General features: G+C 36.5%; 5 protein-coding genes across 13 annotated transcripts in view; 4 read left to right on the top strand and 1 right to left on the bottom strand.

Moving 5' to 3' along the window:
- LOC149923134 (uncharacterized) overlaps window positions 1-701 on the top strand; it is a 3,705-nt gene extending 3,004 nt beyond the window's left edge. Inside the window, exons 1-2 of the mRNA XM_090162356.1 lie at window positions 1-280; window positions 332-701. The exon at window positions 1-280 is cut by the window's left edge and continues 3,004 nt beyond it. Coding sequence (XP_090018482.1) covers window positions 1-280; window positions 332-701 — 650 coding nt within the window. The remainder of the gene's footprint in view (window positions 281-331) is intronic.
- A 50-nt stretch (window positions 702-751) lies between these two features.
- Window positions 752-1,810, top strand: LOC149923133 (uncharacterized). The gene has a single exon (XM_090162355.1). It carries the CDS (start codon window positions 752-754, stop codon window positions 1,808-1,810), a length of 1,059 nt encoding a protein of 352 aa, XP_090018481.1.
- Window positions 1,811-25,299: 23,489 nt separating this feature from the next.
- On the top strand, window positions 25,300-54,795 carry rhea (Talin_middle and talin-RS domain-containing protein rhea). Of its 7 annotated transcripts, none has more exons than XM_090162902.1 (40): window positions 25,300-25,413; window positions 35,152-35,209; window positions 41,195-41,356; window positions 41,433-41,660; window positions 41,732-41,893; window positions 41,954-42,096; window positions 42,156-42,283; window positions 42,355-42,418; window positions 42,481-42,675; window positions 42,742-42,909; window positions 42,987-43,063; window positions 43,127-43,221; window positions 43,293-43,381; window positions 43,461-43,478; window positions 43,571-43,878; window positions 43,945-44,098; window positions 44,154-44,525; window positions 44,591-44,818; window positions 44,885-45,145; window positions 45,218-45,331; window positions 45,398-45,511; window positions 45,583-45,717; window positions 45,796-45,924; window positions 45,988-46,071; window positions 46,131-46,676; window positions 46,755-46,894; window positions 46,961-47,144; window positions 47,208-47,474; window positions 47,540-48,024; window positions 48,080-48,734; window positions 48,798-48,917; window positions 49,016-49,516; window positions 49,585-49,710; window positions 51,878-52,180; window positions 52,257-52,361; window positions 52,423-52,656; window positions 52,881-53,006; window positions 53,064-53,126; window positions 53,198-53,380; window positions 53,440-54,795. In XM_090162902.1, the coding sequence occupies exons 3-40, from the start codon at window positions 41,221-41,223 to the stop codon at window positions 53,695-53,697; spliced, it is 7,698 nt and encodes a 2,565-aa protein (XP_090019028.1). In that variant the 5' UTR covers window positions 25,300-25,413; window positions 35,152-35,209; window positions 41,195-41,220; the 3' UTR covers window positions 53,698-54,795. The 7 variants fall into 7 exon arrangements, with proteins under 7 accessions (XP_090019028.1, XP_090019033.1, XP_090019034.1 ...); XM_090162903.1 differs by lacking the exon at window positions 25,300-25,413 and adding an exon at window positions 25,530-25,742; XM_090162907.1 differs by lacking the exon at window positions 43,461-43,478.
- A 1,470-nt stretch (window positions 54,796-56,265) lies between these two features.
- Window positions 56,266-66,336, top strand: qless (decaprenyl diphosphate synthase subunit 1 qless). Of its 2 annotated transcripts, XM_090163000.1 has the most exons (10): window positions 56,266-56,405; window positions 56,711-56,941; window positions 62,048-62,344; window positions 63,637-63,770; window positions 63,835-63,973; window positions 64,454-64,543; window positions 64,616-64,828; window positions 64,897-65,010; window positions 65,075-65,155; window positions 65,536-66,336. In XM_090163000.1, the coding sequence occupies exons 2-10, from the start codon at window positions 56,807-56,809 to the stop codon at window positions 65,674-65,676; spliced, it is 1,344 nt and encodes a 447-aa protein (XP_090019126.1). In that variant the 5' UTR covers window positions 56,266-56,405; window positions 56,711-56,806; the 3' UTR covers window positions 65,677-66,336. The 2 variants fall into 2 exon arrangements, with proteins under 2 accessions (XP_090019126.1, XP_090019125.1); XM_090162999.1 differs by lacking the exon at window positions 56,266-56,405 and having other exon boundaries at window positions 56,451-56,941.
- Window positions 66,265-67,749, bottom strand: LOC149923130 (protein PET100 homolog, mitochondrial). Of its 2 annotated transcripts, none has more exons than XM_090163002.1 (2): window positions 67,492-67,644; window positions 66,265-66,672 (listed from the first exon to the last, which is right to left on the bottom strand). In XM_090163002.1, exon 2 carries the CDS (start codon window positions 66,657-66,659, stop codon window positions 66,429-66,431), a length of 231 nt encoding a protein of 76 aa, XP_090019128.1. In that variant the 5' UTR covers window positions 66,660-66,672; window positions 67,492-67,644; the 3' UTR covers window positions 66,265-66,428. The 2 variants fall into 2 exon arrangements, with proteins under 2 accessions (XP_090019128.1, XP_090019127.1); XM_090163001.1 differs by lacking the exon at window positions 67,492-67,644 and adding an exon at window positions 67,669-67,749 and having other exon boundaries at window positions 66,266-66,672.
- Between the last annotated feature and the right edge of the window lie 3,259 nt (window positions 67,750-71,008).

Below are 71,008 nucleotides of genomic sequence, written 5' to 3'. Positions count from 1 at the left end.
GTCAAGTACACATCAAGACGTCGAGTCTTCATGGTTTCTGTGACGCCTCAGAGACAGCTTATGCAGCAACGGTGTATCTGAAGACTACAACTTACTTTGGAACGACTAAGGTTCGACTGATCATCGCTAAAACCAGGGTCGCTCCTCTAAAGCAAATTACACTGCCCAGACTGGAACTTTGCGCTACGGTACTCCTCGCTCGACTCCTTTTGATCGTACAACAGTCTCTTCGTCAACCCATAGCGGAAGTTTATGGCTGGAGTGATAGCAAGATTGTACTGTAATGGCTAGCATCGACTCCTCAGCGATGGAATACCTTTGTCGCAAACAGAGTTTCTGAAGTTCAGAACGTAAAGCTTTCAATTCAATGGCATCATGTTCCTGGTATATCCAACCCATCTGACTGTGCTTCCCGTGAAATCGAAGCAAAGGAGCTCCTTAATCATTCATTATGGTGGAATGGTCCAAACTGGCTTAAAAACAATGTTCCATACGATAACGAACAATCTACTAGAGATGATCCTGAATGCAGTATCGAAGAAAGAATCCACACGGTCACCGTCATGCAGTGTAGCCTTGATCAGAGCCTTCTCCAGAAATACTCGTCGTTAACCACGGTACTCCACGTAACGGCGTATATCCAGAGGTTCAGTCGCAACTCCAGAACAACTAGAGACCAGAGAGAGAGATGGGACCATTGACGAAAGATGAAATTGAGTTGTCCCTTAACCATTGGATCAAACTTGCTCAGATGAACGAGTTTCGCGACGAAATTAAGCAATTAACAGCCAAGAAACCATTGTCCTCAAAGAGTAAAATCCTGACGTTGACACCCTTCCTCGACCAAGCCGGCCTCTTAAGAGTTGGAGGACGCATCCGGAACGCTAAAATCTCTCTGGATCAGATCCATCCAGTCATTCTTCCACGGAAACACAGATTTACCGATCTCGTCATTCAGCAAGAACATCTCAAAACCCTTCATGGTGGGCCTCAACTTATCATGGCGTCACTACAATCAAGATACTGTATTCTGAACTCCCGTGACGCTGTCCGGTTCCACTTACGCAAATGTATGCGATGCGTCCGTCAACAAGCACGTACAATCAGTCAACTAATGGGAGATCTACCATCAAATCGAGTCAATCCCGGTAGAGCGTTCCTGAAATGCGGAGTGGACTACGCCGGACCCTTCCATCTTAAAGTTTTGAAAGGCAGAGGATGCAAGGGTTTCAAAGGCTACATCACACTTTTTGCATGCTTTACTACAAGAGCTCTACACTTAGAACTCGTGAGTGACATGTCAACCGAGGCCTTCCTAGCTGCATTCAAAAGATTCACCTCTCGCCGAGGAAGATGTACAGATATCTATAGCGACAATGGTTCAAATTTCATAGGCGCTAGCAAGGAGTTGAAGGATTTCGAAAAAACTATCAACACTACTACGACAGATCAGTCCCTTGCTAGATGGATGAGCGACGAGGGCGTTGTCTGGCACTTTAATCCTCCAGCAGCTCCACACTTCGGCGGACTCTGGGAAGCCGGCGTAAAGTCGGTTAAGTTCCACTTAAAAAGAGTCATCGGCGAAACCCGTCTGACGTATGAGGAGATGCAGACCCTGCTTTGTCAAGTGGAAGCGTGTCTCAATTCTCGCCCGCTTACCTCAATGTCCGCAGATCCAACCGATCTCGCTGTATTAACTCCTGGTCATTTCCTGATTGGCAGTGCTCTGACGGCCATACCAGAACCGGACTTCACATCGACCAAAATCAACCCTCCCGAAACCTACAGATTGGAGATCTCGTATTATTAAAGGAACAACTTCCACCAACAAAATGGAAAATGGGACGAGTCATTCAAGTGCATCCAGGATCTGATCAACTGGTCCGTGTTGTCACAGTAAAGACCGCAGGCAACGAGCTGAAACGTCCAGTCACTAAACTTTGCCAATTACCATTGGACTAGCAACCGTAAAGAAGTAACCTTCAGTAATATTAAAATTTAACATTTTAAGGTGGCCGGAATGTTACGTCATAGTTCTGTTGTATAACCTTTTTATCATTTTAACGCTTATCAATATTTTTCACGATATTAGCTATTTTTAAATGACTACATAAAGTTAATTATTTTTTAATTTTTGTATATAAACTTAACATTACTTATGTATCTGCAGTTACAGTCATTCGTCCATCAATTATGTAAGCATCCTACTCTCTTAATAAAAAGATTAGTTTAACTTAAACCCATTGGTATCACTTTATTTTAATCTTCGTTGCTGTCACGAACACGTGTTGTTTAGCTTATCCGGTTTCATGATAATAACGTCGAAAATTCCTGTTTGTTAATGGTAAGGTGTCGCACTAACTATTCCGTCTACGGTCATTTATTGATATACGAGCTGTGGTTTAGTCAAGTGGCTTTCTGTGCTTTGTGATGGTAAGTTTTTCGCTTCTTGTTAATACATTTTTTATTGGTGTGGATATTTGGACATCTACGATTCCTAATGCAGTCATTGATTTCCTGGGTGTGCGAGTCATTATATGATATTGGAAATTGGATGGTATTGGTCTTTTTCATGCGGTATGTGTCACAACATCAACAGGAAGTCTACGAGTCGTCCACTACCAGATATCGAATATAGCTATTCTGCGGTATCTTCATCAAGGGCGAGTGGTGAAATAAAATGAGCGTTAAAGATGCGGCAAGTATTTCGTAAGCGGGAAAAATATAAATACCCTCTGTAGATATTTATTTCATTAAAATTTGCTTCGTATTATATTTAACTGATAAACTTGTTCTGTAAATAGGGTTAAATTCAATTGTGCATTGTTTTAGTAAGTCTAACTCACTGTTGTAACTACTTTATTTATATTATTCTGAATTATTTTAATTAAAATTAAAATTTTATACCGGGCGGGATTGAACCAGGATTACGTTTTATGTAAATAACTCTGAATTGCGGAGATAACTTTAAGGGTCGTCTCGAGAAATTAATACCACTAGAGACAATTCTTCCGAGGAGAGGTATATTTTGGCTTGCCAACTTGTTCTATTCACACTATACAATTTTCTTGCTTGCAATTAGTTCAATACAATTAAGTGGCGCAATTAAATCAACAGTGTGAACTTGGCTTTACTTTACCGTATATCGTGTTAGATATTCATTAAATAGTTTATTATCAAGATAAGCGTTTTTTTTTAAACAATGTATTCATCCGCGATTTCCCGCCAAAAATGAGTTTGAAGTGTAGGGACGACTTTCACTAGTGAAAGGTAAGAACGGGTCCCACGTACCCTTTTTATGGTAATAAAATCTATACTATATTTCTCAATGTTTGTCCTTTTGTATGTTTGTATGTACAGACGTTTCTACAAAGGTTATGGATTTTCGTTCAGTAAAACAACGGTATTTAGTTATTTACAACGGTATCTTTTGATAAAGGTATTTATTTATTAAGGGATTTAATTATTAAAGTTTAGGCAGGTAAAGTTAGTTGTTAAGTTGCCAAGTTAGTTGTGAAATAGGCAGATAATTGTCAAGTTAGTTGTGAAATAGGCAGAAAGGAAACCACAGATTTATTTTAATTTCCGTTGCTTAAGTACTGTATTACTGTTTAACATTAACATATGAAGTGCCTACACTAATTTCAGCCAAAGAGACAATTTCCATTATGCGGGTACAAAAGGCTAGTATAGTTAATAAATTCAATTTAACAGCCATACTCTTTCATCATTTGGGGAGACGTAAACTACTAATTTTCACTCAAAAACTCTAGAAAATTGACTAAGTTTGCGTCGTTACGCAGAAAGTCGACCGATGAAAGGCGCAAAAACAGCCGAGGCTTATAAAACTTTGAGTGAAAATGGATAGTTTACATGCCCCCAAATGATAATATTTTATTTTCCAAATTTTTCGAAACCGTAGAGCTATTAGTTGAACCGAAAACTATGGATACGCCCTCTTTTAACAATCAAAGTCTTAAATAAAATATATTTTATCCCTTTGGAATTATTTGTCTCCCAGATTTACGCAATTTCGATTATAGCAGACGTTACAATCGCAAGAAATGGCGAGGGAACGTCGGCGCCGCAGCGCCACCTAGAACAGTTTTTGTCGAGAATCTTCAATTACCTTAAACTCGTTTTTAAATTAACACTAAAAAACCATAACGCTATGAGAAACCATTACCGTCACTGAGAAAATACTCTTCTGTCAAACTTTCGAAATCTGCTACTAGAGGTCTTAGGCAAGATTATCAAAAAGTATCTCTATAACGTAACGCGGCCTTCTTGTTTGAATGTTGGTCTTACGTCACTGTCTTTAGCTTAAAAATATGCCAATACTTTCAGCCCTCTCAAATAAAGTTATTTTCGACGATCTATTTGTAAACTACGCAAACCGAAAATAGTTGATGACAAAATATTTAAGTCCTATTTTATTTTCAAAAAACATTTATTTGAAATGATTAGATAAAACAGATATTTTGGCCTTTTTATTTATAAACTAACTGTTTTAAAAAATATTTTAGTATATTTATTTCAAATACTTTTATTCGATTAAGTTATTTGCAACGTTATTTATAAACAACCACTAAAAAAGATTTATTTTATTCGTTATTCAACAAATGATTTTTTGTCCATGATCCCATCTCTGGTTTCTGGTCAGTTCATGCTGGTTATTGAGATTAAAAACCTCAATATAAACCCTGGCATCTTCTTGGAAGTTTACTCTGAAACAAGCGTCGAAAGTTGAAGTATTTGTTTATATACCTCTTGGAAATTATACATGTATACAAACTATACATATCTTGCCAGAAGTTAATGAAAACAGGTTAATTGGGTAAATTGCATTTTCCCTACAATGAAAACAGGTTAATTGGATAAATTACATTTTCCCTACACTGAAAACAGGTTAATTGGAGAAATTACATTTTCCCTACAATGAAAACAGGTTAATTGGATAAATTACATTTTCCCTACAATGAAAACAGGTTAATTGGATAAATTACATTTTCCTTACAATGAAAACAGGTTAATTGGATAAATTACATTTTAACTACAATGAAAACCGGTTAATTGGATAAATTGCATTTTCCCTACAATGAAAACAGGTTAATTGGATAAATTACATTTTCCTTACAATGAAAACAGATTAATTGGATAAATTACATTTTCCCTACAATGAAAACCGGTAAATTGGATAAATTGCATTTTCCCTACAATCAAAACCGGTTAATTGGATAAATTACATTTTAACTACAATGAAAACCGGTTAATTGGATAAATTACATTTTCCCTACAATCAAAACCGGTTAATTGGATAAATTACATTTTCCCTACAATGAAAACAGGTTAATTGGATAAATTACATTTTCCCTACAATGAAAACAGGTTAATTGGATAAATTGCATTTTCCCTACAATGAAAACATGTTAATTGGATAAATTACATTTTCCCTACAATGAAAACCGGTTAATTGGATAAATTGCATTTTAACTACAATGAAAACCGGTTAATTGGATAAATTGCATTTTCCCTACAATGAAAACATGTTAATTGGATAAATTACGTTTTCCCTACAATGAAAACAGGTTAATTGGATAAATTGCATTTTCCCTACAATGAAAACATGTTAATTGGATAAATTGCATTTTAACTACAATGAAAACCGGTTACTTGGATAAATTGCATTTTCCCTACAATGAAAACAGGTTAATTGGATAAATTGCATTTTCCCTACAATGAAAACAGGTTAATTGGATAAATTACGTTTTCCCTACAATGAAAACAGGTTAATTGGATAAATTGCATTTTCCCTACAATGAAAACATGTTAATTGGATAAATTGCATTTTAACTACAATGAAAACCGGTTAATTGGATAAATTGCATTTTCCCTACAATGAAAACAGGTTAATTGGATAAATTGCATTTTCCCTACAATGAAAACCGGTTAATTAGATAAATTGCATTTTCCCTACAATGAAAACCGGTTAATTGGATAAATTGCATTTTCCCTACAATGAAAACAGGTTAATTGGATAAATTGCATTTTCCCTACAATGAAAACCGGTTAATTGGATAAATTGAATTTTCCCTACAATGAAAACATGTTAATGGGATAAATTGCATTTTCCCTACAATGAAAACCGGTTCATTGGATAAATTGCATTTTCCCTACAATGAAAACCGGTTAATTGGATAAATTACATTTTAACTACAATGAAAACAGGTTAATTGGATAAATTACATTTTCCCTACAATGAAAACAGGTTAATTGGATAAATTACATTTTCCCTACAATGAAAACAGGTTAATTGGATAAATTGCATTTTCCCTACAATGAAAACCGGTTAATTGGAGAAATTACATTTTCCCTACAATGAAAACAGGTTAATTGGATAAATTACATTTTAACTACAATGAAATCCGGTTAATTGGATAAATTGCATTTTCCCTACAATGAAAACAGGTTAATTGGATAAATTGCATTTTCCCTACAATGAAAACAGGTTAATTGGATAAATTGCATTTTCCCTACAATGAAAACCGGTTAATTGGATAAATTGCATTTTCCCTACAATGAAAACCGGTTAATTGGATAAATTGCATTTTCCCTACAATGAAAACCGGTTAATTGGATAAATTACATTTTCCCTACAATGAAAACAGGTTAATTGGATAAATTGCATTTTCCCTACAATGAAAACAGGTTAATTGGATAAATTGCATTTTCCCTACAATGAAAACATGTTAATTGGATAAATTGCATTTTCCCTGCAATGAAAACAGGTTAATTGGATAAAATGCATTTTCCCTACAATGAAAACCGGTTAATTGGATAAATTGCATTTCCCTACAATGAAAACAGGTTAATTGGATAAATTGCATTTTCCCTACAATGAAAACAGGTTAATTGGATAAATTGCATTTAGCCTAACACGGACAGCCGTTGTCATCCCCCCACTGTCATTTCAGGATTTTTCAGGAGGGGGAAGAACTTGAGCTCCGGGAAACATTTTTTTTAAAGGGCAAAAACGCGTCAAATTTCATATTTTTAGTATTTTTAATTGAAATAGCTATTTCATAATTGATAGTGATTTTCATGATAATAGACAGAACAATACCTTACTTCATTGGAAGTGAACCTTTTTAGTTCATAAAAATTCAGGGGAGGGGGGCCAATACCCAGTTTGCCCCACCCAAATTAAGTCTGCGTATTTTTCCTTAAGAAAAAGGCTCGTGTCATGGCGGGAAAGTTAGGCGGTTGCTATGGAAATAAGCGGCACCAACGTCAGACGTTTATAAACTACAGAATTAACCGACAATTCAGCAGTCATAAATCACGAAGCGTCTACTGAGCAGACGAAAATCCAGCAGTTTATGAGCATATCACGTTGGTCGCTACGCCGATCTATATAAAATTAAAATGCCATAATTTTAACACCCGAATTTCTCTCACCCGCGTAGATTAAACTAGGAGAAGTTGCGTCCTACATTGAAGCTATTGCTATCATAAGTTCATAATGTTTTCAAAATACGCAACTAAATAAAACCTGAGAAATCCGAAATCTCCGAATAGCCGCTTCAATAAAACATAGTCAAGGAAGTAACATTTCCCAGAGCCAGGACCTGCAAATCTCGGTTTATATAGTGCTTGTTGGAATAATGGTAACTCTTTCATCTGTAAATAGAACGTCGTGTTTTTTCTAAGCTTTAATACGTCAAAAAAGCGACCAGGGTTAAATGGAAACGTTTCCATTATTTCAACCAGCACTATATAAACAGTAACTCGGAAATATTACTTCTTGGCAATTTCCTTGAAGATGTGTTATTGAAGCGTCTATTAGACTTAGGGAGCTCATGTGCTTTCCCGAAATCATTTTAAACGTATCGCTCATTGGTTGATCCGTCATTCTCTCTTTAAGCAAATTTAAAGTACTTGTTTTAAAGGGGAATTGCCACCAACGTAAGATTGGTTAAACACCATTTAAATGGATAGAGGATGTCCGAAAATAGTTAAACTAAAAATTTCATGTAAATATTTTCAGTATTTGATTTATTATTAGCAACCAATGTTCGTGTTTTATCCCCCCGCGGCTCGAGAATCTCAGAACCACTCGGTTGAACCTACCTGTAGTGCCATCTCGTGAGCGAAATATCATTTTTCCCAGTTTTATCGTTTTTCGGTCGGAACTGTCGTCTGCTACGACTTTCTTTTTTGATTTTTAACCGAGTTATATTCGTAGATTGTAGTTTATCGTGTTTTTAAAAAGCCTTACACGCCGCAGCGCGCACTTTCTCAAATTTTTGCCGCTTCATTCTTTTGGCGCTGCACGTAGGTTCAACCGCGATTTCTGAAATTTTTGGAGCCGTATGATGTAGGTTGCGGAAAAAAGTTGCGTAACTTTTTAAATACTTTTCCAATAACTATAAAATTTCAGGGACATAATCATTAATATATTTTCTATCATTCTGTAAAAAAAAAACCTCGTAAATTTTGGTTTTGGTGACAATTCCCCTTTAATATCTGACATAACAGAAAGTATTTAGTAATATCTTTGGTTTTAAGGCATTCAGAAAGCTATTAATATGTAAGAGCAAAAACACGAGAACCACCAATGGTCTAGAGAGTGAGGAGTAAAAACGCGAACAAGTAAAGAGACCAATAAGTAGGGGTGAAAACTAAGCTTTATTGGGGGAAAATACGCGGTACTTAATTAAGTTTTTCGCCTCGAAGGCCTATCGGCCGAAGTACCGCATATTTTTCCCCGATAAAGCTTAGTTTTCTCCCCCACTTCTTGGTCTCTTTACTTGTTCGCGTTTTTACTCCAATTAATATGTAATACTATGAGTTTGCTCTTTAATTCAAATCCTTCGGCCCTGAAACCGACAATAATAATCCTATATATATGTGCATCGGAGGAAACGTTATTACACGTATCTACATTCTTATCTGTACCGGGTTTGGCAATTTTGATTGCCGGCACAAAGAGATCGTGGATTGCCGACAGAGATTGGGCTTATCGGTCCGGTGGATCTCGATTGTACGGCTGCCCTTGATTTTAGCCCTCCCTTGACATTCCTCTCAGCATTACACTTCTAAATCACAATCAATATTTACAAGCAGATGTAGTCATCCGTGAAATAGGCTCTTTCATTTTGGATGAAGCCACTAATATAGGGTCTTAATGCTTAGCTAATTTTTAAATTTATATATCCTCTGAAATGTATTTTGAAATAATGTAAGATCGTAATTTTATAGACGTTTTTATTATTGTTTTGACCTATAATATGTGTTTATAATTACTTCTATCTTCTGATAATTAGGGGATCTTAAAATTCATTTTGCGCGTGAAAATACGCCGCCATGTTAGGGTATAAAAGCGGGTAAATAAGTCTGCTATACCTCACAATGTAAAGGTACTGTCACACTCAAAAACGTAATTTTAAATCGGGCAATTTATTTTCCAGTTGTACATTTCTCTCACTAGAGGCGTTTCTCGCCTTGGGCTTGACGTAAATTTTACACATATCAGTAATCAGGCTGAGAAATAAGGATTTTTTTTAAACTGCACCTGTGGCCAGTAAAGCCTAGGTAGTTTAATTAAAAATCAGGCTTTCATAATTTATGGTCAAATTATCTACTCTTGACAATATGTGCTAGGGCATAGGCTTAGTAGGTTAGTTATTATGGGTATTTCAAAATTTTGGAGTGTTAAATAAAGAACTATAAATCTTGAAGGGAAAAAACTTTGAATTAATTAAGTGGTCACCAGGGCCACTAACACCCCAAGAATTTAATTTTTAAACTGGCCCAGCTAATTTTTAAACTGGCGATTGGCCTGTGATTATTTCTCACACTGTCAGTAATAATTTCGACTAACTTTCACATTTATGGCGTATAATTATAAACGTACATCCTTTAAATTAGGAAATTTCTACACGTACAAAAGGGTTTTAAGATCTCTACAATCTTAAAAAGGGTTTTGTACCCGAAGTGAAAAGTTTTAACGCCCGGACAAATGCCATACTTCTCTACCATCTTAAAAAGTAGGGCGGAGTGGAAGATTAGCGTTAATTTTTACTTAAACTGACACCCGAGCTCTTCAACCAACCGAGCCTCGCAACGGATAAAAAAGTTCCGTATTTTATATGTATTTTTTTATTCATTCTGATAGAACAAGGGGGAAATGGGACGACGTTTTATATCGATACGTTATTTCCGAGCGCGCCGACAAAGTAGTGACTCACTAATGTAAAATAGTTCCATAAATCTGAGGCGTCGAGCCCCGCGAATCACAATAAAAAAGGCAGAGAACTCGGTCGGATGGGAGCTTGTCATAAAGCGTTGCGAATGTTTTCGCCAATGGCTGACGCAGCCGAGCGTCCCCCGCCAGCATCCGGGACGCAACTCGCCCGTCTTTTCTCGTCCCGGCTTTCGGCCGACCTCTCTTCGGCTTCGCTACGATGAGCATCTCCGCACTTCATTGAAAGACGCTCTTTCCAAGTTTCGAGAGCTTCTCTCGATGTAGAGAGGCCCTGGATGCTGCGGGGAAAATGCGTCGAAAACAAAAATTGCTCTAATAACGGATGCTATTTTGAAACGTCCTTTTCACGAGTTCCAAGATTGCGTATAGATTGAATTACGGAGCTAGTATTTTCGCTGATTTAAGCCTGTTTTTCACTATGGCAAAAACGACGCGAGGGCGAACGTAGACGCAAAAACTCCCCGTTAGGCTTAAAGGCTGGTTTTCACTATGGCAAAAACTCCACGACGGCGAACGTAGACGCAAAAACTCCCCATTAGGCTTAAAGACTGGTTTTCACTATGGCAAAAACGTCACGACGGCGAACGTAGACGCAAAAACTCCCCATTAGGCTTAAAGACTGGTTTTCACTATGGCAAAAACTCCACGACGGCGAACGTAGACGCAAAAACTCCCCATTAGGCTTAAAGACTGGTTTTCACTATGGCAAAAACGTCACGACGGCGAGCGAAGACGCAATAACTCCCCTTTAGGCTTAAAGACTGGTTTTCACTATGGCAAAAACGTCACGACGGCGAACGTAGACGCAAACACTGCCCATTAGGCTTAAAGGCTGGTTTTCATTAAGGCAAAAACGCCACGACGGCGAGCGTAGCCGCAAAAACTCCCCATTAGGCTTAAAGGCTGGTTTTCATTAAGGCAAAAACGCCGCGATGGCGCGCGTAGACGCAAAATCTCCCGTTATGCCTAATACAATATTTTTACGTAGACGCTCGCAACTCAGTCGTGGTCAGTGGCGGATTAACCAATAGGCTAAGTAGGCTTACGCTTAGGGGCCAAGAAACTGGCCTGTATATAGGGAGGGGGCGAGACGGGGCTAAAGCTTAGGGGCATTTTGACCCTAGAGAAAACCAGGCTTTACTGTACCCACTCTTGTCTTGGCGTGGTACTTATAACAAAAGCCTATTTATTCTAATGCCGTAACCCTAAAATGTAAGGATCTACTGGGGAATTTTCCAAAGTAAACGCTTTTACAGAATATTTTTAGCTGAACTACTGGAGCGTAGGAAATTATTAATTTTCCGATGGATCACGATAAAGTGTACCGATAGAAATATCGCGATGAGCTGGAGTGGGGTGCTTTCGGTATTTAGTGTCTCTGGGCGGAAGGGAACACTCTACTCGTCTGGATGGGGATGTTCTCGCTGTTGGGACCTCGTTCGAGTCGTCCATTAAACTAACGAGCTTTTGGCGCGCGGGGCCCGGGACCCCGCCGTGACCCGCCGCCGTCGACATTGTCGAACCGAGGCTTAGCGGGGCTGGTTCGCGGGGGCCGCTGCAGTTAGCGGGACATTATATCGGCATGCTCCGATTCTTTCAGCTTGCGGGACTTTGATTTGATTAAGTGTTTGCGCTGAACGCGCTATTGGGCGTAAAAGGAGCAAGCGCTCCCCGCCACTGAATGAATAACCCCAGCGGGGAGAAACTCTCCTCTCGCGCTCCTCGCTAAGCCTCGCCTCTGTATGTACAGCATCCGAAAATCTATACTTATATTTTTCATTCATGAAAACGGCACTGTGACCCTTGAAACTATCGGATTGGAGAGTATCCGATATCAAAGAGTTTACTTTTAAATGCGGGCCACTCTTATCCATTTTCAGGCTTTTAAAACCTGGTTTAGAATCCGTTTAGTAAAGCAAAGTTTTCATTTTTATAGTGAAATGTATTATAAATAAAATAAACTTTACTTAACACGGTATATTTCGCTGACAATTTGAAAAAATTATCACCAACTGATTTTCAGAGTTGTAGCTCAGTCATGGTTTAATTCAGCACAGAGCCCCCTAGCGTCTAAATCAGTTGCGTAGCCAGAAATTCGTCAAGAAGGGGTCGAAGTATGTGAATGTTAAGAGGGGGGTCGAGAAAGGGGTGGAGATTTAGTACAGTCAAAGGTAGACCGAAGGGGGGGGGGGGGTTTGGACACGGAAACCCCCCTTGTCTACGCCACTGGTCTAAATATTCCGAAACTAAATACACTGCTACCAAGGACGATAATATACGGGTATCCTAAATGTCTTATACACATTAAGCATAAGTAACATAATAACAATAAGTATGACAATTAACGAGATTTACAACCAAACTGATTTTCATAGTTATTGCATAATCAAGATGTTTTCTCGGCACAGAGTCCTCTAGTGTCTAAAATATGCGAGACTTCCGCTATGCCGAAATATCTGGTTTCCGATAGATAGGCGGAATATTAGGCTAAAATTATAAAAATTAAAATAGTTTTTCTCGGCGCCACGAGCTCATGTTTTTTTATCACGCGTGATTCGCACGCGGGCTTCAAAACCAAGCCTCGCAACTCCAGAACGTGCTCTCCGATATTAGGCTTACGTTTTTATCAAAAGTCATCCAAAACGGTAAGTCACGAGTCACGGCTTGAAGAGAGTATCAGTGCCGAAAAAAGGTTCGGTTAGAAAATTTGCATTAAAGCAATAGGAAGTGTCATACCAGGAAACTATAGAGGTATACACTTGGAATGTCTGAGGTCCATTGGGACGGTGATACGAAAGCGCGTCGAGAAAAAGGCGGGGCTTAACTACGTCAAGTGTAAGACGTAACACGACATTTCCAATTCATTGGCTCGAGGTTTGACGCGAAAAGATTGCGTCGTCATGGTAACAAATAGGCGATCTTCCCGCGCAAAATAGGCTTATAAAACAATGGATTTGAAAACCTCAATTTGTTATCGTACTTAATATTTTGAAGTAATTATAATGTTCTTCGCGAAAGAAGTGTAGTGATACCTAATTTCGGTTATTTTTATGGTTGTAAAAGATATATGGTTGTAAGCTAATAATATAATAACCATGACTAGGCTTAATGACGAGTTTTCGTCGAATGAGGGTAGCGAGGCGCCAGAGTTTTTCTCGTGAGTTTTCCCGCTTTGAGACACGCCCATTTCTACGAGCTTCATCACGGCCGTAAAAAGCTTCCTTAGACATTCAAAGTGTATACCTAAATAGTTTCCTGGTCATACTTATTGTTATTACGTTACTTATGCATTAAGTTATAAATGTTTTTTTTATTTTACGCCAATTTTTAAAAGTGGTGATGTTTTAATGGTTTAATTCAGCACAGCGTCTAATTAGGCCCAAGGACGATAAAGGCCAGTGTCGAAAAAAGGTCGGTAAGGAAGTTAGCACTAATTCAATTAGTCTTTTCAGTATACATAAAGCCACGTAGCTCCTAAACTGCTGGATTTTCGTCTGCTAAGCAGACGCTTTGTGATTTATTATCGGTTTAGCAGATAAAAATCTTTAAGGCCTAGGTTTTCTTCCGCTTTTCACCCTTTAAATTTACTTTCCTGCCAAACAAATACCCTGGTGGTGTTCTGCTGTTGGCCTACCACCAGGGCGTTTGTTTGGATGGAAAATAAATTTAAAGGGTGACAGGCAGAAGAAAACCTAGGCCTTTAAACTTCTTAAAGGGAATATAACCTGCAAAGCAATCTTTATGGTAGAGCCCTTCAATTTTTCAAATTTCCCAGTACAGTGGCGCCAAACATTTTTAAAGCCAAAGGCAAGAGCGGCCAGAGCTACAAACGTTGGTGTTCCACACCAAATACCTGAGGTATTCCCTTTAACGTCATTCGCACTCAAAATAAACAGAACAAAACATTTCCCGAGCTATTCCTTATACTTCATCCGATACTGACAAGGAGACGACCCGAGGTGTTACACACCGATTTCGTTCAAACTCGGGGGATTGGTAGACCTTCATGTAACTTGAAAAATCCTAAAGGGAATTTATTCAATGGGCAACGGTTTTGCCATGGCAACGAAAAATGTTTTTGAAAACATAAAATGGAAATTTTTCCTATTTAAGCCATATCGGTTCATTTTCATCCATTTGGTTCAATTTGATCAAAATGTGATCAATTTTGATTTTTTTCGTCAATTTTTAACAATTTTTTTTATAATTTTGGTGTTTTGAAATTTGTTAAAATTTTTCACAGGGGGGGGGGGGGGTCCTAGGAATCGGTCCAAATCCCATGTTATTTTCAATGGGAAAATTTCAATTTTATGTTGTCAAAAACATTTTTCGTTTCCATGGCAAAACCGTAAGGGGCCCCCAAATAAATTACGTTCCTGATTCAATCTCTAAATTTTTCATCGTTAGGGTTAGGCGAAATATATATATTTTGACAGTCTAAAAGAAATATATTATATAAACCGTGAATTTTCAAAAACCCTTTATAGTTATGGAAATTAAGTTACATAATTACCATACCTATGGTTCCAATATTAATTTTCTGATGCAATCTTTTTTCGACAATGACTCTCTAGAACAGTTCCAGCATGGACTTGCAGTTTAGCTGATTAGTATATTATCGTCTTTGGTAGTAATAGATTTATCCCTGGGTATATTTAGACATTAAACCTTGATTGCGCATTAAAATCAGTACGGTGATAATTTTTGTTAATAGCCCTATAAATAAACGATAATTCATAGTCGATTATAGAGTTTTTGCTGCTGCGACTGGACATATAACTGATTTGTCTATGGTTTCTCTTTAAACTGCCAATATTTCCGAGAGCCAGGACCTGCAAGGTACTGTTTATATAGTGCTTGTTGACTTGGGCCTAAGGCGGTGCCTTGGGTAATTAGCCGAGCTGATTATTAAAATGGAAACTTTCATCTTGTAAACAGAACGTCGTGTTTCTGCTAAGCCTTAATAAGTCAAAAAAGCCAGCTATATAGTTAACAGGGAACACTCTTTGCCTACCTAACTACCTTACAGACAAAAAATTTCCCATTATTTTAATAAGCGCTATATAAACAGTGACTTGCAGGTCCTGCCTCTCGGAAACATTACTTCTTAGCGATTTTATAGAAGCGTGTATTTGATTTAAACAAGGAATTTTTACACTAATTTTCATCAACTATTTCCAATTTTCGATCTTGAAATAAAATAATTTTGCTATTATTTAGTTAATAATAATAATAATAAAATTCTTATTTTTTTCGGAAATACGTGATTTTATTTTGTGGTAATTTTACAGACCAAGGAAAAAAATGTACCAAGTATCAATTTTCGAACAATATTCATTTATTAATTATTCCAATTCAACCAAAAAGGATAACGCTTCTACAATTTCGTTTAACTTTAACACCCTAGGCCAAAATATCACTCAATAATAGCTAGGGAACGCTAGAAGGCTATTCTGTAAAAATTAAAAATTACAAAAAAATCTCTATCCGTCAAAAATGGCAATACGCCTGTGGAGAAGGGGCGGATATCGAAATATCAAACTATCGATTGTGTAAATTCAATTTTAAGTAGTGACTTTATCCGGTATTTGAGTCAAATCATAAACTAAATGCTTAAGCGGACGTAAAATACCTGTTTATATTTTGGTGCCCAAGGCTTAAATTGGCACCATCGACAGTATGTCCAAGCATTTCATTAAAATTACACTAACAATATAAGTAAAGTAAGTTTAAGAACCATTTATTTGTAAAGATAAAATTAAAGATACAATTTGGATATAGTAGCGCTAGCGAAAAATTAAAACTAAAAAATAAACTACTGCCAAATAAAAGTGACTCGTACCTTTGAAAGGAATAAAAACAGCAGTGTCGTTAAGCGAATCACTCGCGTTGAATATTGGAAAATTAATAAATAAATAAATTATTTCGCAAACAAATTACAGAATTTTCTGATGTTAAATAATTTGGAGGACCCATATATAAAATTTTGGAGGTCCCTTAAGACGACTTTTGGAGGTCCCTTAAGACGACTTTTGGAGGCCCCTCTCAAAATTTCAAGTAGGCCAAGGCCTACCTTGGCCTGTTGCTGGCACCGCTACTGTCCTTGTGACCTTCAGACCCCTACATTTACCATTATTTAAGTGTTCCTTGGGCCAGTTACCCCTTGCTCTCATTTTTTACTAGCCCAATGTGCTTGTCCCATTATTAGAAGAAATTGTTTACACAGTAACACAAGGCCCTCCCAGGCTTAATCTAACATCGTAATTATTGGTAAATATTTTTTTCTTAATTCTTAAAAATAGTTAACTTTAATTTAACACCGTACAATCAGATTTGCTTTGAACTTTCAGGTTGATAAGTTGCTTAACTTCCAGTCTCCGATTGACTAGCAATTATTAAACCGGTGAACCCCTACTTTTAGAATAAAAAAATAAACTGGTTTTTGACGGATCATGATTTCTTTGTCATTTTTCGTTTTTACAGAATAGGCTCCTGAGAACTAAACATAGTTTCGTAATAACTCTTAAAATCAGTTCGGGGATAGTTCTTGCTAATTGTCCTACTTTTGGTAGTTATGGTATAGCTTATGGTATAACTAGAGGCTAATTTTTTCTATCTAAATTAGGGCAATCAGCTTAAACTTCCATTAATTTAAATAATTTATACTCTAGGAATTACGCCATATAGCAAATAAGGATCGATAGCTCTCTTGAATTTGTTTTTTTATCGAGTGTCTGAACCCTAAAATGCTTACAAACATTATTTCTAATTTAGAAGTGAATGCTTTGTGACGGTACTCGGAAATTTTTAAATGGGAAATCTCAATAGCTTATTGATTTGCAATCGCCGAAAATGGCTCAATGCGACCTAAGCCTTTGAAACCTCAAAATCTAACTAATGAATTATTAGAAGTTACAATATTTTGTTTATCGGCTGATAAAGGACCATGGGCAGAAACAGAGCCTACCCTAGAATTTTAAAGGTGCCCTCAAATCGTACGAAAGAGGACTTCAAAAATTATGAATAGCGCTCGGCGAAAACATTTTAAAAATCTTAAAATTCTACTGAAATTTATCGCAAGGAGCATAGAGAATGAAATACCACATTTTGGTATCTTTAAGAAATGACAAGGGTCTAAGGGACCCTAAAAAATGGGGGGCTTTACACTAGCTTGGGTTAACTTACCAAATCTAAGGTTCCTATGATCTTGTAGGGTGCTGTTGGCTCGCGTGGCTTGCAGAGCTTGCCTCCACCCTACTTGTAACCCGGCCACGTGATTAATGGCTTTAAAAGTCGCTTGATGACTTAGGCCTAAGGTGGTGCATTGGGTATTAGCCTAACTGATTATTGTTACAAGACGTGTTCGCAATTTTTACAATAAAATGTTTTAAATCCATGAAGTATCAGTTATTTAATCAAATATGAATTTTTACCTCTCCGAGGGGACTTTGTACCCTAGGAGGGGTTATACAACCACCGTGTCTGTCTGTGGGTCTGTCTGTCAGGCCTGCGAACGCGTTCGCATTTTCGGGGCAAAGGGTAATCACTGCGTACGCAGTTTCTTAGAATCAGGGAAAAGGTTTTTCCAAAACGGCCCGTTTTTTGTTGTCATTGGGTGTATTATAAATATTTTTCAAAGTTGCGTTCGAACCCGTGCCCTCCTGCACGACAGGTGAGCATTCTACCACAGAACCACGGATACATTATACACCTAACTGAAAATTAGAAACTCTTCCGAGGAGAGGTATATTTTGGCTTGCCAACTTGTTAATAATTTTTTTATCACGGAAATGACTTAGGATAACCACATCATTTCGTTTCCAAAATAAAAGATGAAATATTTCGTAAATCTGTATCGAAAAGATTGGAATGTTTGCCTGTTAGTGTCTTCATTTGGGTGAAGGAGGTTGTTTTGTGGTCACTCTATTTAGTACTTTGTTTATTGATCGTGAGATATTCGCTCGTTGGTGGTTGGGGAGATCGGGCCGAACATTTGGGGCCGTGCCGCTTTATTGAGCAAATGAGAGTAGGTCCGAGAAAGAAATCTTGACTTCCAACGACAAAAAAATCGACAGAACCCTCCCCAGATTGGAATTATCGAAAATCCGCTATTCGAATCACTACAGACAGACTGTAACCTATCCCATGGCGACTAACTCCGCTACGAGGTAAGATCGAGATTAAAATCCAACGTCACGAGTGTGGAAGTGAAGAAGCTACTCGGGCGTCATTTATCCGCGTTCGTCGAGAAATACCCGCATTGCATCCTGCGTAAAAACGGCAAAACGGGGATGGCTAGAACAAGGCGATGAGTGGGGCTTGGGATAGGGGGCGCATTTTGAGTAAAAGCCGTCTGTCTGGCGCCACAGAATCCTCCCGGCCCCCAGTTGCTCCTTTTGCTACTTTCGGAGCAGAGTGACGCCATTTGCCCCCCCCCCCCCAACCCCTCCTCGGTTTTCCCTTTAACTCTTGATGCTTATACAACACTGAGGGAGAAGTGGGGTGAGGTGCAAAACTTTGGGAAGAATAAGAAGAATAATGTATAAGTTGGGGGTCCAAGACAAATTGCCCCGATTCCATCCTGAAAAGAAGGGGACGCTGCGGAGAACTGGGATCGAAAATGGGACCCCCTTTTCAGGATGTTGGCCAGAGGGGAGGGGTGGGATTGGAGACGCAGTGATCCATCCATCCTATAGGATGCGTTTCCGGAGAGCCCGCACGAGAGAGAGAGAGAGAGAGAGAGAGAAATGACTATAAAGCAATGCCCATTAGAAGCCTGTTTGACCCCAAAATTCTCGATATTCCGTAGTTCTATTTTAGCTCTCATTTTTGATCATTTTCTCCGGAGGCATTTTTTTTAAACCCCTTCGATCTGGATCGCTCTAATAACTTCTTTATTGATAGTTGAGTTCTTCTGTTAGAATTGACGTTTTAATGCTCTGTTAATATCGACTTTTGCTAACCTTATCCCCAACTATATTCCATCGCAAAAAGATACTAACAGAAATATATAAAATTTATTGAAGTATTCATATTCTTCCGCTATTGTTATTCCCTTGAAACACCCAAATTCGGAGGATTCTGTTAATTTTTTTCAAAATACTGTTTATAAAAGAAACACGCATTTTCCTTCTCAAATTTTAGAAGACTTTTTGTTTCGTAGTTGCCCGATTTCCTTCTCAATTTTAGAAGACTTTTTGTTCCGTAGTTGCCCGATTTCCTTCTCAATTTTAGAAGACTTTTTGTTCATAGTTGCCCGATTTCCTTCTCAATTTTAGAAGACTTTTTGTTCATAGTTGCCCGATTTCCTTCTCAATTTTAGAAGACCTTTTGTTCATAGTTGCCCGATTTCCTTCCCAATTTTAGAAGACTTTTTGTTCATAGTTGCCCGATTTCCTTCTAAATTTTAGAAGACTTTTTGTTCATAGTTGCTCGATTTATCAAAGCTGGAGAGTTTATGTTCAAACTGAGCCACTTCTCTCGTCAAGGATACCTTAAGTCTGCAAAGTTGTTAGTTTTCTGATGAAAAATTATCAGATGGCCGTTTTAATGTGAAAATTTTAACATTTATTTGGCTTATTCTGCACTGTTTCAAAGTTTTCACTTTGCATAAGATTTTGTTCTCAACATTTCCGTAGACAGGGCAACGAAATAAATAATGTGGATCATGAAATAGTTTTTAAGTCAACTGCGTGTCTTCCCGAAGAAATTCTAGCGCTAATGACATCGAAATATTATTAGGAATGAGAATTACTACGCTCATAAACTATTCGCTTGTTCCGGAGTATTAGGGCTACTCTTTTTACTCCTTCTGAAAAGGAGGCGTCAAGAGAGTAAATCGAATTTTGTCGTCTACTAGCCAGAATTTATCTTCTTAAAAGGCCACATGTAGCCGTTTTGGAAAAACGTTTTTACTCCGACTCGAACTTTTGGCCACCACAGAATCGGAGAAAAATGACGTCATATCGTTACTCTTCTTACTCTACTCAGAAATCCCGGAACAAGCAAAAAGAAACCACCAAGTCTTCAAGCGATCAGAAGTTATACCCAAGGAAACGGTCCAGGGCTCATAATTAAAAATCTGTATTTGTTATTAATTATAAATTCTCATTTTACATAGCCTATGCAGGGCTTCTTAGAAGATGATAATTATAATGACCTTGAACCATGTCTTCAAGGTCAATAGTTTCAATTAGAAAGGTGAAATTTTTCAAACACTTTATTTTGGATGACCTTGAACTTTTTCTTCAAGGTCATTGAATACATTATCTCCAGAACCACTAGGTTCGAAATCTCAACTCCAATTAGAAAGTAGGTTTCCATTATGTTTTAGTGTATTTGTGATCTACAAATATTTTTTAAATATCATAGTTGAAAATAGTACTCTTACATTTTTGTGAATTCCATTTTAAACGATGTTTGAACTTATATGTTTGTGGTGGGTCAAAGAAATTCACATCTCTGCTACCAGGTTTAACAGAAACTAGAGCTGATTAACACAAGTTACGTTAAAAACAAGGCATAGCAGTTGTTAGCAGATTATTTTAGATTAAGTTCATATTCCCTTTAAGGAAAAAAAAGTTTGAGAAATATATATATATACTGTTCATAAGAGAAACACGCATTATATATATATAATATATATAACTGTGTATTGAAATGTAATTTTTACTAAATTAAAATTCAGCGTGTTCTTCCTTGCACAAGTACACAAATATCATATATTATTCATTGAAAATATATTATAAGTCAACTACTTATAAAAAAACTGAAAAGCCTACTTTGGGAACTTATTGTTATCATGTTCTTATTGCAATTCGAGCGTCTTGTTCTCTTTTCAAATACACTTCTCATAATGTAATTTATTTACTTAATGAAGGCGTTTCCCTTTAGTATTTTTCATGATACATGAAGGTCAGCTAATCCCCCGAGTTTGAACAAAATCGGTGGGTTACACTTCGGGATGTCTCCTTGTTAGTCATTTAGAGAAATGTAATGTCATAAGAATATAGCTAGAAAAATAAAGTGTAAATATAACCATAAGCGTATAAAGGTAATTTTCAAGTAGATTTTATTAAGCCAACTTTAGTCAAGTTCCAAAAAAAAAGATTTTTATTTATTCAACCACTCCATTCATTACGCATCGATAAAACAGGCTCAGCAAATCCAATGCTATTAAGTAGAGTACCTGTCCATTGGTTGGGGGAGAACGACCAATGTAAACCAATATAGCGAAAACAACATTTACGTCAACATCAATAACGCTCGCGTCTCCAATCTCTATAGCCGGATAACAACTTGAAAAGGTTCCCTTTCGGCGTACGAGCCGATGTCTAGAAATCGATTTAAATCGTACAGATGGATAAAAAATGGAAATGGTACTAGAAACATTTTTCTATCTTTCTCGGAGCGTCATCGCTTCTTACAGCTTTATCCATCAAGCGTTTTCTGCCGCCACCAATCCTCCCTCGCTCCGCAGCGTCCGAGATTTTTCCGCATCGTCGTTTAGTCCCGCCCTCTATCGTCAGCCATTGGCCCTATCCTTCGGTAGGCAGAGCCATCCTACGGGCCAATCAGGAAGTAATATCTTGTCCCTTTTCTCGGGAGAAAAAAAAAAGCTCGAGACTGTGGGCGCCGCTTTTCCTCGCGACACAAGCGTAAATTATAATTTGATTACCAAATCTTTTGTATTGTCAACGGGGCGAGCCTTGTTCGTAGCTACGTACGGTGAGATATCGTTTTGCTAGGAAAGGATTCTTCTCCTATCTACGATTCTTCGCGCCGTTTTCCGCTCGTTATAATATGGCGCAGATTTATAGAGGGCTTTTCTATAATTTCCTACTTTAAAAGATAAATTCTGTCCGTTAAGATTTTAAATTATACCATTTCGCTTCTATAAATGTGATCCTCTCGGATGAGGGGAACGTTTCTCGTTCTCAAATTTCGTCGTTTACGATTTCACTTTATGAAGACTTACGGGTTATTAAATAATAATTTTAATAGAAGAATTAGATTCATAAAACGTTGTATAAAACATTTAGATTATGCACATTTAATTTTTATAACAGCCGTCGAAACAGGATCTAATTATTTTAAGGTTCGTGAAACGCTGGTAGTCGGCTTCTCCCTGAACATTGGTGTATTGCGGTTAGAGAACTTCTACAGGCGCCAGTAGGCCAAAAATAGCCTTGATTAAATTTTTAAAAATATAGTAAATATTTAAACTAGTAAATAGTAAGTAATATACTATAGAGACAGATACTTCATTGTTTTAAATAAACTTTTATTAAAAAATAATATTGGGGAAGCTTTTAGAGCTCACTCGCTCCTTTCCAACCCTTAGATAGATATTCTTTTTTAATAAAAGTTTATTTTAAACCATGAAGTATCTGTCTCTAAACTCTCTATTATTCTATAGTATATTACTTACTATTTACTAGTTTAAATTAACCATGGTTAAATTTTGCGTTTATGATAGTAAATATTTGTTATTTTGAAATTAATTTTGGTCTATATTGTAAAATATAATGGGAAAGGCAAATTAACACCTAATCTAAGAAATAGTAATAACTTTATAATTTATTTAAATATACCAAATTAAATATTAATTAATATTAAATTAAAATAATATTAATACTATTTGATTGGTAATGTGGGTTATAATACCAAAAGAAGATAATTTGTGTCACATTTTGGAAAATGTCTTGAATAATGGGTCAACACGAAATAAAATAAAAATAATAATCAGTTAAGTTAACGCCCTTGGCATGACCTTAGGACAAAGTTATCTAGCGAATTTGAACGCCATTAATTCAGGTGGCTGGGTGATATTGCGTAGGAGGGTAGTGGCAAGCCCTTCATGCCACACGAGCCAACAGCTCCCTACACTCACTATTACCATCTTAGCATCCACCAAACTTCAAAATCCCCCTTAAAGTTCATTATCAGAGCAACCGAGAGCTGGCCAGGGCCCCGGAAAAATAATATTCCAGAGCCCCAAGAGAGCCATTGTTCCTTAAGATAAGTATACGATTTCGGGAAGAAGCTTTGGAGAAAGGCTCAAACTCTGGCCCTCCAGGCTACATGGGCCCTGGTAATTATTATTATTAATTTGTATTCCCCCTTCATCGTATTAAGTATCATTTGAAAATTTTTAATTTTTATTTTCATCAGGATATCAAAATATTGTCTTAAAGCGTTTTCCATTTCATTGCTCGAGATTCGCTCCGGATCTGTCTCTGACGTCATAGATCTCGCCCCAATCGACTAGAGTAAAACCGCAATGGAACATGCAACTAACGTATTCCCACTTTTTGTTGTTTTTTCTTAGTAATTTGAATTTTCGCGTCTTGGTCTGCCATTTTGACAAAAAATCTAAAAGGAACACGCAAAAAATTTGCCCGAATCTTGATCTCGATCCCTTGATCTGTTGAAATCGGCAGATCGGTTTTGGGCGATCTCGGAGCACCCGAGAGTGGGGAATGGAACTTGAGCGGAGCAGATCCGAGCACCCAAATGGAACACAAAATGTTGATCAGAGCGATCTAGAGCGCTTCAGAGCAGTCAAATAGAAAACGCTATTAATGATATAGTAACCACGATACATTTTCTCATTGGTTGTGGTAATGTAAAAAAAATGTATATGCTATTTCTTAATTACGTCCTTAAGAAATTAATATTACTCTAATTCACTAATTAGTTTATTACATCCTGCACATAATGAGCCTAAAGGAAATAAATATGAGCGTACGTTTCAAAACGCAAAGTGGTCGATAGTTCACATTAGTAAGGGTAGATGGCGACCCTAGTTCCGTATACCCGACTTCGATTTTCGCTCGACAAAGTACTGTTGTTGAGCCAAGAGGAGCGACTAAATGTAGCAACGGTTCCCAATGTCATTGGCTGCGGATTTTCATCTTGTTTCTTTTCCGTATACATTTTTGGGTTATGTTAGGTTAATTAAGGTGATGTTATGTTCGGATAAATTAGGCTACTCTAATACTAACGAGTCTAAGGTCTGTTTTTTGTTTCAAAGATTACTTTGGGTTGTGAAGGCCTTAAGCCAATAAAATGTGGGAATCGCTGCTACGTTTAGTCACTCGTGAGTCAGGGGGGAGTGTTGCGTAATATTGTACAATATTTTTTTTAAACGAGTTTCTGAGAAGCCGGGATGGAAACCCGATAATTTTATTAGAAAAGCTCACTATTATTCTTAAATTCTAAAGAAATGTCGTGTGACACAACTGAGTCATGGTTTTTTTTATTAACAATGGATACTTTTTGATAACTTTATTCTGAATGGTGTTCTAAAGTAATTAAAAGGAAAAATTAGTACGAGTTTAACCTTGAAGACATCCACTTCTAATTTTAGTATTTAAATTATCAAAATTAGCTTATGGATAAAATAGCTACACGCATGAAATAGTTTTTGTAGTTATACGGATATGCGCTGTTACGGTAATTTTGATTTAACAACAATCATTAGTATGCCACAAATGTAAACAAAAACACATGGGCGCGTGACGTCAACAAATCAGTAATTTTACTTACGATTGTAAGCCAAACATTTCAGTTACGACTTACTATTAGTACATTCAAACTGTGCCCTAGTTTAATTTTAGACTAAGAATCATTAGAAATCATCACTTTGTCAATCGACTTCCATATAAACATAAAATAACGTTGAAATGTTATTGAGGACGCACAGGGCGAAAGCGTTTTCCTTATTTGGCGCGTAATTATGGGGGTCATGCCGGAAAGCCCGCCTTTTACGATTATCTAAAGATGTTTCTTTAGGAGAATTGTTTGGATTTGACGAAATTGTGGCGTTAGTTACGTACATTAAATTAAAACTCTAGTCCAGTCATATTTCGTTTCCTACTATCAATCTCGCGGTTGAAAAACTCGTTGAGTAATTTTTATTTCGGTAAAAAGGCGAAGATTTTGTAACCTTCTCGCCCGTTTTTAGTTTTCATCCTTTTAGGGGAGGGAAGCCAAGACTTCCGGCGCTGTGACGTCACTTAGCTTTTTAACGCCATTTTGATATTGTGAGGGTGTGCCATCGTCGCGAGCGGTGATCCGTCGAGTTAACTATTTGTAATCCCATTTTTATATCATTTTTCAAGCTCTACGACCGATTTTTAAAGGTAAAATTAATTCATTTTTCGTTCGATATTGATTAATTTTAGCGATAATGCCTGTAAAGTTAATGGGGTTAGTATGTTTCGGCAGCTTTCGCCGACCGAAACTAGGCCTATGCCGTACGTGAAAGACGCTTCTACTCTCAGTTCTCTGGCCGAGATCGCGTTATTTTAATTCCGCCAACAATGTTCTAGGAGCCGTACAATCCTTAGGACTTGGTTGCTCACGAATTTTCCAAACTGTATAGTCGTCTTTCGCTTAATGATAAGCCTGGGCTAGATTTCTTTCGCGTTAATTTACCAACATTAAAACACAGCGCTTTCAGAAGTTGTAGGTAAGCCTTAATTTTGACTTGGTGTTGTGTAAAACAAAACCAATACCGGTGCTTCTTAAATAACTCGTTAACCTTTTGAACTCTCTCACTGTTGTCATTTGATACGTTTTATATCGCGAAAGCGAAGAGAGGCGAGAAACTAAACTGCACTAATTTGGTCAATTATTAATTTGTCAAATCTAAAATTGTTCCATGGTAACCAAAATATGGTTTATTTGTAACCCAGCTTTAGCCTAAAACCACATATGATAAGGATTATAAATTTTAAAGAAAAATTACTTGCTCCTAATCTTTTTCTTTTTAAATAGTGACAGTACAATGTACAAAAGTTAAATTTATGAAACCATAAAATTTTTCAAGATTTAAGTGACTGAATTGTTTTAGATTTGGTGTCTTTACTAATGTAGTGGAACAGTTTCTTTAAAATTTAAATGCGTAATTAATGTAGGATTTGTTAGTATTCTGATAATTAATTAACCCGTGATGTATTTAAATCTCATGACCTCCATCGTAAATGCACGCCTTTAAACCACACAAAATAATGAATAATTAAAACTAGCTAAATATTTAAGGACGTACTTATTTATCTGCTCTATTGAATTGAATTGATTGCGTAAAATTTTTGAAGTACAGTTTATTTAACTGACCATATGTAATAGTAAGTTTTGAAAACTGCTAATTTAACCTAACTTAACTTTTGCCACGTTAGTATTATAACTAAATATAAATATCAAAATAGAGCTTTGTAATATAGTACTTGGTAAAATACTTCCATAAAAACAAGTCTAAAAAATGGGTTCGACCAGGAAATAAAAAGTAGTAAACGTGGATCATCCTTATAAAGCTATAGGAATGTAATTGCGTCTATTGAGTTATATAGATTTTTGACTTGGAATGCCCCATTATTCACTATCGGGGCTGAGTTCCATTAGAGAAAATTACGAATGGAGAATTTTCTTTAAGCTGGCCAGGAGATAATCCCTCAAAACGGCAGGGAAGGTTTTTTTACTGCTATGGATTTCGATTTATGAAACTACTAAATTACATCTCGCGTTCGAACGGGACTCTCCTCTTCCGTCGCCCCCCCCCCCCCCCGAGTCCCCTGGTCGTCTGCGTTGTCACGGCGCCACTGGGTCGCCTGCATGTCGCCCCCTCCCCTCATCCTCCTTTCATCCCTGGGATGGAGGCTTCTTCCCCGCATCTCTCCCTTCCTTATGGATTCCTCCCCCTTCTCTGGCTCCATCCTGCTCCTCCTTTTTAGATATTAAAGGTCTCTCTCTCTCTCTCTCGCTGTACTTTCTTCATCCTTTTCATAAGTTTGAAAAATATTTTTTAGTTCATTTCCCTCCTCGTCCCTTCACGAAAATGAAAAAGGAATTAATGTTGCGTAAGCTTTTCCGTACAACCACGAGTCGATAAATTTCTCTAAATACATTGCTATCTTTGAAATATTTTTTTTTTTACGATATGGGTTGTATTAATTATTTGAAATATACCAAACGGTTCGTACACGACCTGGAAAACCTGGAAAAGTCAGGGAATTTGAAAATGGTTTCAAAAGGTTCGGGAAAAGTCACGGAATTTGAAAATGGTTCCAAATTGTCAGGGAATAGTTAGGGAATTTGAAAATGATTCCAAAATGTCAGGGAAAAGTCAGGGAATTTGAAAAGGATTCCAAATGGTCAGGGAATAGTTAGGGAATTTGAAAATGGTCCAAGAAAGTAAGGGAATTTTAAAATGACCCCAAAAAAATCAGGCAAATACATTTTTGAAAGATGTATTAAAAATATTCAAGATTTTATCTCAGGCTCAAAACATTAATTTATTCTACAAAAAGGGTCTGGGTAAATTTGGCAATTTGGTCAGGGAAAACCTGGAAATGTCAGGGAATTTAATTCCGGAAATTTTGAATGAACCCTGTACCATACTGATATTTGGAATTTACTAGATCGTGATCAGTAAATGAAAATGAATTAATGTTGCGTAAGCTTTTCCGTATAACCACTAGTCGATAAATTTCTCTAAATACATTGCAGGGTTGCCACGGAATTCCTGGAAAAGTCAGGGAATTTGAATGTGGGTATAAAAATCAAGGAGAAGTCAGGGAATTTTAAAAATTAGTCTAAAAATCAGGGAAATGTTAGGGAATTTAATTTCGGTGGCAAATAGGAAACTTTTACTAAAATATAGGTAAAAAAACAAAATTTTGGCGCAAAATAAGTCAGGGAAAATCTCCGGAGATAGTCAGGGAAAACCTGGTAAAGTCAGGGAATTTGATTGTGAAAAAACTTGTTTTTTAAGATATGGGTATATATTTTTTATTTATTTATTATTTTTTGTTATAATAATCAGCTAGGCTAATACCCACGGCACCACCTTAGGCCTAAGTCATCGAGCGACTAAAGCCTTTAATTCAGATGGAGATGGCTGGGTTACAATGCGTAGGAGGGTGGTGGCAAGCCCTTCATGCCACGCGAGCCAACAGCTCCCTACACTAACTATTACCGTTCATCTCAACAAGTTTATCTGTTATATTAATTATTTTAAATATATACCAGTACGGATATTTGGAATTTAGTAGATCCTGATCAGTATGTGTTAGACAAAGGTTAAAACGCCTACTTTGATTGTGTAGGGGCTGCTTGGGAGTGATGTAGAAATTTACGTGATGTTAATTTCCTTTCCAACAGTTGGCGTTCCTTTGTGTTTAATTAACTCAAGAATCAAATACTGGGTTGCCATAGATAATTTGTAAATAGACCTAAAAGGTCAAGGAATATTAAAAAGTTGGGAAATTTCATTTTATCCGGGGAATTTCTTAAAAATATAAGTAAAATATAAAATGAATAAGTATTGCGAAGATAATTTTTCAATTTGCATTTGTTGACCAGTGCCGTCTTTACCATTGGGCAAATAGGGCACTGCCCTAGGGCCCCAAGATTCTGGAGGGCCCCATTTTCAACTTTTGTAAGGTGAAAAAGATGAATCTTACAAATATTGTTTTTCACATTTTTTAAATTGTAGTATTGTCTATTTACATTTTACAAATTTTTAAACTATCTAAAACATGTCTTTTCGTGATATAGACGGTGTAGACCGTCGCATTTTTTATTTGAACCAATATTTGAAGATTAGGGCGACGATGGACTTTGCATTGGAGGTTAAAAGCCTAGTTTTTCTTCTGCCTTTAAATTAGGCCACCGGGGTATTTGTGCTCCAATAAGTTAATTTAAAGGGGGACAGGCAGAAAAAAACCTAGGCCTTTAAGAAATTGTCTGGAATTATTAGGGGCCCCGCGTATCGCTTTGCCCAGGGGCCCCCAATCACGTAAAGACGGCCCTGTTGTTGACTGATTATAGTTTATAATTATATTAATAAATAATTACAAGTCAATAATAAATTTCAACGACAATAGATGGCGTTTGAAAAGTATAACTTCATGGTACCAGCAGTTCATATTTTCGTAGTTCTTGGCAGGGTTGGACATAAGGCAATTAGAGTCACGGCATTTGACTACTAAAAGCGAGGGGCTAACCACTATTAGAAAGTCTGTACACCGGATTACGCTTAGATTAGCACTGCCAAAGGCAGGGACTTCAAAGATTACGCGTATTCCCATTAGTACAGTCAAAGCTACGGCTCTGTACACCGATTACGCGGAGTGATCAGCCCCTCGACTAAAATAAATTCTCTGACTACTGAAATTAATCGAAATCTGGGGGCTCACTAGTCAATTTGACTAGTGGAATATTTACCTAAATATTCATAAATATTGGCGAATATGGAGTATCATAAATTCATCATTCATCAATCCCATTTTGTTTAAAAAAATTGTGATCGGCCAAAGTTTTAATAAACTCCTATTTTAATTCTGACTGGTTAAACAAAATGTAGGCTTTTCTTCTGGTTTTTATACCCAAATTTTAAATAAATAATTAATAATCAGCTAGGCTAATACCCAAGGTACCACCTTAGGCCTAAGTCATAAAGCCATTAATTCAGGTGGCCGGGTTACAATCAGCGCCGTACCTAGTCCAAATGGCGCCCCCAGAACCTTAACTAGAAATTTTTAAATTTTTAATATCTAATTTAAATGAAAATCATCGATTTTGCGCCCCTAACCTTTTGTCGCCCTGGGCCCCTGCCCCTCTCGCCCTACCCAAGGGAGGTTCTGGTTACAATGCGTAGGAGGGTAGTGGCAAGCCCTTCTTGCCACGCGAAACAACAGCTCCCTACACTCACTATTAACATTATCCTCAACAAGTCTTTATGGAAGGGGAAACCGAAGAACTCGTGGGAAAACCCCTTAAACCAGCGGGGAGAGAACTTGCAAACTCAACGCGGAAGGAGTTTCACCCAGTGCCGAAAGCTGGGATCGAACCCGGCTTCTCTCGCTGCGAGGCGAAAGTGCTAACCATGGTTCTTGGTTACTTTTACGCGTTCGTGATTACTTTTACTCCTTCTTGGCTAACGGTAAACCAAAACCCAGGTCAGATACAAAATTCATTCATTCAGCAAATTTTATTTTCTGCTTAGAACTTAGAGATGAAATTGTAAGGGGCGTGAAATACGTGGTTACCCAACAGGTTATAAAGCGCGTACCCGTTTTTTTATTTTTATCCAAAAAAAAATATCTTTTTAATCCCACGTTTCAATGTAGGTCTTTAGACGCGTGGGCTCCTCTGAAACGACTTCGGGTTGGCTTACGAAAGAGAGGAACGCCGTAGGCGCACCCTGCTGGAACTGTCTCGCTTCCCTGAAGTACCGCGAATAAATATTACTTAACGTTTCCTTTAACGCTATTTCGTATGTTCTAATTGCGGTTCTGACTGTATATGGGGATGCGTCGATACCTGTCGCTCCTACCAAGGTTACTCCGTTTGACCCCGCCACTCCCGCAGACTTTACTCTATCGCCGCCTTTCATTTCACCATCTGGTAATAATCCAAACAGTCCACGACTACTTTATAGGGCCTAATTATGCCGTTAAATTGAACCTAGTGCCAATTGAAGTTGTCAGAAGTATGAAGGATATGTATATGGAATTTAGCCTTTAATAACAACTGCGTAGCGAAGCGCCCTTAATTAGGTTAATTAAAATTGTTTGCTAGTGAAATGAATTTTGGTCCTCCACACCCTAAATTGTGCGCGTGCGTAAGACTCGAAAAGTACTGGTGATTTTGAATTTTAATTTAGGTTATTTCTTTAAAAAGGGCTTGTCAAAGCGAAATAAATATTTTAAATACGGCACATTTTTCATTAGTAGAAAAAATATAGATATTTATTTAGTTTTTCTCTAGGGGCGGGCAAACGTGCGAAATTTTCGGGTGGCCCACACGTGCGGATGATTTTTCCACGTCGGCCTTTTAAGGCTGGTTTTCACTGCGCGGTTTTTTTTCCGCCTTCGTATTTGCGCGTTTCCAATTTTCGGCACGACGGAATTTTCGTCTTCTTGATTCCGGAAAATATGCGCGAATGGATATGCTAATTACGTATTTTGTACGTGGGAACTGGGAATGTAATTAGCCTTTTCAGTGTACATAGTTCTGTTACAATTTGGCGTACGGGATTTCGAATCTCAAAATGATTTCAGAAATCAGAAACTGATTTTGAGATTTCAGAGTGCAATTTTCGTTTTGATTTCTTGTTTCTTTTTACACACACAGGGTGAAATGCCTTCCTATAAATTCCTTTATTTTCACCCATTTTCCTATATTTTCCTATAATTTCAAAGTCTTTTGAAAATGAAAGTACTTTTTTAGACGTGTCATAGAACAACTAGTTTTCGAACAATATCTTGAAATGTCCGGGCTTTGTAAATCCGCCAAGTGATCCAATACTGCAAGAAATAGCATTGTACAGAAAATTATCATTATTCTAAGTGATTCGAGTCAAAGTATACCGATACTCAATAATTACCTTATTATTTTCCCTATATTTTCTGTATTTAGCCTATTTATTTTCCTATATTTTCCTATAATTCCAGGGTTGGCCAAAAACCGGCTTTTTTAAAAATTGAAAAATCCAGTATGGTAAATCCGGCTGTAACCGGTGGTTTAAACCGGTTAAAACCATTAATAAAAAATGAGAAAATTGCTTATATCAAGCCCTCATTGCTCAAATTTCCCGATTTAAAAATTACGTTTACCTTTACATTGTGAGGTATCGCAGACTTATTTACCCGCTTTTATACCCTAACATGGCAGCGTATTTTCACGCGCAAAATTAATTTTAAGATACCCTAATTGCTTATATGTTAGCTCTCATTACTCGCGACAAAAAGTGAAGGTTAAGTTTTGTTAATGTTTCTAATTAATTTCTCAATTTTTTTATAAAAAAAAGTGGTTTTAACCATGGATTTTATTTGGTGGTTAAATCCGGCTTACACCAGGGTGGTTTAATCTAGTCTGGCTGGCTCTTGCCTACCCTGTATAATTCGCCCCTAAAATTCCTATTTTCCTATAAACCTTTCAAAGCTTTCCCCTGGTCACCCTGCACACAATCCTTAAGCGATTTGTGTGTAGTGGGAGCCGATGCCGATCGGTGGGGTGGCGAAGTGGTTAGCACTAGGGATGCACCGATATACCGGCCTATTTTTCTAATATCGGTATGGGCCAAATCGGCTTAGACATATAAAAATAAGAAAATTCTCGATTAACTAAGGATAATATTTTATATTATTGGCCGCGCCACGTACGCCAGACTTCAGTTAGAACATAAATTTTTTTAGACAGGGGGTTACGAGTGTAAACAAATACAGAATAACGATATTGGATTTGTGATAGAAAATATGTATCAGGTAAAATCAGAAGTAAATGAACCGAAGTTATCGAAATAGCGTTCAGAATCGGAGGGCGTTTTCCTTATGAAAATCGAGTCAAATAAAAGCTAATTTCCATCCCCGTCTTTTGACGCGATAAATTGCAGTGGGTATAGCTATTTATAAACCTATGTATAAAAAATGGTTTCATAAAAACAAAAACGGTTTTTTTTTTACCTAGGAGGAGCGCGCAAAATTTCCAATTCGAGGTAAAATTGTAACTTCATAAGGAAAACGCCTCCAACATGGGGAGTATAGCAGTCTGATAACTTCGGTTCATTTACTTCAGGTAAAATGAAAATAAACATATTCGGATATGCGCTGGCAAACTTTTTTCATGAAAAATTTGAATAAAATGGTTTTACAGTGTACTGAACCGTCTTTTACAATGATTTTATCATATACACTACTGTTGTGATAGATAATTTTGTTAATATCGGCCACGTATAGCCGATATATCCCCACTGGTTTAAGTGGTTTTCCCCCTAGATCTTCGATTTCCCCTTCCATAAAAACTTGTTGAGGTTAACGGTAATAGATAGTTAGTAAAGGGAGCTGTTGGCTCGCGTGGCATGAAGGGCTTGCCACTACGCCTTTTAACCCGGCCACCTGAATGAATGGCTTTAAAGTCGCTTGATGACTTAGGCCTAAGGTGGTGCTTTGATTATTATAACCCTCCAAGAATTAGGCTTAGAAGGGCCAGGGATATCTCAATCGAAAGGAAATATCACGCCCTAGGTAGCCCCTTATGGTTCTTGGACCATTTATCAATTTTATTGTTTTTTTTGCGATATTCGACTTTAAATCTACTTAAATTAAGACCGACTTGGCTGAAGATTTAGTTAGTGCTGATCACTTTGGAACTACATTTACGGTTGCATTAAGAAATTTTAATTTTAAATAAGATTTTTTGTTAATTCGTGGGACTCCACAACCCTCCTACGCACTATTGTCATTTTGGAATTTCGTACCAATTGATACATTCGCCATCTAACTCCAAAAAACATTGACGATAAACTAATATGTTTAATTTAAATTCTAAAATATTCGTTTGACTAAAGCAGTAGTAATAGCAGGGCCCCCAGAGGTCCTATAATTCCTATAAAATCCTATATTTTGGAAAATGTCCTATAACATCCTATATTTTTGATATTTTGCCCATTTCAAATCCCGCCTCTCAGTTAAATTGCTAGATTTAGCTACTAGTATATTTTTGTTATAAAATTTTTAAATAGTTACTATTTTTTTTATTTCACTAGGTATAGATTTTGTTTTTAAATGCACAAAGCTGGTAAATGAAATAGCATATATAGTCCTAGAAAATCCTTTAATTTTGAAAAAATAGTCCTATAAAGTCCTATATTTCTAGAAATTTAATCCTATTTTTTCCTATAAAAAATTTAAGATTTGCAATAGATATTTCTATAAAATAAAATGAAAATACAGATAAAATATAATATGTTGCTCTTACGTCACAAGACACTGCTTTATTTGTATATTCTTCGCACGCGCCATTTGCACGCGCGCCCGAACGAACTATATTCCTCTGGCGAGTGTAGCGTGCGCGCGTAGACTTTAAAAAGTAAGAGCCACGTTTAAACAAGAAGGCCACGTTACTTTATAAAAAGAACTATTGAAAATAAAATTGAAAAAACCAATTGTAAATGGTACAACCCTATGTTTTGTGGTGGAAAATGAACCAGTGTTTCACTGGTAACGCTACTGGGACTAAACCACATATAATACGTAACATAATTAAACTTATTAAAGAAATAAGGAGTGTATACTTTATTTGTAATTTATTTAATTAAAATAAATTTACCCGTGGTTACGTTACTGGTATAAATTAAAGTAAATTTGGCCGTTTTCTGACCTAAAAGAAATATTAGGCGTAAACTATTCGCTAGTTTTGGAGTAATTTGTAAGAAGTAGGTAGTTTGTGGTTAAATTTGTATTCTTTTCGTCCCAAAGCGAGCGAATAGTTTTGGCCTATTTTCAAAAATGGTCAGAATAGCTATAATCCCACTTTCAAAACTGACAATTAAAATTTTGTAACTCAAGTAAAACGTTACGCCTAATTAGAATTCTCGTGGACGTCTTCGCACGCTTTTCCAAGTGCGAAAACATTTGGCTACTGGAGCAAAAATCGGGGTTGGCAAAAACCCGACTTTTTTTAAATATAAAAATCCAGTATGGATAAAACCGGATGTAACCGGTGGCTTAAACCGGTTAAAACCATTAATAAAAAATGCTCAAATGGCTTATATCTAGCCCTCATTGCTCAAATTACCCGATTTCAAAATTACGTTTTTGCGCGTGACAGTACCTTTACATGGCGGCGTATTTTCGCACGCAAAATGAATTTGAAGATCCCCTAATTGCTTATATGTTAGCTCTCATTACTCGCGACAAAAAGTGAATGTTAAGTTTTAGTTTTTTCTATATTTCTAATTAATTTATCAATTTTTTTTAATGATACCATGGATTTTATACGGTGGTTAAATCCGGCTTAAACCAGTGGGGTTTACACTAGTCTCTTCCCTGGCAAAAATGGACAGAGGTGTTAATTGGTTTAATTTTGAATTGCAGGTCGTCATCTCTTCCCATTTCGAACGAATGACCGAATGACGTCAACTTCATAATTTTGGTGAGTCTGAACCGCACTTACGTTTATCTCTGGTTGTCTCTCATCGAAAATAGTGAAATAGAAACAACGTGTTATTAGAAGAAAGACTAGTAGCGTGAGTCAAACGGTTCCCCACGAACGGAGATTTTTATAAATAGATAAGTAGACAAAAACGTGGAGAGAAAACGGAATCGCGGAAATTTGTTCCGGCTGTTTCCCAGGGCTCAATGCCAAAGTCAATCTTCGGATCTAGCGCTACCCTACAACCGTGACCTCTTTGGATTAAGCCTTATCTAATGTACTCGAGTTTATTCCAGAACTTATAGTCGAGCTTGTTGTATTTGACCGTAAAACTCTATCGTGGACGTTTCTAGATAAACTCTGTCGGAAATGACGTGAACTTCTCAAGCTACTATTTCGCGTTGGTTAGGCAAAAATGCGATTTGGGTCCCCGTCGCGTCGTGGTATGTCTTATTTATTTAAATGAGTGAGGAGAGTCGCTGGGGTTCTCCCTCTCGGGGCGTGTCCGACTAAAGGATGGGGTTTGCTTTTGTCCCTTCTCCATCTCTCCCGTCCGTGACTTAATCGCCCCCCGATCCTCTCCTCCGTCTTTAGTCATCCCACTCTTAACAATATCAGTGTCGCTAATTGAAACCTATTTTAACATTGTTACCGTAAAACTAATTCGCGTTAGCCGATGGCTCCGCGGACGGTGTCGTTGGAGTTAAGTTTGCGCGGTGGTTCTTAAAGGCAGAACTGCCAGATTAATAACGGGGGAAGTTGGTTGTCAAGTTGGGGGGCGCTTATCATTTGGTGGGGTAAACTTCTAAGATCTCCGGCGGAGTTTGTCCTCCGAGACGAATCCGCTGTCCGCTATTATTCGGACAGTCATCCGTATCAATGTTGTGTCACCCTAAATCCCCCCTCTCGTCCGAGGCCCCCCCCCGGACCGTGCATCGGCGCCCCTTTTGGACGTATTAACGAATCAGGTTCCACCGCGCCAAAAACCTCCAGGCCACGCCTTATCAAGCGGCACCCCACTCTCCCGTTGCACCCTGATATTGACGTCATAGTTGGTGCCTTAGTTTTATTCGTATTCGCCCCCCCCCCCGGGCCTGTTCCCCCCTTTCCTTCTACCCCTTAACCCCCGAGATAAGCGACCAGATCGAGTGCGAGTTCCATCACTGCAGAAAAGTCTCACCTTTCGGGGGAGTCGGTGATCGGCTGGAGCTTAGTCGAGCTCAATAACGCGCCCTTGCCCGACGTACCTTCTTGGCCAGGTTGCGGGCTCTTTCAGCCCCCTTTAAGCGCGTCCAATGTCGCGGTCTTCAACCAAGATCCTTCGCGCGGTCCCGTCCCAACTCGACGGGGATCCATGGCCAGTTACTCGAGTAGCGGCCACCGCCGCCGGAAGCGACGCCCAATTTGGCAACCCACCGAAGAAGAAACCTCGAAACTTGATAAGAAGAGCGTAAGAACTTTGTTCCATGTCTGTCAGTACCCAGTAGTGTCTGTGTGTTTACTGTGTTTTTGCGTCTTTGCGCGTGGATCGTAGAGAAAACCGTATTTTCGGTTTGGGTGTAGAATCGTCCTGCTAAATTTAACTATCTGTTAGCGCGGTACCCTTTAGTTACTTGACAGTAGCGTTGGAAGAAGAAACGGTTAAGCCGTCGTAGTGGTTAGTGGGCTGTCCCGTCTTCCCAAATTTATCGGTTCCAATTGCCGTTAGTCGTCGACCCCCGGAACTGGCGTCCAGTCTGACTCGGAAGGCGTGTTATTAGCAGCCATCCCTTCTATTTGTCATTAGATATATTCCGACCTCGCTCCCGTTCAGTACCAGGACCCTTAGAAACCGACCGCGTTTGAAGGCTATTTCGTCGCGAGGAAACCCTTTAGCGGAGTCTAAAAAAGGTTTCGCCTTCCAGAAACCGTTATGAATCGACCTTCTCCCGTTTTCCCCCGCCGCGAGGTCTGTGAACCTTCACCGTTATAGAAATCCATTGTTTCTTCCGAACGTAGCGCCACCAATTCGCGGAGATCCGGCGGGATTCGTTAGTAATATTGGCGTCCGTCCAAAGAATAAACACCCTCTCGGTGGAAACCGTCGCGTAAACTTGAATTGATCACTCGTCTCGTGTCGCTTTTCACGGATAAAGAATGGAAATTATAACATCTTTTAATATATAAATTTCCGTTGTCAATTGGGGGATGCTTTTTATTACGAGGGGAATTGAAAAATTATGACGCGTTGGAATTCGGCTATTTTCTCTTTGGCAGACACTATTATATATATAAGTACGAGAGCGATTAACTGGATCACTCGTCATTCTTCAGGGCGAGTCCCTCTAAACGGATGCCCCAACTCGAAGGGTGTAGGGTTTAGGCTGGCAAACACTATCGTCCAAGGAGACGCCGTTTTTTCCTTAGAAGCGTCCTCCGTTTTATATCAAGACGGAAACTGGGGAACCTAAACCTAATCCCGACTCGCGCAAACCGTACCGTCTTCCCTAAGATTCTTACTATCTTTCGCTGCTAGAAAATTCGTCGGGAAGTAAGGCGGGGGAGCCGCGTGGCGCCAGAGTTCTCCCCCCCCAGTTTTCCCCCTTTCGGGCCGTGTGGCGCGCTAAGGAGAAGCCCGACTCTCGGGCGACTTGACCATCCGACTCTGGTCGAGAGAGGTCTCCTCTTGCCTTTTTTTGATCCGCTCTCTCCGAAGCGAAGACGACGATTCTAAACTCGTAAAGATGAGTTTCGAGAGGAGGGAGGTTTTCCCGCGGACTATCGTCAAATCGGGACGTGTCGAAGTCGCTAATTATCATTCGGAGATGTTAAGTCGTCACCGTTTCGATCGCGAGAGAAAAAAACTTGGTGAGTGTTTATTTTAACCAAATCTCCATTTTTGCACTCTCGAAATACTTATGTAAAATTTTGGGATTATTTTCCCAATTGTTATCTGGCGCCATAATGGGTGCCTAACCAAGAGAGGTAGTCTAAAATATATATTCCCCCGCAGGGGCGGTTTTTAGAGGTCCCTGGCTGAAGGTGACAGCTTGATGGATATGATTTTGCGCGCGCTCCCGCTAAAATAGAGATCTTTCGAGCCACTTTACTCTTTTCTCTCTCGCCGATTCGAACTGTGTTTTCTGGCGCATTAGTACGAATTTTCCCCTCTTCCCGAATATCCACCTCTACTTCACTCTCCGGGCAAACCCTCCCTAAATCTTCCTTCCCCCTACTCCACACCACTTCATCTCCCCCCCCCTCTTAAAGGTTGTATGTATTTGGACAAAAACAAGTGGTACTAATTAAAAATATTTTACTTTGATCCCTAGCCGCCGAACAAAAACTCAGGAAAACCGTAAAACGGGTTTTTTTTAAAGGGATCTTAACAAATTATTCGCTTTATTTATTACTTATTACCAAAAAACTGAACACTTTAAAAATCAACATATTTCATTACAAGGGCCTTTTTGAAGAAAGGGTATCGTATTTATATAGATTGAGATAGTGGCGTAAATATTAATTTTATTTAGGGGAGGGGCTAAAAGGTTTGTATAAAAAACCAAAAAAACAACGTAATTTAGATTGGGTACGCCACTGGTTTGGGAAATTTTCATGGAGTTCATAATTTTATTTAAAAAAACATGTCAGAAATATACCTTCAAATTCAGTTTAATCCATTGAGTTGGGAATATTAATCTAGAGATCCAATCAAATCTGCTCCCCGCGAAACAAGTTTTTGAAAATTACGAATGTGCCGTCTCCTCTAAAATAACGAGAAAACGTTATCATATCACCCGTGGCTCCATCCATTATTTTTGAAAAAAAAAAAAGATTTTTGCCGGAAAACGCGTCTTATTTGAACGAACCATTGAGAGATAGACAGCGCCACGGGTAGAATGATAAAGTTTTCTCGTCATTTGGGAGCAGACGGCAGTATTCTTATTTTTTAAAAACTTGTTTCGCGAAATACTGAAATCCGACGTTTTGATTGGACCTCTAGATTAATATTCCCAACTCAATGGTTTAATCGCGCTTTAATAATGTCATATTTTATTTATATTGAAAAGGTATAAAAAATAAGTGTGACTACGGCCAATTTGAGGAAGGCATAAACGCGTTGGTAAAAAAAGCCTGTTGTTTGCTAGCAGCAAAATGGCTTTTCCAATTTCTCGCTTCCTATAATCCTCTCCCAAGGTGGCGCGGAGGATAGAAAGAGGAGGCCTTGTCAAAGGCAGATGACACTCTTGGTTTTTTTGGTGGGTGGGAGTGATGGCCATATTTCACTCGGTTTGTCAGCGAAAGCTGGACTTCGAAACTGTTTAAGATTCCCTCTCGTTCTCCCCCCTCCCTTTTGCTGGCTAGGCAAAGATACCTTGATTTGCACTCCGGAATTTTTTTTTACTGTTACTTCGTACCTTTGGTGCGGGGATAATCTTTTTTTTGGGTCGAAAAATGTAGATAATTTTATGAGAGTCTGCGAATAATGTCTCCTTTAACCCTATTCTTCCACCTTATTACAGCCCCACCCACTACTAGTAAGTTTATGAAATTCCTTTTTGGCTTCTACTCTTAATCGAGGTTTCAGAACACTTTTTATGAAACTATTTTGTAGAGAAATGTGTTGGATTCTCCTAAATAATTTGCAATTTTTAAAATTTTAAGCCGAATGGCGCATTTATATATCAATAATTAACCGCTTAGAAAGTTTTAGGAAACAAACGAAAAAATGTTTATATGAATTCTAAGCTACTGTTGCCATCTTGCGGCAGGTTGCTCATACTTGCTCTCTCCTTAAAGGGACTTTCGAGGGAGGTGTAAACATCAGAGTGTAACAAAAATAAATGCGATGAACGGCGACCAAATGACAGCCCTCCCCCCCCCTTTTTTTTTGTTCCAGGTTTCTTTAAGTGCAGTTTGAGTAGATTCTGCCACATAGTTTTTCCACCCCACTTTTTTGCTATTTTATATTTAGTGATTCATTATAAGGAAAACGAATGTGACAGCTTGAGCACAGGTATGAATGTATGAACTATGAAAAAAAGTAGTATGTACAATAAGAATGATAATGCAAATTTAACATAGTTTGGAGGGGAAAAGTCCAAAAACGAAACATTAGTTAAGCTTATGTCGATACACATTTAACATAAATGAAACGTGAAGCATATTGTCCTAGCTAAAATATTTTGATGTAGCTTTTTCCAGTCATTGATACAATGATATCACTATGCGATAATGATATAAGTACAGGAATATTCTCAAGTTTAGGACCCCACAGTTAAAAATAAATTGAGTCTGAGTTAATAGCTTTAAAAGTCGCTTGATGACTTAGGCCCAAAGTGGTGCCTTGGGATTATTATTAAATGAGCTGTTTTATAAAGAGGCCCCAGGATAGAACTCCATTCGAACATCTGGCCTTTTAAATGAACACCCTTAAGCCATTGTAAGACATCCCCAAAAATACTCCCTAAGCTAAAGACATCCAAGAGGCAAGAATGAGGGATTGAGTCAGTCTTCAGTAAAATCTAAAAAAATCACATCGACACTAAAGCATATTTGTTTAATTTTCAAGAATTAATATCTCCCCATATTTTTATTTCTGAAAAATAATGTTTTACACAAGTAATGTTCATTATCGTCTAAAGTATCCGTATAAAATAAAAAAATTATTAATAAACAGGATATATCCCAGATTTTGCAAGTGAAGTGAGTTAGAGGGTATGGTTGATATGACAGTGAGATGCTAAGGGCACAAACCCTATTATGGTAGTTGTAGGCTTAGCTATTGCTGACCAGTCAAATAGCGTTTATGAAGTATCCAGAACTTTTGAGGTCTTTTAGCAACAACTGGAGTAACTTTTTTAAATTGGTTCAACAAAATATTTTATTATATTTGGAGGGCCTGATCATAATTTTTTTTACACCAATATTCTATTTGAGACAACTTTTGTAATATATTAGTATATATTTTCTATAGTATTGGAATTGTTTATTGATATTTTACAGTTATTATATCAAAATAATAAATAAAGATGGCTACATTATCACTGAAAGTGAGTGTGGTGGAGAAGAGCGTCATCAAGACCATGCAATTTGAACCATCCATGCTAGTCTATGATGTTTGCCGTATCATTCGGGAAAAAATATCCGAAGCTAATTTAGGACAATGTAATTCTAAAATTTCAACGCAATTGAAAGTTTTACATTGTTTGATGGTTTTAATTATGCTTCTATATAATTATAGCCAAAGATTATGGATTGTTTCTTGCCGATGAAGACCCTAAAAAGGGTGTGTGGCTGGAACCTGGCCGTAGCTTGGAGTATTACATTCTTCATAATGGAGATCTTTTGGAGTATAAAAGAAAAATTAGACCTCTCAGAGTTAAAATGTTAGATGGAACTATAAAAACCGTTGCAATTGATGACAGTCAACCTGTAGCCAATCTTATGGTTGTTATTTGCACAAAGATAGGTATGATGAGTTGTAACATTTTGTGTAATAAAATTTTTGCTGGTATATATAGGAAAATCATTTTATTTCAGGAATCACAAACCATGATGAATATTCTCTTGTACGAGACTTACCAGAGGAACTGAAAGAACCTTCAACTGGAACTCTTACTTTAAGAAAAGATAAAAATAAAGACAAGGATAAAGATCAGAAAATGGAACAGTTGAAAAAGAAACTTAAAACTGACGATGATTGCAAGTTTAATTGATGTAAAGTTTTTAATTTAATTTGCTTATTAAAACCATTTTTTTTAGTGGATTGGGTTGATCACTCGAAAACTCTTAGAGAACAAGGAATTGATGATGATGAGACATTGTTGTTGAGGCGAAAGTACTTCTTTTCTGATCAGAATGTAGATTCCCGAGATCCCGTCCAGTTGAATTTGCTTTACGTCCAAGTATGTGATCCAAGTGATGCTTTTTTTTTAATTATGTTTAATTATTATCTTTCCATTAGGCTCGCGATGCTATTCTTAATGGAACACATCCAGTAACTCAAGATCAAGCGTGCGAATTTGCAGGAATACAGTGTCAAATTCAATTTGGAGATCACGTTGAAATGAAACATAAGCCCGGCTTCTTAGAGTGAGTTTCAATAGCTTTCATTGAGGTTCAATTTAATTAAATTTTAATTATTTTTCAATTTGTTATTATAGTTTGAAAGAATTTTTACCTAAAGATTATTGTAAAATCAAAGGAATTGAGAAGAAAATATTCATTGTAAGTTATTATATGAAAAACCAAATTAGTTAACCTTTTTCCTTAATTATTGCTGTTAACAGTACCACAAGAACTATTCTGGCCTTGTCGAACTTGATGCAAAAGTCAAATACGTTGCCTTAGCCCGCTCTCTTAAAACATATGGTGTCACATTCTTTTTAGTCAAAGAAAAAATGAAAGGGAAAAATAAATTAGCACCACGCTTGTTAGGTGTCACCAAAGACAGCGTACTTAGATTAGATGAAAAAACTAAAGAAGTAAGTTGTATATTGTAATTATTTTCCAATTTGATGGCATTATCTTAAGCACTTACATTGTGACAGATTTTAAAAACCTGGCCTTTAACAACCGTTCGAAGGTGGGCAGCCTCGCCTAATAGTTTTACTCTAGATTTTGGTGATTATTCCGATATGTATTACTCGGTGCAAACTACGGAAGGAGAACAAATTTCGCAACTTATTGCTGGTTACATTGACATTATTTTGAAAAAAGTAGGTTTTGATGAAAGTAAATTTACATGATACAAAATGTGATTTACTGATTTTATACATTTTGTGCCTTTGAATAGAAAAAAGCCAAGGACCATTTTGGAATTGAAGGTGATGAGGGAGCTCCAATGGTTGAAGATAATGTTTCTCCTTTTAAGTATGTGATTATTTTAGTAAATTTTTATTATGATATGCAATTAAAAGAAAATTTGACTTTCAGAGCCCAAATTTTGGAACGGAAAGCCCCAGCTACTCCTCGTCATGCCAGTTCTGGAAATATAGCTTTACCAGCTGTTATGAGAGCCGGAGCAAATGGTATGTTTTGTGTTGCGCACTTTAGCTGAGCTCTTGTTTTTAGCTTACACTGTTTTGGTCTTACGCTGTAGGAGCTCAACCTTATCACACTGGCCATATGCAAGGAGCACAATACGGCTCTGTTAAAGGGCATGCGCACAATACATATTCACCAGTCACGGTAGGCATTTAACTTAAATAGATAAAGCCACACCCCCAAAACTAAACCCTTCCATCAATTTTAACACGCTTACAATTAGATGAAATTGCCTGTAGAGGTGAGATTGATTATGGCTAGGAATAGATGTCCATTTTCCAAACTTTGCAAGCGTTACTTATTATAAATTATGTCATTTGCGTAATTTTTTAGCCACAACACCCGCAAATGCAAAGTGCTCAACTAAGCGAACCTCAAAGAGCCTTACTTACAACAATCTACTCTGGACAAGACGCTGTTGACGCTGCTGAAAGGGAATTAGATACTAAAGTAAAGCTTCCCGAAATGGGTACAGACCCTGCCTCTCTCCAATGGAAGCAAAATATGATGGATGTCAAGAAACAGAATGTGTCTTCTCAAATTGCTGCAATGAATGCTGCTACTGCTCAAGTTATAACCTTAACATCTGGCCCACCAGAAGAAGTTGATCATCCTGCTGTTGGAGCTGCTATTACAACTATGTAAAATTAAAACTTGATTTTTATACGTATTAGAGTTAGATATGTATTTAATTTTTTTTTACGCAGAACCTCAAATCTTCCCGAGATGTCTAAGGATGTTAAGATGATAGCTGCCTTGATGGGTGATGATAATTCTGGGGAAAGACTTTTGGGCGCTGCTAGAAGTCTATGTAATGCCTTCTCTGATTTCCTCAGGGCTGCTGAACCTGGTTCTAAAGAGGTATATTAGAAATCAAACCAAGAATTTTAAAATTCTTACATCATTTTAATTTTAGCCTCGTCAGAACCTATTGAACGCGGCGAGTAGGGTTGGTGAGGCTAGCCACGCTGTTCTCTATACTATTGAAGAAGAGGATGAGTATGATAAGGAAACGCAGGATATTCTCCTTTCATTGGCCAAGGCTGTAGCCAATGCTACCGCTTCGTTGGTGCTAAAGGCTAAAAATGTGGCCAGCAAGTGCGATGATCAGGGTGTACAGAATAAAGTAATAAATTCAGCCACTCAATGTGCCTTAGCTACATCCCAATTGGTAGCGTGTACCAAAGTAGTAGCACCTACTATTGCAAGTCCAGCTTGCCAGCAACAAGTGGTTGAAGCCTCGAAAGAAGTAGCCAAAGCTGTTGAAGGTGTTGTCACCACTTCTGCCGTGTGTATTATTTAAACATTTTTTATTTCTAATACCGAATGTTAAATTTATTTTCTGTAATGTAGGAAGCAACAAGAGATGAATTATTGTTAAAGGAATTAGGAACCGCAGCCACTCAAGTGACTCAAGCTCTCAATGACCTACTAAACCATATCAGATCCCCTCCTGAAAGGAAAACTAGAGTTTCTGAGCATGAAGGTGCAGTTGATACAATTCTGGATGCGACTGACAGACTTTTCCAGAGTACTGGCGACGCTACTGAGATGGTTAGGCAAGCCAAAGTTGTAGCCCAGGTAAATTAAATATTAGGTTTTATTTTACATTTAAAAGTACAAATTATGACGGGAAAAAATGCTTAGGCTACAGCCCGTTTGATTCAAGACATAAAAGGAGCGGCTGATTCGCAAGGTGATTCTGACATTCAAAAAAGACTCTTAGCAGCCGCTAAATTATTAGCTGACGCCACATCAAGAATGGTTGAAGCTGCAAAGGGTTGCGCTAGTAATCCTCACGATACTCAGTCACAAGCTGCTTTAAGGCGTGCTGCTGAAGAACTCCGTACTGCTACCAATTTGGCAGCTAGTAATGCCATTAGGAGGAAAATTATCATTAGGCTAGAGGTATATATTATTTATAGTTTTTCCTTGAGGCTTGTTGTACAAAATATAAGAGTGGTTAATTATTGCGAATAGAATTCTGCCAAACATGCTGCAGCTATGGCTACTCAAAATATAGCCGCTGCCCAAGGGTCAGGTCCTCACAATCGTAATCAAGCCGCTCACGAAGAGTTAATTTATCATTGCAAAGTTAGTTTTCAGTGTCTCCATTACAATTTTTTCCCTGTTGCTAATATTTTGTGGCCAATATTTTAGGAAACAGCTGATGTCATTCCTCGGGTAGTTCAAGGTGTGAAAGGAACCAGAGCAGATCCAGATAACCCATCTGCTCAATTGGCCTTAATTAATGCGTGTGATAAATTTATTACGGTTCGTAACTATGGTTTTTTTCCATACTCATTCAAATGACACCTATTAAACTGATGGAATTATTCTTAAAGCCTGCTAATAATATGGTCAGTGCTTCCAAGGCTGCGATACCAACAATACCAGATCAAGCATCTGCCAAACAATTGGGTAATGCTTCCCAGGAAATGTCAACCGCCTTGGCTGAATTAAGAACAATCGTTAACCGAGTAAAAATCTCCCTAAATTAGAATTTTCCAAATTACAATATAGTTAAGGTTAATTATATTTTTGAAATAATTTGATAGTCACAAGAAGCGTGTGGAAATTTGGAGATTGAAAATGCTCTTGATTTGATTTCTGCTCTTGATGATGAGTTACTAGCTTTTAGAAGAGCCGCTGAGGCATTTGACTTAAAACCACTTCCGGGAGAAATGGTAAATGTTCATGAATGTTTTTGAATGGTTAAATGTTATCATACTAAAAATTATGTATTAAAGAGCGAAACATGTGCCTTGCAACTGGGGGCTACCTCCAAAACGGTTGGAGTTTCTATGGCTCAACTTCTTACTGCCGCTTCTCAAGTGATTAACCATGATTTAAATTGATTTTGGTCAAATGTTAATTTTTATAAAATTTTTAGGGCAATGAGAATTATACTGGTATAGCCTCTCGAGATACGGCAAATGCTCTCAAAATCTTGACTGGTTCTGTTAGGGGAGTAGCTGCCACGAGTAAAGATCAAAGTGTACAGCTGAAAATTATTGATAATGCTAGAGATGTTATGGGCAAATCTTCCTTCTTAATCGAAGAGGCCAAGCGAGCTGTTCAAAATCCAAGTGATCCTAATAACCAACTAAGACTGTCGCAAGTGGCTAAAACTGTCTCTATGGCCTTAAACAATTGCGTCAACTGTTTGCCCGGTCAAAGAGACGTTGATGATGCCATTAAAAGCATAACTGAAGCCAGTCAAGTACTTAACACCTATGACTTCCCATCCTCAACTAAGCCGTATAGCGAGCTGCAAAGCAATTTGAACAACGCCGCTGCTAACTTGAATGAAGCTGCATCTGATGTTGTAGCTTCATCCAGATCTGCACCAGTTGAATTAGCCGGTTCAGCCAAAAAGTTTGGAAACGCCTTTGGAAGTCTACTAGATTGCGGTGTTGAAATGATCGGTCAGACCAAGGTATCAAACTGTGGCTTTGCGAATTTATTTTAATTATTGTTATTTCAATGAATTAATTATACATGCTCATTTTTTAAGGACACTGAAGTCAGAGGTCAAATGGTGGTTAGCCTTAAAAATGTTTCGATGGTGTCAAGTAAACTTTTAGTGGCTGCGAAATCTGTTGCCGCTGATCCAAGCGCTCCCAATGCCAGGAACCAACTTGCTTCTGCAGCGAGGTAAAAATAAATTGAATTTATTTGTTTAGTATAATATATACCTTAACCTTTTTTTTCCTGTTATAGATCAGTTACTGAAAGTATCAACCACTTGATTAACGTTTGTACATCAGCAGCTCCTGGACAGAAGGAATGTGATAATGCCATAAGAAACATTCAGATGATGAGGCCCTTGCTCGAAAACCCCGCAGAGCCTGTCACCGATGGTTCTTATTTTGAATGTTTAGAAAATGTGATGGATAAATCAAAGGTATGAAGTAGATATTTTAGTTTTGTAGTTAGCATTGTGTAACAAAACATTGATTAAATTCAGAGGTTGGGTGATGGAATCAATGGTATTGCGAATCATGCCAAGAAAAATGAGCACGAACAGTTTGGCGAAGCAGTTCATGACGTTTCTGATGCAATATGTGGATTGATTGAATCCTCCGCTCAAGCTGCGTACTTAGTTGCAATCTCTGATTCTTCAAGTGTGGCTGGAAGACCAGGATTAGTTGATTTGGGTCATTTTGCCAGAGCCAGTCAAGAAATTCAAATGGCTTGTCAACATCTTACAAATCCAACTAGCAATCAACAACAGGTATGCTAATAATTTTTGAGGTTTTTTCTCTTATTAATAGTATATATATTTTTTAAATTTTCCAGATTCTCTCAGCTGCAACAAAAATTGCAAAACACACTTCCTCACTATGCAATTCTTGCCGCGTTGCTTCATCTAAAACCAATAACCCTGTGGCTAAACGACACTTTGTTCAGTCTGCTAAAGATGTAGCGAACGCAACTGCCAGTCTTGTAAAGGAAATTAAGGTTTTAGATCAGGATCCAAATGATAAAAACAGGGCCAGTTGTTCAGCAGCCACAAAACCCTTGATTGAGGCTGTAGAGAACCTTACCACCTTTGCTAGCTCAGCTGAATTTGCGAGTGTACCAGCCAAGATTAGCACAAAAGCTAGAGCTGCTCAAGAACCAATTACCTCTGCTGGAAAGTCCATCATTGATAGCTCGTGTAACGTTATTCGGGCAGCGAAAGTTTTGGTGCTTAATCCTAAAGACCCGCCATCTTGGCAGACTTTGTCAAACCATAGTAAAACCGTTTCTGATGCGATGAAAAAACTTATGATGTCTATCAAGTAAGTCAATTAAAATAATAAAATTAAATGAAAGCTCATCAAATTTTTATCTTAGGGATAAAGCACCTGGTCAGCGCGAATGTGATGAAGCCATTGAAAGTTTGAGCAATTGTATCAAAGAACTAGATCAAGCTTCACTCAATATCATAAGCCAAAATTTAAAACCCAGGATGGAAAACTCCTTGAAAGGTTTTCAACAACAGATGGAAAGCAGCGCCACGGAAATTTTGGAGAAAATTGATCCTGTTAGAAACGCTGCCAAAGGTGAAGCAGAGAAATTGGGTCATGGGGTCACTCAGATGGTTAGCTACTTCGAGCCCCTTGTAAATGCTGCAGTTGGAAGCTCTTCCAAGACGGTCAACTCTAAACAACAAATGGCTCTCTTAGATCAAACTAAAACAGTTGCCGAGTGTGCTTTGCAATTGGTCTATGCTGCCAAAGAAGCTGGTGGGAATCCTAAGGCTGTTCACGTACATAATGAATTGGATGAATCTTCGGACGCAATGAGGGATGCTTTACACGATCTAATTAACACATTGGAGATTTCTGCCACAGAGGCTGGCATTGTCACTGGACTAGTTGAAACTATCACAAAATCTGTTAGTAAAGTTAACGAAAGCTACATGTCTCGTGGTGATGACTCTTTTGTGGATTATCAAACTAGAATGGTCAATTCTGCCAAGGAAATTGCAAGGATTTCCCAAGATATGGTAAGAATGAATAAATATTGAACATTACGGAATTTCGGTCTGATATCACTGCTTAATAATTAGGTGAGCAAGTCAACAACTGATATTGCTCAGCTAGGACCGTTAGCGGCCAACTTATCACACCAGTTTGCCAGTCTAGCTTCAGATACGGGTGGAGCTGTTGCTGCAACTTCAAATATTGATGTAAGTAGAACTTTCAAATTATGCAATCTTTTTCATAATAAGTGGTTTTATCATTTTAATTCTTATATTTATACTAAGCTGAATACTTTTACCTTTAGGTCGCTAACCGTATTCGTTCGAGCGTTCAAGATCTAGGTACAGCTTGCATCGATTTGACGAAAGCAGCTGGTTCCTGTCAGAGCAATCCTGGCGATAGTTTTAGTCAAAGGGATGTAGCTGATAATGCTAGATTGGTCACTGAAAAAGTCTCCTTTGTATTGGCTGCCCTCCAGGCTGGTTCTAGAGGGACCCAAGCGTGTATTAATGCTGCGAGCACAGTCAGTGGCATTATTGGTGATCTGGATACCACAATTATGTTTGCCACTGCTGGCACTCTCCATGCTGACAATGAAACTGAGACATTCTCCGATCATCGAGAGAATATTTTGAAAACAGCCAAAGCTCTAGTTGAAGATACAAAAACACTGGTGGCGGGGGCTGCATCTAGCCAAGAACAACTAGCAGTTGCTGCTCAAAATGCAGTGACCACTATCGTCGAATTAGCAGAAGTTGTAAAATTAGGAGCTGCATCATTAGGATCTAACAATCCCGAAGCCCAGGTTTGTAAATTTAACAATTCACGTAACAATGCTATGTGATACATCAAATATAAATTATATGCAACTAGGTTCTGCTTATAAATGCTGTGAAAGATGTTGCCTCTGCCTTAGGAGATCTCATACAGGCTACTAAAGCAGCGTCGGGGAAGAATGTCAATGATCCTTCTATGATGAATTTGAAAGAGTCTGCTAAAGTGAGTACATTTTATTTACTTAATTGGAACGCATGGTTGTTTAAATGTTGTTTTTTTTTACTTTATAAATGGCAAGGTAATATAAGTCGCAGGATTACTACAATATGGCACACTAAATTAGTTTTTTTAAGCTAAAGCAAAAACTAGTCCTTTTAATAGGGTTTATAACTATAACTCAAACCGGTTGTTTTTCACTGCCATGTCCAATCTCTGTTTTTGTGAACTGCATGCTTTCTTTGTTTGTGTGGACTTTCATCTTTTAGCTTCCATTTTTCACAGTCCTGTCGATGCCTAGTTTTTTTTCGTTTAGTAGTTTTTCGTTTTAGATAATACTTATATCCAAAAACCTAAACAAATGATAGAGAAAGAGGTTCATAATTTAAAAATTGGTTAAGAATGAGAGAGAAAAAGCCTCAAGGAAAACCAGACGACTAATAATTATTTTAATATTATCTAATAATTTGGTATAATGAGTTAACCCTCTAATATTTAACAAGTATTTATTCCCAAAACCTGTGGACCACGAAGCTTTGTGTATAAATTTTCACATGGCTGTGATTATGTTTTATAAAACCTGAGATTAAAGTCCACATTGGCTTTTTGTAGTGCTGTTACCTTTTCCTTAAGACATATAACAATCCAATTTGTGTATTTTTGTATAACAATCCCTGTTTTCTTTAAACAATTGGTCTGGTTTTTCTTTTAAAACCTATTGGGATTCTTTTATTTGACGCTTTTCTCTCTCTTTTCTTACCCTGGCACCTTTCTTCGCTTCCACTTTGTGTGGCTCTTCCTTTTTTTCTTTCGGGACGTTTCATTTTGCTGGTTAGGTGCAAGCTTACGAGAGTTGCACCTCCGATGTAGAATTGCCCGAGTGGCTAGCTTCGGATCAAGAAGAAGAACTAATACGGTTGCTTTCGGTAGAAAATTTGGAGTTGGTAGAACCAATTGGCGATGAGATTCAGTCTATGAACACTCCCAATCAAAACTAATTACGTTTAATTAGAATATCAATTATTTTTTAATGATTATGTTGTTCCTATAGCTTATCAATGTTTTTCCTTCAATGTCATATTAGGTCATTTTATGATGATTTTAAGTTTGACCAACATATTTACATATCATGTGGTTTTAGCTGAAACCTTAATTTAAGAGATTTTTCTCAGAAACTACCCTCGTATCTTTTACGCGTTGTCTGTGATGCAATCCTGTTATAAGAAGGATTTTTTTTAACTCTTGAATAAGACATTTTGCAAAAGTTTTAAGAAAACTTGAAAGGTGCTGACAGTAAGAATAAATGGCAAATGGGTGAAGCTGAAAAAAAAGGTCTTATTCAATGCGTTAGCTCCCATATTTTTCTACCCCAAAATTCTCCAAAAAAGGGCTCTATTTTCTATTTCAAAGTAAAATTCAGCTTTACCCATAGTCTACTATAACCAAATTTCGTGTCTTTTATCAGATATATCAAAAAAAAATATCACTGCCTTAAATTATATCAACGTTATTCTTGGCATTTTGAGGTTTAACTTAATTTTTAAATTTTGAACCAGTATTTGTCATTTTATAGAGATTATACATAATTTTAATTGCTTGGAATGTAGACCATCTTAGTGTTATACCAAAAAAGATATTCAAAAGTTCCTACAATGGTCCTAAAAAGTCAATTTCTATTTCATCTACACTCAAATTAAAACTATTTACATTTTATATTTAAAAATAGTATCGGCACTTATGAAATAGACAAATTTAATCATATTTAGAATTATTGGCACTGTAAGATGTTTTTAATAAAAACAAATTGTGTAAGAAGGAATAGTTTTTAGTTAAGTAAAATGGTTTCATAAGGATTAATGGCAATCCTCGAAGAAAATTCTAACAGTAAGAATATCTTTATTAGCATGTTGAAAATTATTTAAACATGGAAATCTATACTTTAATTAGCATGAGAGATATTAACTTTTAAATCATTTTTTTTCTTAACAGCATTGCATGGTATTAAGGATTCAATTAAATTTATAATATTGATTGTTTTAGATTAACTATAAGTGTTATCTACATATTATTGCTCACATTTTTACTTAATTTTACTTGCTAGTATTTATTGCGTTGTATATGTAACTATTACGCGCATTTTATATGGTTTTTATAATTGATAAATTTTAAATAGGTTATGGTCACAAATGTTACATCATTGCTAAAAACTGTGAGGGCAGTTGAAGATGAACATGCCAGAGGAACCAGAGCTTTAGAATCGACTATTCAAGCCATTGAACAAGAGATCAGAGCGTATGATTCCCCAGAAATCCCCAATCGCAAAGCTCTTCCAGAAGATGTTGTTAGAGTTACAAAACCAGTAACGCTAGCTACTGCGAAGGCAGTTGCAGCGGGTAATAGCTGTAAACAAGATGACATCATTGTGGCAGCCAATATGGGCAGAAAGGCTATTTATGACCTACTGACTACGAGCAAAGTAAATATTAATTTGAAAACTTTGTATTCAGTAAAAAAAATACTCATGGTATTATCATAACTTTATTATTTTTTAGGCAGCTGCGTACTCAACGGATGTTCATGAGGTTTATACGAAAATTCTATTATCAGGAAGAGATTGTGCTATACGATATCGGGAACTACTTCAAAAAGTTCATTATGTGTGTATATTTCTTTTGCAAATTTACTGTTTGCCTTTTCTAATTTTTTTTATTATGACAGGTAATTCAAAAACCAAGTAGTGAAGGAAAACAACAATTAGTTACCATGTCCAGAAGTATTGCTCACGCTGTTACGGAAGTTGTAAATGGGGCTGAAGCGATGAAAGGTTCGGATTGGGATGATCCGGATGACCCCACTGTAATAGCCGAAACTGAACTACTTGGTGCTGCTAGCTCTATCGATGCAGCAGCCAAGAAACTCGCTAGTCTCAAGCCAAGGAGGACCAGCATAAAGGTACAAATATATTGCTTAGAAAAATAAATTAAATAATGCTCTTTGCTAGAAAGGAAACGTTCTATTTGCTTTGAGATATGTTTGATATTCTTGGTTGTGTTTTTATGTCAACCAAGAATCAGACATATACTTAAGCGGAAGAGAAAAATCAACGCTTTTTTCTAAATTTTAATTTTAATATTTTTTGAATTTACCAATAACTAAATAATTGGTTAAATTAATAGGAAACTGATGAAAATTTGAATTTTGATGAAATGATATTAGAAGCTGCAAAATCTATAGCAGCCGCAACGTCGGCATTGGTCAAAGCTGCCTCTTCCGCCCAAAGGGAATTGGTAGCTGCTGGAAAAGTAAAAACTCGAATTTCAATTAATAAATTTCAGTTTTTGTAACCAAATTTTATTTAGATTGGAGCTAGACCTCTTTACACCTCTGATGATGGACAATGGTCTGAAGGATTAATTTCTGCTGTATGTTTCATTTGGTTTTATTTTATTATTTAGGAGGCTGGCTTCGGCATAATTTGTTGATTTAACCATAGGCACGATTAGTAGCAGCAGCGACTCATAGTTTAGTAGAGGCTGCAAATGCTTTGGTACAAGGGCACGCAACGGAGGAAAAGTTGATATCAGCTGCCAGACAAGTTGCGAGTTCTACAGCGCAATTGTTGGTGGCTTGTAAAGTAAAAGCAGACCCGGATTCTCAATCAATGAGGCGATTACAGGTAGGAAGTCACGAATTTATGAATGTTTTTAAATTGCTAAACTGATCATTTTCTGAAAGGCTGCTGGAAATGCGGTTAAGAAAGCAACTGATAACTTGGTCAAAGCAGCCCAACAAGCGATTGAACACGACGATGAGAGAAGTCTAGTTATAGATAATCACATGGTTGGCGGTATTGCGCAAGAAATAGTTGCCAGAGAAATAATATTGAGGAAAGAAAAAGAGTTAGAGGAAGCCCGAGAACATTTAGCTGCCTTGAGAAGGGCCAAGTACGGTAATAGACCTCCCGACGAATACCAAGGTTATGGCTCGCCCTGAAAAATGTTACTAACATACTAAAATCTTGACTTTTGTTTTTTTTTTCGAATATTTGGGTTTAAAAAAAAATCTCAATTGAAATATTCAATCAGCGTTTGTTTCATTAAATAGATTGAGAATGTAAGTACAAGTATGTGTAATGGTGTTGTCAGGTTTTTTTTTTGAGTTTTAATTAGCTCAGTTTTGATGTGGTGCTATAAAAAAAATTTAAGAAAACTTATTTATAAACGGAGCATTTAAAAAAAAATTTAATTTCGGCTTTTCATTTTTCCAATTTTTTCCAAAGCTTTTACCAGTATTTTGTCATTTATTTTTATTCATATTTCTTAAAAATATTACCGTAAGTGCCATTATATTTGGTATATAATTAGGCTTTTTGACTAATTATTACCTAATCACGGGAAATATTATTTCCATTCCTAATGCAGTTACACGTTACAGGCCTAAATAATTTTCCTGATTTTTTTTAATACGATTTTAAGCATTATATATCCTGCCAAATTTAAATTTTTTTAGTCAAGTAGGATTTTTTTATTTGTAGATAATGTAAGATGCAAAAAAAGAATATATAGGATTGCCCTATGGTAATTATGGTGAAAATTTATTAGTGTGGGAACTTTGTTTTTATTAACAATTTTATCAAAATATATATACTGTGGTTAGCCCCTTCCCAACGGACCACTTTTTAGTTTGCTAGGGTTTATTTATGGCATAATTACCGATTAACGAGAATATATTAGCCTTTTTGTTTTTCAATTTCTAACATAGTTCGTATAAAGTAGATGGGGTATAATAAATAGATTGTTTATAGGCTGTAAACAAATTCCGAGTCACAACATTTTTCCAGGCTTTTGAAACGTATATCATTGCCATTGATAATATATTTAAACACGCTTCATTAAGCATTTTATAAGTAATTTTACTACTACTAATTGCCTTATTTTAAGATAGTGTTAGCCATTTTAATTACTGATATAGAGAAACAACTGTATTGAAAAAATTAACTCTGTAAGCTTTTAAAATTTAAACTTCGTTGATGTAGCTTATATATCATATACTGTACTCTTCCAATGTTTCAATAAGAAGTTAACATATCAGTTTTTTAATACGAATTTTAATTCGCTTAACCATGTAACTGGTTAATGGAAAATGTTTTACTTGAAGAAGTTTTTCACTCAAGTGACTTATTGTTAATTCAATGGAAAACATTTAACATTGTCACCTGAAATGCGTGCCAATGTATTAAATTGATTTATAATGTATTGAAATTGCGTTATTTTTTAAACAACCTGGATTCTACTCTATTGGGTTTTGGACCCGAATGGTTTAAAGTCCCTTTAAAGGGGGGGGGGGGGGGGTTGAATTCCAACAACGGCAAAGCAATTGTTTTTCTTATTTTAATCCACAAATTTATCACGCTCAATTGTGTAGAAAGTTCACTTATTTAAATTTTGCCAAAATAGGGAAAAAAGGTTTTTAAGTATCCCAATTTTGTAGAGTTGAGGACCATCAATACAACAAGTTTTGTTGTAGCAAGTAGTTTTTTTTTATAATTTCTTATTTTCCTTATTATTTAACTTTATCCGGAAGTTAAATTGTTTTTAAAAACTCGTCCAAGATTTATTAGGTTATTTCTTAAAATAACTTTAATTGTTGTCCAGAAGTTGATTTTTCGATGGAACTCCCGTTTCTAAGTATCTTCTTTCGGGAGGGGGGAGGGGGGGGGTGAATGGTTCTAAATTTTGATTTTTAAGAATTTGGATCTTTTACAAAACGTTGTATGTAGGAAAGAAAGTTATTGGCTTGTCATTTTAAAAGAAACACTTTTAACTTTTGTAAAGAGCGGTACTCCTTTTTCCGGAAGTGAAATTAAACTTGCCCTCCGGTGTAAATTTTATTTCCCAGAATTGCAATAAATGATGCGAAGGAACTTGATATAAAACAAGACTTCGCGTACGTTGCGAAACGGGTACCCCATCCGTACCATAATAGCAAACTTTGTATATCGGTCTTTTCTATTCGGTAAACCGATTTACAGAGGCGAACCGACCACGAAGGATGGGAGAAGAACTTGAAACAGGCGCCAAATAACTATTTTACAACATTTTTTCAACGAACAATATGTAAATTTATATTTTAGATGATTTTTTACACAAAAAGGGTGACATAATAATTTTCAGTATTTCCTAAGAGTATTAGTATAGGTTTCATTCCTCTGTAAAATAATACTCGGTCATTTTAAATTATTTTATTTAAAAAAAAATGTTCAACGCGGAAACCTTCAATGTTCGACATGAGTATCGAGTAGAGGAAGACAGACGTATCTTAGAAGTATAGGGTGAGTGCTTTTGTTTTTTTAAACAATACGTAATTTAAATTATTACAGACAGACACGCGGAAATAGATTTTCGTCGTTTTTGGGTGGGCCTGGAAGATGGTGTATCACGTGCGAGTCAGCTTCGACTCTTATTGGGTCAACGGGAAAGATTTTATTTTTTATACTTTTCTTAGACACGAATGCAGAGAGAGACGAGACAGGATTTTCCTTTGACCCAGTCTTTTTCACGAAATAACAATCCTCGGTTAGTTTTCCAATAAATGTTATTCATTTTTCGTAGATTTTAATCCAAAATTACTAGAATTAATTTTTGCTAATATTTCGGGGAATGTATTGTACAGTACGGATTTCAGAAAGTTGAATAATACACGTAAATATAGTTTTTTAATATTTTCATTGTGTATTAAAAATAATTTAAGTGCCAGAGAAAGGCGTACGATTTACGCGCCTTAAAAATTAGCTTTACATTTCGTTCGCGAGGTCTGCCTTTTATCGCCCTCTGGAGGAAGAGGGGGAAAACGGCGAGTTTATAAAAAAAATATATATATCAGTGGGACAGAATGAGATGAGTTTTCCAGGAGAACGGTCGTGCGAAACAAGACGGTGACGCTTGTGTATCGTGATGTAGGAACGGTACTTTTAGTATATATTTATATCGGAATTATTTGGCCCTAGGCTAAAGTCTCTCGTCCGTAATCTTCAACATTTCGTACGGAAACGTAACCGAGGAACCAGCGGATTTGCGGGGTGTAACTTTGTCGGCTTCTCGGCATGGCCGGTACAGCGCTAAATAGAATAACGGGCCTCGCCGAAAGACTGTGTTATTGCGATTTAAAAGAAACATTAAGAAATAAAAAAATATCTTGTGTGCGGTGGCTTCGGACTTTCCATTTAGGATATGAGAAGGTAAGATAATCATTCTTCAACTCTAATGTAAAAGCGGCGTGTTTTTTCGACCTTTTCATCTCCTTGGATTATTGTTGTGTCGTCTGCTATTTTTATATAACTGTGAAACGGATTATGTAACTTTTATTAATTTAATTTTTAAACGGTAGTATTAAATAAGTAAAATAGAATAGGTTTTAAGTAAGCAACAAGACGGAATTATTTTAGCATTATCCAAAAATTAGAGTTTGTTGCGTTTCTTTTACCCTTGGCCAAGGGCCATTGAATGTTTATAACCGCTGAGAAATAGCGATTAATTTTTTTTGTATATATTTAGACACATCAATAATGCTCTTTGCCAATTAGTTTTTATGCTCTATAAAGTATAGCTTCGAACTTATGTATATGGGAGTGCTATGAAGCAAAACCAGGCTAGATCGCATCCACGGTGGAATATTTTTCTAAGGGAAAATGCTACCGGCAGAAATTTCTTTCCCCGTCTCTAAAATCCCGTTTTTCCATCTCCCCTTCCTCCCCCTTACCTATCGCTTAGTTACCTTTTTTAAACATCGGGGGTTCGTGATCCAAGAAAAATTACGTAGAAATAACGGGATTTGGTATTTACGCTCTCTGAATTACCCGCAGGTAGGCCTAGAGTGACCTCCTACATCCTGTAAGATGGGCCGCATTTTTTTTCAATAATTTAAAAATTTCATTTTTCCGTTTAATGTGGTTAAATTTTTGACTATAATCAATAGTCTTGGACCTAAAAAAGGGTAAATCAGGAATATAAATCTCCACCCCCATTCTACCGAATGAATAATATTTTAGCTTGGCGAAAGTTACTGAAGAAGCTATAGACCTATTTATTTTTAAATAGGGAGGGGAGGGGGGGGGGAGTAAATTAAGAAGTCGGTGCCCCCGTCGCTGTTATTTTGGGGAATGGAATCGGGAATACCCAGTGCCGCTATTGGGTTAGTAGGGCGGCAAGATTATATTAGAAAATAAATGAATGGTGCAAACGTGGATCGGGGTTGAATGGGGTTTACGACTTTAATCAATGAAAGCTTGGCCACATTTTCCACGTTTCGGGTACGAAAATAGGATAAGAAATATGAAAAATTGAAAATGCTTTATGGATAAACGCGAATCGTAGAGAATTCTGATTTTTTTCTCGTAATTAAATCGCAACCTATCGTCGGGGGGTGTTTGTTATTCTCAACCCCCGTTGGTGTCCTCCTTTCGATACCCCAACAAACATCTAAATATAGAATTATTCACACTGAGAAAGTTAATATTTAACATTTCGTTCCCTACTTTCGAGAAACGCTAAAAATGAGACTAGTATTTGGTTTCACAAAACAACGAATACATTCTTGGTTAATATAAAAATAATTACCATAACATATTTTTTTGTACAATAACTGCTGTCTGCAATCTATGTGATTAAAATCACATTTTCAATTACCGAAGAGACGAAAAAACATTGGTATACTCGTGGACAACAAAACAAGTACCTCTAAATATATAATAGATATGTAATTTAAAATGATAGATATGTAATTTTACACTTTTAGCGAATGAAAGTTGGTGTTTTTTTTGTCAATTCCACGCTTTAATTTAGCCTGTGTTTTCCCCATTTGGAAATAATAACGTAATATTCGAAGGTAATAAGTATCGTAAATTAAGAATAATAATTACGGATAGCTGAAACTTTTGAATTTCGACCATAATTGGTGATAATTTCTATGGACGCCAGTTTTTTGTAAAATGTATACGACATAGGGGGCAGCCTGAAATAATTTTTCAATTAAAAAACGTAGTATGGCATTGGTAATTTCTGCGGTAATGTTTTTCCTTCATTGCCAATTTTTGCAAACTCATTTTGTAAAATGTTGACGATTCTAAAACGTAAATTGTATAAAAGCATAATAACTAGGAAAATAGGAATATAATAATCCATCCTCCTAGATTATAAGTCGCAAGATGACTTGGGCCTAGGGTGGTGCCTTGGGTATTAGCCTAGCTGATTATTAACAGGGTTGCCACACGTCAGGGAAAGTCAGGGAATTTAAAAATGGATCTAAAAAGTCAGGGAGTTCAATTTTATGTTGGCACTTTTTGAAGGTAATTTTACTTTAGATCTATAACAAATTGTATGATTATCATTCATTTCCTTGAAAGTTTGGCTAATTTTTTTCAACATTGCAATAACGTTATTACGGAAATATAAATCCATTTAAATTTATCAACTTTTGATAAAAGTGAAATATAAAATAAAAATTTTGGCGTTAAAAAGTCAGGGGAAATCTCTTAAAATGGTCAGGGAATTTGAATCTCCAAAATTTGGTTTTAAACCCTGATAAATATTATTATTAAATCGAGTTTAATGTCAAAAGGGAAACTTGTACAAATTCGACTTATCCCCCAATTGTTATCGAATTCCTTAGACGTAAACTTTAGGAAATGAACGTTTTGCCTCGAATTTTCTGTCGAAGCTCGTTGTAGGAAACTGTTTCTTCTTGAATAAGGCGAAATAGTCGTAGCACCTCGATGACCATGACACTCGCGTTTTCCTCATTCCTCGCGATTTGAAGATCAAGGGCAAAGCAGGTTAGTGACCCTCACCACTGCCAGACTTAAATACGAGTTTTATTTTTGGGCAAGGTTATTAGATAGTGGGTAACTCGAGAATCCAGGGTAACGGGGCTCGACAGATGCTCACGGCTGGGTGGCAGCGAGAAAGTGGCTTTTCCGCGTTCGAATCCTTGAAAAATATAATAAATACTAAATAAATAATTCAGTTCTCCACTAAATAAATAATTCAGCTCTCCACTAAATAAATAATTCAGCTCTCCACTAAATAAATAATTCAGCTCTCCACTAAATAAATAATTCAGCTCTCCACTAAATAAATAATTCAGCTCTCCACTAAATAAATAATTCAGCTCTCCACTAAATGAATAATGCAGTTCTCCACTAAATGAATAATGCAGTTCTCCACTAAATGAATAATGCAGTTCTCCACTAAATGAATAATGCAGTTCTCCACTAAATGAATAATGCAGTTCTCCACTAAATGAATAATGCAGTTCTCCACTAAATGAATAATGCAGTTCTCCACTAAATGAATAATGCAGTTCTCCACTAAATGAATAATGCAGTTCTCCACTAAACGAATAATGCAGTTCTCCACTAAATGAATAATGCAGTTCTCCACTAAATGAATAATGCAGTTCTCCACTAAATGAATAATGCAGTTCTCCACTAAACGAATAATGCAGTTCTCCACTAAACGAATAATGCAGTTCTCCACTAAACGAATAATGCAGTTCTCCACTAAACGAATAATGCAGTTCTCCACTAAACGAATAATGCAGTTCTCCACTAAACGAATAATGCAGTTCTCCACTAAACGAATAATGCAGTTCTCCACTAAACGAATAATGCAGTTCTCCACTAAACGAATAATGCAGTTCTCCACTAAATAAATAATACAGTTCTCCACTAAATAAATAATACAGTTCTCCACTAAATAAATAATAAAGTTAATGAAAAATCAATAGCCTAGATTTTCTTTGAATAAATCGACGTGGTAATAAGAAAAATCGTATGTTAATAGAAATCCTATTGTTGTATTGTTTGACAAAGAATGGTTTTCCAAATTAGATACGTTTCTCTTCTTAACGTATTATTAAAATCTACTACTTTTTATTGTGTGTTAGGTTATCGCTATTGAATAAATATTTATATTTGGTTATGGGAGACAGTGCTATAATATGATACTTTCTTTATCCGGGAAGTTAGTTAAGTTATTCGCATTCGATTCGGCTTGTTTTATTTACTTAGCTGTCTGAAATAGATATAAAAGCAAATGCTTAGAAATTAAAGATAAATTGATTGATTGAAATAACGGTCTTAGGACGAAGCGCATTAGGCCGGTTAGGCCACGCTTCGAAAACGTGAACGTGGAAACTTGAAGCTTTATTTTGCGCTATCTACACCCAGCTACAAGTTCCCCGTTCACGTTTTAGAGGGAGAAGCTTAACATTTCTATTTAAACCATAGTTAATTTTAAATTAAAAGGAGCACCTTAAATTTGATTAAAGCAGATACGAGCAATCAAACGGTACGTGAAATGTTGATTCGAGCAATCCAATCAAAAACACTAAAATTGTAACTTTCTGAAACATAAAGTGTGCAGTTTTTGCATTATCTTCCGGTGAAGCTGGTTCAGAAAGCAGAAGTAAATTTTTCCACCAGGGTTACTGTTTTAATTCTTGGCGTAAAGCAACTGTCGGCTCTATCATTGCGACCTGTATTATTAAAAGGCCCCTGTTATTAGACATGGCCATGAATCTATCCGTATCTTCGAAAAAATGACTTTCGTGGAGAGCGTGGAGCCATCTATTAATTTGAACTGAAACTAAAATTCAAAATCGCGAAACTATTGCTTCGCTATTTTGAATTTTAGCTTCAGAGAGCCATTATAGAGTATTATATTTAGACCACTTTTACTCTACTTAGTGAACTTTAACCTAAATTATATATCCCATACAAAATATATTGTAAACCATTAATATAATTGAAGTTATTGACAAATTAACAAACGAGCCAATCAACTCGAAGCATACTTTTATGTCCCGTCTTTTGGGTCAAAATATAGCTTCAGCATCTTGTTTTGATTTCGACGCTAGCGACATCTGTTGAAAAAAGAGCTACTTCACCTAGAGCCGACACTTGCTTTAAATTAAACTGAACTCTGTTTGTTTTATGATCTAAATCAGAAATAAGAAAACAACGGGTAAACACTTGTTTGACGATAAATTCGCAACCATTCAAGCCTGCGAAAATTGATTTTTATAGCCTAGATGGTGACACCTTTCGAATTTTCTATTTATTTCTGGTAGTAAATAAGGCGAGTGAGTGTAAAAATATAAAAATAGCTTAAACGTTTTAAATTTTTATGTTATCATTGAAAAGGTGAGTAATTATTAAAGGCAATATACCTTAAAAATAGTCTGGTAACGCATTAACTTGTTTTTAACGCGACTAGCACCAATTTAATCTTTACGCAACAAGTACTTGATCGACCAATAAATGCTATTTGTATATTTATTTATGTAGGTTGATTCCGATCAGTTGACAAGAACAAGGTCCAGACCTTTTTGCTCTTCCGCCACTCACCACCAATCGCAATTGGTCACATTGCCGACACTATCCGGTGTTTATAGCTCAAAACTATGCCGCTGCCCTATGGAGGCTGCCTCTTTGACGGGCAAAGGGAGACTGCGACATTTCAGTTGTACCGCCAAGTGGTTACAAGCACCCGTGATGCAAATACCGGGCAGTCTTGCCGAGACAACGGACCCTTCCAAATTAACCGACTCTGATGTGTCAGTTCTTTACAGTGAAATTAAAAGAGTAAGTATTACCTTCCTAACACTTTTTAGGCAAACACAATGGCAAATAGTGGAAAATTGGCAAAATGTTGAAAGTAGTGCCTAATAAGGGAAAATTGCGTTAAAAAGATAAAATAACTAATTATATTTAAGTTTTTAATATTTTTTTAAATTATTTCTTAGTTTAACTCTGAACAAAATGTTGAAAATAGTGCCTAATAAGGGAAAATTGCCTTAAAAAGATAAAATAACTAATTATATTTAAGTTTTTAATATTTTTTTAAATTATTTCTTAGTTTAGACTGAACAAAGTTAGTATCACTATTTGGACAAAACAGAATCTGACTTTGAACAAATTAGCCACTAAATTCACTTTTTCCCAGGCCGGAATTTGGCACTATTTTCCACAGTATTTGCCACCTGGAGTTCTTCTACTTAGGAACACTGTTGGTCTTTTTCGCTTCCTATTAATTCGTAATGGAGTTATATTGATTTGGTAACCATCCAGGAAGTAGTTTTATAAGCCACGCGTGGAAGAATCGCGTTCGAAGAAAAATATATAAATATTCTTCTCGCAAAGTTCAAGAATAGCCGTGGAACCTGTTCCCCAAAATCGGGTCACGAAGACTATACCCCCAAGCTCGCTGGTTTAGTGAACGCTAGCAAAGGGGGGCAGGGGGAAACATATATATTTTGGGATTTTTGTGTCCTTGCCCTCCAACGAAATTAAGTCATATCAGCAGTATATAATATGGTTCTTACTTATAATATATATTATGTACTTCAGGTAATATCGACGTGGCTTATTTAACATTTGAAAAAAAAATATTTTGGTTTAGATATTTTTATAGAATTTTTTTACGATATTAAGACCAGGTTGTCTTATTTAAAATTTTTAAATAACTTATTATATGGATTATTTAACGTATTTCAAATAAAAAAAAATCTTATTTAGTATCTTTAGATTTTAAATATTGTATTAATTTTTTTGATTTTAAGCTTATTTAATTCAAAGTGATTAAATCGTGTTTTATACACTAAATGTGTATATGAAAATGTACAAAAGTAGATTCAGAACAAACTTAATTAAATTTAGTTTTTAAATAGTGACAAAATTTAATTAAGATTGAATTTAAATTTTATTTTACTTTACCGCTTCATTCAAATTATTAATCAAATTGTCAAGAAAAGATGCCAAAATTCAATAAAATCGGTTATAATCAATATAAATTATATTTAAATAAAAAATGTTTTAAGTATTTAAACATCTATTCTCCGCAATATTTACACTTCCATAAAATTCTATTTGTTTAGGAACTTTGGACACATAGGCTTCAGTTAAGAGACATAGCAAATTATTATTTTGATGGTCAAGGCAAGGCTTTTCGTCCTATGGTCACTGTTCTTATGGCCAGAGCCTTGAATCTCCATCACTATGATTCTAGGAGGTAAATAAATATAACATACATTTTTATCCTAATGACTATTAGAACTTATAATATTTTATTTTAGGGTGTCTGAAAATCAGTTGAAAATAGCCATGATTGCTGAAATGATTCATACAGCCAGTCTCATTCATGACGATGTTGTTGATACTTCTGATCAGAGGCGAGGGAAACCTAGTTGCAACGTATTATGGGGGCAGAAAAAAGTATAACTTTAATTCCTCTATAGTTGAATCAGTTATATATTTAAACACTTGGAATGTCTATGGACGACTGAAACTACGTGGTTTACAACTTAGATTTTTGGCGCCGGTTCCAAGAACTTCAATTTGAAAACTAATTTTAGTTAATTATATCCATTTTCCAAGTGTATACATAATTACATAGACACCTAGCGGACAATTGTCAGAACCACTTTGCTGCTGGATTTTCCTTTGCTTAGCAGTCACTTTGTGTTTAAAGGGAATCTAACCACCAACACAATCCTTAAAGAAAACACTAGTAATTTTGGGGATTAGCTCCACAACAAACCACTAAGTAGCGCTGAAATTGTCAAAACCGATGGGGGAGGGGCTAATTTGTAAAAATATTTGGTTGGCAGATAAAATTCCAGCAGCTAAGTAGATTCAAACATTGACCACTAGGTAGTCGACTGAAAAGGCTAATTTTGCTTCTCTTTGAAACAGGCCATATTAGCTGGGGATTTTGTTTTAGCGCAAACTTCGAGGTTATTAGCCGAAATTGGAAATAGCGATGTCACTATATTAATAGCTCAGGTGTGAGAAAAATAAATTTAAAAATTGGTTTTCATGTTGGATATTTTAACAGTATTTATAAATAAATTTTAGATTTTCTTGGATTTGGTTCAAGGAGAATTTATGCAACTAGTTGCCAAAGAAGATGAAAGCGAAAGATTTGCCCATTATTTGCAGAAAACGTTTAAAAAAACTGCCAGCCTCATTGCGTATTGCGCCAAAGCTGTTGCCTTATTAGGTGATGGTAATGAAGAAATCCAAGAAGCAGCTTTTCAGTATGGAAGAAATTTGGGCATTGCCTTTCAAGTAATTATTAAAGAAGCTGAAATATATGTATATTCTTTAATTCATTTTAATCTGTAAAATGTTTTCAGTTGGTTGATGATTTGTTGGACTTTATTGCCAGTTCTTCCGAACTAGGAAAACCTGCAGCTGCGGATTTGAAACTAGGTTTAGCAACAGCTCCTGTCCTATTTGCTTGTGAAAAAGTATAATTTTTTAGCATTAAATCTATTCTTAGAAGATTCTTTCTAATTTTACTCCATTTGTTAGTTTCCAGAACTTAATGCCTTAATTATGAGGAGATTTTCCGAGCCTGGGGATGTTGAAAGAGCTTATGACGCGGTTATGGAGGTAATTGACTAAATTAATTTATACAGTATTGTCGAGCAAACAGCATTAGGCTTAAGTGACAGGATCTACTACTTATTTATCAGGCCCCGCCTACTTAAAATTGAATGGCAACCTCTACTGAATTAATTCGAAATTAGACAAAGTATTTTATATTTTAAAATATATATTATGAAATATAATAATAGTAATGTTGTAATTTTCCATATGATTATGGTAAATATTTTACCTTAAAATTAATAATATTAACTAGGATTTAGACTATTGCTATACCATTTTTTGCGCAAAATACTTGAGAGACGTTAATAATAGAAATTTTACCACAAACAGCATTTTTTGCATAATGGACATCATATTAATGCAACTTTTTTACTAAATTTCAGAGTGACGGTTTGGATCATACTCGTATGCTAGCTCAAAAACACTGTAACGAAGCTTTGCGTTACATTGCACCGATCAGAGATAGTCCAGAAAAACAAGCTTTGATACAATTAGCGGAGAAAGTACTTATTAGAAATAAATAGGTTAAAATGCGGTGGTTTTATGGTAAAGACTGCCTTGTAATCTAATATAAATATACATTATGAACTGACAATGGACTAAATATTGTCAACTCTTTTCTTAGAACAATTGTTTTGGAAGCAAAAAATTTGCATTAAAAATCTCTAGCACTCAATTTCCCGCGTAAAATTTTGATTTTATCGAATTGAGATGCTGCTAGAAGTTTTTTAACAATGGGATATAAACTATATTTTGTAAATAAAATTATCCTCTGGTTGCTAATTAACTTGAAGCAGCGTAACCTTTTCCCCCCCTTAAAAGCAAGCGCAGCAAATGGTTTTATTACTGGGTATTCTTCAATTTTTTTTAACCTACAACACCTTTAATATATATAAATATACGTGTATGTATATAATATGTGTATATTATGTATATACACGTAGACTTTAATATTTTTAATATAAAACAGATTTGATAACTCAAGAAATATTGGTTTTTGAAAATGTTTTAAAAATTTTGTTGTACCGGATTATAGTATGATGTCTTTAAATGATTAGTGTTTAAATTTCAGAAGTGTTAATATTTTTAATATTGGTTTGACAAATAATTGCGGGAAAGGAAATTTTTAAACGCCCTTTATTTATCCTAAAACAAATATGTTACGTTGCAATGTTTTATTAAAGGTTGCAAGGTTGTTATAGACGTTTCGTGTATATTAATCTTTTACTTTCAACAAGTCTCTATTTACAAGCACAATTTACAAATTCCACACTACTCATTCTCTTTCCAACGCTTCCTTAAGTTCAGCAGTTTGTTTCTTCCGATTTTCTTTTAAAAAAAGTTCCAATGCTTTTTTACCAGGACTATCTTCGGGTGGATACATTTCTTGTCGAGTTTTGGTTACCCACTCTTCAAAATATTGTGGTTGGTTGAAGTAGTAGAAAGTTGCGACTGGAAATATCATGTAAATTGACATACGAAGAACTTCTAATTTCCAACTCCCCATTTTAGAATCTTGTCTGAGATAAAAAAAAAATGGAAAGTTAATTATTGACAACTTTGAAAGGGTTAGGAATTGTCCAATATTACTTTAGATAATGCCAAAGTTATAAGTGAAAAAGAAAAATTTACTTAGTAGCGTGACAATCTTATTTACTTAAAGTAAAAGTTAATAAACATTAGTTTAAAAATCAGGTATCTAAAAACTTAAATTGGATTATACAATTATTATATAGCACTACTTAATACTGTTTTGAAACTTAGGTAAAGAGTAAATAGTTTATCATGTGTTCCAAGGTGTGGTGAGTTTTTAATAATTTAATTACTCTTTCTACTATTATACTCACAAGACATGAGTTAAGGTGTCTGAAAACTGAGTGAAGTTATTCTTAGCCGAGTAAATATTTTGGCTCTTAGGATAGTCTTAGGCGAATAACACTTAAATTTCAGGTTTTATTTAATGCTGTGGCATGGCTTAAAAGACATGGTAGAGGTGGGTAGGAGGAAAATTCTCACAGCTCAAAAACAACCTAAGAAACGCACTCAGAAAAATGGCCCACTACAATTACTGAATGAATGAATATTTATTTGCTTCTTTTACAAAAGTCCCTTTTATAACAGGGAGGAATCTAATTTAAAATAGGATTCACAAGCAGAGATGAAGATAAAAATAACACGTTATACACTGATATACTTCTCGATATACCCAATAAAATAGTACAAGCGTAGTAAAAACCGAAGAATGTATAACTATTTACAATTTACACAATTTTAAATTACATATATTTACAACAAATACTATTTACATGCATAAACCAGTATTCGAAGAACATACTAACTAGTTGAGCGCTTTAAGCGCAGGCCACCCCAGCGAGCGAGAATTCTTTTAGTAACTATTAAATCAGGCGAGGCTGCGTAGGAGCACACAACTTGAGAGGGGCCTTAACTTTGTAATTTTGCCCAATTGCCAGCTTCAACTTTCATCTGTGGGAGTGAATGCATTATTTTAAATTTACCTTTCGCGCGATCGGTTAAGGTGCCGGAGTCAATCTGCCAGAATCTGGAATGTCTTCCAAAATATTTGTAATAGATGCAGCAGGGTACGCGACGAATTAAATAAAAACGATAAACAACACTAATAATGTATTTCCGTTATTGTTATTTAATTTAACAAAAACTGACACGTGTCATCGCTTTCAAATTTACATGGTTTATACTATTGAATAGTACTATTGAAAGCAGCCTGTCGAATGGCGTAACAATTTACGGGGTAGCTGTTATAGAAGAATCGTAAAAATTAATTTAAAACTAACCCCACGTTCCAACTATAAGAAGCGGGAAAACGGTTAATATGTAAACTATTTAAGTTTAATTTATTAAAAATTGACACGTGATATCGCTTTCAAATTTACATGGTTTGTACTATTGAAAGCGGCCTGTCGAATGGCGTAACAATTTACGGGGTAGCTGTTACAGAAGAATCGTAATAATTAATTTAAACCTACCTCACGTTCCAACTATAAGAAGCGGGAAAACGGTTAATACCTACCTCACGTTCCAACTATAAGAAGCGGGAAAACGGTTAATATGTAAACTATTTAAGTTTAATTTAATAAAAATTGACACGTGTCATCGCTTTCAAATTTACATGGTTTGTACTATTAAAAGCGGCCTGTCGAATAGCGTAACAATTTACGGGGTAGCTGTTATAGAAGAATCGTAATAATTAATTTAAACCTACCTCACGTTCCAACTATAAGAAGCGGGAAAACGGTTAATACCTACCTCACGTTTCAACTATAAGAAGCGGGAAAACGGTTAATATGAAAACTTATTAAGTTTAATTTAATAAAAATTGACACGTGTCATCGCTTTCAAATTTACATGGTTTGTACTATTGAAAGCGGCCTGTCGAATGGCGTAACAATTTACGGGGTAGCTGTTATAGAAGAATCGTAATAATTAATTTAAATCTACCTCACGTTCCAACTATAAGAAGCGGGGAAACGGTTAATACCTACCTCACGTTCCAACTATAAGAAGCGGGAAAACGGTTAATATGTAAACTATTTAAGTTTAATTTAATAAAAATTGACACGTGTCATCGCTTTCAAATTTACATGGTTTGTACTATTCAAAGCGTCCTGTCGAATGTTGTTATAATTTCCGGGGTAGCCGTTATATAAACGTTTATTTTACTATTTACTGAAAAATGACCCGTCATATAGGCCTATCGATGATTTTTTAAGCGTATTAATACGATCTTCACAATTCATTAGAAAATATTTAAACCAATTAGTTTCTCTTTAATATCGATAAAATTTATAGTACAAAAACATATGAACTTTGAATTTTCTCGTGTGTAAAAGGTACTTATAGCACACGCCCTGTAAAGGCTTGGTTTTTTGTGGCTTGTAGGAATTTTGAGAAAAATATACGCAAAGATATAGGTTTTGCATTTTAATAAAGTTTCCTACAGATATCTTATATTTGCTTTACCAAAAAGATAATATAACTTATCCCCCCCCCTCCCAACAATTTTTATAGATGTCTTGAGAGAGGCATATCGCCCCTTTTGATGTTTTGAGAGAGGCATATCGCCCCCTTTTGATGTCTTGAGAGAGGCATATCGCCCCTTTTGATGTCTTGAGAGAGGCATATCATAGATATTTTAATAATTGTAAAAGTTTCCGTCATTGTACAATTGCATCTTTAGCCCAAAATTTAAGTATACTTTTAAATTACTTTAATCTAAATTTAATTTTCGTTTTTTTCCCACTACCTTTTTTTGAACACTTTTCCAAAATTTCTCTTAATGGCTTACGCGGCTTATTTTGATATCCCCTTAATCTCTTAGCTGTTATATACCCGATTCGTCCTTTTCCTGTTCTGGGGTATGTTTAAATGTCTCAACTAACTCGTGGTAAGGTTTCTTTCTGTTCTGGTTTGGAATAATAAGCTTGGAATTACTAACGAATTCTAAAAACAAATCGTCGTTAAAACACTTAAAAGCGCGTTTACTCGAAATCGATTGTTGTTAAGTGCTTGTCCCTTTAAAAATTTATGGAAACCCTCTATGTGTCCTTGAGTGGTTGCTTCGTAGTCGATGTAATTACAGTAGCGACGCTAAGGTTTTTTAACAGGTGGGCTAATTATTTTGTGGCCCCTAAGAAATTTGTGGCCCCTAAGAATTTTGTGGTCCTTACAACTACACTCCATTTTACAAATTAAGTGACCCCTTATAAATTTTCCAGGAAGGCGAGATGAGCAAGGTCGTTTTCTTGGTGCGGCTCTCGTTGCGTTTACTGGACCCCCTATGACCTTGTATCCGACCTGGAGGTGACACGCGCATGCCCGGGGTATTTCCCTAAATTCCCTTTCTTTTCTTTCTATTGTCCATTCAACTTTCTCTCAATTTCCACTCCCTTCCTCCCGAATCTATCTGTTTATGGTGTACTATCTTATTGAGTAAACAAATTGATTTTGAAAGTTTTTTTCCAGAAAAATTTTTCTTGGCAATAAAACAAATTTCTAGAGATAAAGAAAATTCATAAATTAAAATATGTGGCCTCTTAATTATAAATATGTGGCCCTTTTAATATAAATATGTGGCCCCTCTCAGAAATGCAGGGGGGCTAAAGCCCACTTCAGCCCACCCTTAGCGCCGCTACTGTGTAATTAACTAAACCATTTTTAAAATTTTTCCTAGGATTGTACAATGACGGAACCTCTTCCTTAAAGTGTCTGCCCAAATCCTCCGTTCTGCCCAAATCCTCCGTTCTGCCCAAATCCTCCGTTAAGACCTTGGACCATAAAAGTGATAAAAGAAACGTAGGAAAATAATTTTTCCGCATGTATTGGAAAAATCGTTTTCCGTAGCTAGGATTATCCACGCTATCACCTACTTGAAGATGGATTTGGATTTCTCCTTCGGGAATTATGATTAACCGAAAATTGTTCCTACTAACGTTAAAAAGTCTCTATTTGGGGAAGTTGTTGGGCTTAAAACGATATTCGTGCTAAATTTGCATCTTTGAGGGGATTTATTTGGGCATTTCGGCCTCTTTATTTGAATTTGGGGCTGTCGCGGAGAAAAAGTCCGAACTGGGGAAACTCTTCTGTCATAGCAAAACTAGTCTGGTCTCATGGTGCCTTGACATCAGCGGCGGATTCTCTGCCTTCTCCTGGTTTTGTTGTTTTTCAGCTTGGGGAGGGTTGAAAATGTGCGGTGCCGGAAGAGTATGTTTGGGTGTGCTTATCGATTTTGGTTGTGGTTTCGAATAAAAAAAATACCATAAACGTAATGAGAAGTTTATCCGTTGACGCTCACCGTAACGGGGGTGTTGCCTTAGTGAA

This window comes from Leiobunum rupestre, chromosome 11 (assembly GCF_980474605.1).
Source record: "Leiobunum rupestre chromosome 11, qqLeiRupe1.1.hap1, whole genome shotgun sequence".
Taxonomy (NCBI): domain Eukaryota; kingdom Metazoa; phylum Arthropoda; class Arachnida; order Opiliones; family Sclerosomatidae; genus Leiobunum; species Leiobunum rupestre.
The sequence above is the reverse complement of the archived record's forward strand: the minus strand, read 5'-3'. Positions and strand labels throughout refer to the sequence as shown.

What these genes read in the sequence shown, in the direction of transcription:
- qless (XM_090163000.1), top strand. Translation starts at nt 56,807, where the DNA reads ATGGCCGGTACAGCGCTAAATAGAATAACGGGCCTCGCCGAAAGACTG. An exon ending in ATTTGGGCATTGCCTTTCAA is followed by an intron (nt 64,829 to 64,896) that starts GTAATTATTAAA and finishes AAATGTTTTCAG; the next exon opens with TTGGTTGATGATTTGTTGGA. An exon ending in TCCTATTTGCTTGTGAAAAA is followed by an intron (nt 65,011 to 65,074) that starts GTATAATTTTTT and finishes TCCATTTGTTAG; the next exon opens with TTTCCAGAACTTAATGCCTT.
- LOC149923130 (XM_090163001.1), bottom strand. Translation starts at nt 66,659, where the DNA reads ATGGGGAGTTGGAAATTAGAAGTTCTTCGTATGTCAATTTACATGATA.
- rhea (XM_090162902.1), top strand. Translation starts at nt 41,221, where the DNA reads ATGGCTACATTATCACTGAAAGTGAGTGTGGTGGAGAAGAGCGTCATC. An exon ending in TGTTATTTGCACAAAGATAG is followed by an intron (nt 41,661 to 41,731) that starts GTATGATGAGTT and finishes ATTTTATTTCAG; the next exon opens with GAATCACAAACCATGATGAA. An exon ending in AAATGATCGGTCAGACCAAG is followed by an intron (nt 46,677 to 46,754) that starts GTATCAAACTGT and finishes TCATTTTTTAAG; the next exon opens with GACACTGAAGTCAGAGGTCA.
- LOC149923133 (XM_090162355.1), top strand. Translation starts at nt 752, where the DNA reads ATGAACGAGTTTCGCGACGAAATTAAGCAATTAACAGCCAAGAAACCA.